Raw genomic sequence first — 72089 nt, 5'->3', positions numbered from 1 at the left:
ATGATGAATGTTGTGGTTAGTTATGATAAAATGGTTTACATACTGTGGATCAGTGCACAGTATACTGTGCTCTGTTTACATAAATGAACTTACGAAGCCTACACAGATTTCTATGAGAAGTTTTAGCATATCAGGAAAAGAATTATGCAAAGTCACTCGATGTTTGGCTACCAAGTAACCATAATGCAAATGAAGTTGAATCTGCAAATGAGGCTGATCATCACAAAATCTTATCAAACAGGAAATTAGTTATTTAAAGTACAACAAATTAAAAACCGCTCAAGTGCAGTGAGCACTTCTGGGTATAAAAGTGTAAATACTTCCCACTGTCCTCCTTTGTGAAGTTGCCTACTGCAGCTTTAAACCGACTACATTATACTCTACGTTTTGTACACTTATTGTGAAGTTAAGTGAATTTCAAATAAGTTTGAAATTGCCAACAATTCTATTATAATTATACACAGAGTGGCTTCTCTTCAGACTGCTGTTCTTTTTATTGGCCCTATATATTTTTAGAGAAAAAGCAATCACATTAGTTGAGCAGGTAACAAGAGGCTGACCTGCCTTGGTGACAATGTGTGAGTCATATGGAGAAAATGATGGACAACTAGTGTGTACTGCACACAAGGTTGAAAGGGGCACTCCACCAATTTTACACTTGAAATTCGGCTTACTCGGGGATAACTATTCAGCCTGTGAAAACAGTTGTGTAATGTCGTCTGTGACTCCGGAGGCAGCTTTCCAAAGTTATAAGTTAACAGTCATGAAAAACGCTTGAGTTGCATTATGGGAATTGAAGGCTCCAACTACACTTTATAGATTGGTAAAACGTAGTACGCCTTTGAGGAAAAACTATAGATTAGGTTTGCAAGATTAATAAAAATCCTCAGAAAATGCTATTTTGAGTTGGGACATATCCTGAAATAATGGCTGATAATATCCGTACATTTTAATAAGGTGGTCATTTTACATTAAAGACAAAGAGATTACAATCAAAATTCTAATATTAAATACACAGGTAGTATCTAATGTAGATGTTTGGTATTAGTATTTTTTGGACAATAATAATACAGTATTTTTGGACATGTATGTGGCAGATTATATTACCATCCCAATGTTTTGAGCCAGGCAGTTGCATCACGTGGGAGTTATAATTTCTGGGAAATCTAACAGCAGGAGCTTATTAAAGGTCTGTCTGAAAAATCTTGTTTACAAGATGCCTTACACTCTGCCGCATCCTTTTTAAGGGCATGAGATATGCCTCTTTAAAGTTTCTAGTTAATGAATAAGTCAGATTTTATGTAATTTAATGGAAATATCAATAATAAGGACTGTGACAGTAACTTCAAACATTGATGTGCATTGGTGTTTTTAATTCATGCACAATAAGCTCCACAAAAACATGATGAATTTAAGTGCAACTAATCTGATATACTAAACATATTGAGTGAATATGGAGACAGCAATACGAGAACATATGGGTGGCTTTCTATTGCTCTTTCTCTCTCACACACACACACACACCTACACACACACACATTACAGATCTGAATCACAGATGCAGAGCAACACAATAGACAGACTCATCCCATACTCGCTGTGTAGGAGGACTGTGATTCTTGGCAGTCTGGATTGTGAACTTGTGTGAAAATACAAGGCAATGAGTCGACACTCAGATACTCCACAGCTTGAGTAAAACACAACATACATGGCAATAAAATCAATAAAATGTAAGTCGGCAGAGATCTACTGTATTCACTTTGAAGTGTACAGGGGCGGGTGCCCTCATGTACAGTTCCTTTGATGCTGGCAACCTTAAAAGCATGCATTTACCTTCCAGCAGTATGACAGAACCTAATTACAGGAAGCTGCCCACGGAAAATAAAATGAGGGGAAAGAAAATATTTTTGCTGTCACTTTGTAGATAACTTCCAGGCCTATCCCCGCAGGAAGTGGCATAGACTAATAGCAAACTCTTGTGCTGTGATCGGCCTCTGGTGGTGACCGTGGGAGGAAGTTGATATTTCAGGACACGCCACATAAATGGGATTAACACATAATTGACATGTTTACTGTGGTATTTATAGCTTCCATTTGATTAGAAAGTAGGGAACAACGCTAAATGCACAGTCCAATTACATTTGAGGATATAACTGATGGATATACATGTGCCCACACTCCCTTACAAATCTGATTTGCATCCTTCTTTGCTTGAAATTAATTGACGGCGACCTTGATAAGGCGTAGGTAATTGAAATATTTGTTGCAACTGAGATTAAATGAATGACAGCTTTTATGTGTAAAAATAGGGAAATATTTTTAACATAGTGTAATACAAATTATGTAAATATACAAGCATTTTAAAGCTGAAGTCATGGGTTCCAAGAGAAGAGCGTCATGTATGCCTAAATTACGTTTTGTGTGCCCACAGGATGTAACAAATCAAGACTTCACAGTACAATACAAGTAAGCTGTCAACCAGCCGTTGTCATCTCTTTAGTATGAAGTGTCACAGACCAGCTTCATGGTAAATATGAGTTTAACTGTCATCACCTTATATGATATCTATGTCCAAAAGTGTCCAGAAACAGCTACCACTGACATTAGGATTTTAGAATATTTGTTTTATATATATTTGTTTTATTTGAATTATTTCCTACCTGGGTTATCATCTCATGACCCACTAGATTCATCTCGCAACACCCTTGGAGATCACTGCTGTATGCTACAGAATGAACAATGTACTCCAAAGTCTGTACATGATGAACATATTGTTAATTTTAATGCATACACACTCTTTCATACAGATTTCATACAGGATCAGACTTATACTACATAAAATGTTTTGTATATAGTAGTTGAATAGGCCATGCTTCGTCTTTTTTTACACCTGACATGTCATCAAATATAAAACATGTGGTCCATATGTGTTGTTTGTGTCATATGCAACACACGAGATATTAAACTACGACGTACCAAATAAGCATAAACTTGAATGAAATCTGTATCATGACAAGTTAGATAAATACTGTGTGTTCATATACACATCATATAGATTATAGATTTTACAGTACATATCATTCGTAAATATGGACAGATTGTTTCACTTCTCCAAAAAAGTCAACAGTAGAGATTAGTGAAGTGGAAAAGAGTTTATTTTTGGGTAAATGTGGCAAATGATTGCCTTTATCTTTTGCTGGTCAACACAGTGTAACTGCTGCAGGAACCATCAAACAAAGACTCGTTCCTCATCGCAGTGTTTACATACGGGGGTGTAAGGGACACATTGCAAGATAGTAAAATTGTAACGCTTTGGATCTCTTTCTCCATGCTTGATCAAAGCTTCCCCACTTAATTTCTGGGGCAGATTAAAAATAGCAAAGCAAGAGTGTATTTCCCCCCCCATCAGCCTCCACAGTCTGCCAGAGCTGGCAACTGAGCCTGTGGGCAGCATATGCAAAAGACTCATCTGCTACTACCCAACCCCCCCCCCCCCCCCTTTGATGAATTTACTACATCGCAAATATACATTTTGCACTCTCCTCCTGTTCACTGATAGTGATGACACATATCAGTAACCAGCGCAGGAGGCGAGCCACGCTGACTGAGAGAGCATCACCTCCTCTCAGGCAAAATGGTGCTCATTCCCCGAGAGTAACGCCTGTTGACATGGCTGCTATGGGAGACTGGACGTCTTAGGAGAGATGCTCAACGTCTGCCTGCTATTTCATGTGCTAAAACGAAATGTGGTAACACGCTTGTTGGGGCCAAGTTCATGCTCTTTATTTACTAACTTATTTTAAGAAGTGTCAAGCATTTGTACTGTATGCCCCAAATAGACATACATTAGGCCACAACATCCCGTTTAAACAAATTTTGTCCCTGGGACTCTGATTTGGGTTTTTGTTTGTTGAATTAGCGCTGAATTATGTAACGATGTTTAGTGGACTTGGAGTGATACTCATGGTGACAATGACAATTATAATTAGAAAAGTCCTTATGCTCTAATTGAGAACAGTCCCAACAACATGCAAAAATTGGCCAAATACACTTTTTTGTTGACATTATATTTACCCAAGTGTTTATATTCAAACCATCAGATCCACATCTATTCAGCAACAAAATGCCTGACATGTCTCGACTGAATTACAATAAAATGTATCTGATTTTACATGGAACATCTGACCTTCCATGTTTTGAACTATGCCTACATCAGCATGTTAAAGTCGCTTTAATCAATATTTTTATGATAACAATGGATCAAATGACTACGTGTTTTGTGAAAGGGATCCCTTGTAGTGACGAACCCACAAATAAGTCTCACTCAACTCTGTAGTTCCTCTCAGCACTGGTGCCAGAATAGGGGAGACAACAAAGCTTTTTGTGCACCCACTTTCAGGTGTTATGATAATAAAGTGGTTACGTCTAAGCTAAGTCGTATGATCATAGAATGTTGACGATAATGTCTAAGTCCAGGGCTTCTAACTACACGTCTAACATGTTGGACCTTAATAAATCATGATCAATCATTGTGTTGACTAATTCAAATTAAATCAAAGTGATTTGAAATTCAGCCGGACATCCAGTTTGCCACAATTTCATGATGTCTGCCCGGGGAATTAAACTCGGGGGGTCAGGGACAGCTGCTTGCCTGGGTGTGGGTGATCCCCTAGTGGGACCTCTCCCCAGAGCTGGCTGACCCTCGCCAGGCGCATTTTCTCCGGTGCAACGGAACCGGCTCTAGGTCGGCTGCTTACTCACTCTTATTCCTCACGAGTTGGAATGGAGTATTTGAACTACACACCTTCTGACCGCGACACTTCCCACACATCAGACTCTTCCTCGTCTTTGTGTCTTTACAGGACAATTTCCGTCATGAAATCAAGCAGACAGATGTCGCCCACTGTGAATGAAAGACTTTGCTCTTAGCAGACAGAGAATAAAAGCATCTTTTTTGAGTCACCATCCTCATACAAGTCTCCAGTGTCCTTTAGTAGCATGACAGCCTTGGTGCTAATTCTTGTTTCAAAGGCTTCAGGCCTTAAGGTGGGTCTTTATTTTTCATTATAGACCAGTCTGGTCAGCAAGGATAATGAATTTTGTACAACAAACTGTGGCTTTTGATAAAGATAAGCTCTGTGGGACTAGAAAGCAAGGAGACCTGTGTAGATTGTCCACTCTTTGAAAATGAATTTTGATTCGCTGAACCAGTTACGTGTGCATTAATGTAAATCATCTCCCCAACCTAGGCCACAATGAGATTTGAACCAAGTGTTACTTTATTTACAAAGTGATGACATGCTTTGCCACTTCCCAGCTTGTTTCTGAAATGACAAAGCAGTCGAAAAGAGCTATCACAGCACAGTTGTAGACAGATTGATCTTACACGATATAAAATTACACAATTACAAAATGATGCAAGACAGCGGTACATCTGTTTGGAGGAAATGTACAGAAATCTCCAAAATCGAGGTAGAAAAAGCACGCACTGCTCGACTGATGACATTTGACACAGGTTCATACAAGTCACCAAAGAGTTTAAGTGAGAGAGATGTCATGAGGGAGGTGACCACATCCTGATTCACAATTTAGATAGAAACACTGTTGACAAGTAGGGCAGGTGAGTGTCAAGAACATGTCAATTCTTAAAAGGAAACTGCAGAGTTCAACAGGTCTAGTTAGATGTATTATCAACTGCTAAATGTGGAATGAAACTGATCAAGGCAAAAATAACAAGAGTGAGGATGTCCACAGTATCATGGTTTCTGACATATACAGTATTGAGTTCAGTTTCAATTCAAGTGTGCGATCAAGTGTTTGGGTGAAACAAGAAAACACTTCTGCCAAACTGTCTTTCACTTCAGAATCTCTTATGGTTTATGTATACAGTGGCATGTAAGACACATATGTTTCATGCAGACACTAAGCAAACTACTTTCAGTTTATTTTTTAGCAGCAAACACTGAAATATCACGAATGGAAATTTTCCCTTCATGTTTCATTTTAACACGATTTTCCACCCACTTTCATTCCCTCGTCATCATCTCACTTTAAACATTTGTGAAAGATTTAAGCTGCTCCTGTTAAATTTAGTGAGAGGACAAATTGAAAAGTATGACTGGAGATTAAGTGATATAAAAATATTTTAATCCTGGCACAAAGCACAATGAACCTCAGTGTTCACTCTCTGTTTGAAATTAATCTTGGAGGTACTCAAATGCGTGTTTAGATGAAGATGTTCAAAAGATATGTGCCACATAACAAATGTTTTTTCCTAATCAAACATCAATTTTGTAAATATACAAAAATCTGTTTACTTTCTATTCCCTCTGAAAGCCCTAGGATGATTGATTGTGTTTACGTGTCATTTTCTTTGTCACTACATTATCCTTCCATGAATCCAGAGCCAGGACGGAATTGTGGCATATGCACGAAAGCAGTGTCGACTTGAATAGCCCATCAAGTACGCTCTGTGATTTTCTTTCCCAAAATAGAATGACTGAGTCACACACAAAATGAAGTGATTGCGCTGTCTCTCTGCCTTTGCGGAGGGGCCGAAGTGCCACCATCAGTGACTCCCATTTCGCCAGTCTTTGTCTTATCTACAGGCCTGCTGTGAAGGCTACATGTTGCCTTGAAAGCACCAAGTGCACCAGCACAGGGCCGCCATACCCCATTTTTTGAGATTCGATATATGATGCTGAAGTACCCTGCTTTAAACCTTGAGAGCCTCATGCACGCCCACAGCAGACAGTCTGCGGTTGATGTTGCGATAACGACAGCGGAGAAGGTCACGATAAGTGGAGCGCAGGTCTCGGTTGAAGAAGGCGTAGATGAAGGGGTTCATTAAGGAGTTGGCGTAGCCTAACCAGAGCAGCGTGCGCTCCAGCCAGATGGGCACACAACTACACTCCACTCCACAGATAAAGGGCCTGGCAGTGGACAGGATGAAGAACGGCAGCCAGCACACAGCGAAGACCCCCACGATCACCCCCAGTGTTGTCGCTGCTTTCTGCTCCCTCTTGAAGATGGAGATGTTCCTGCGCTCACGGTTCAGCAGGCGGGACAAGGCCGCGCACTCCTCCACCACACCGAGCGGCTTCAGGCCCTGCATTCGCAGCGCCTCATTAGTTACTGTTTCGAGGCGCTCGCGGCGCGAAAGGTCGGTGAAGCGGTGCTTGGCGCCACTCTTGCGAGCTGCCCTGAAGATCTTGTAGTACATGACCAGCATGACCAGCATAGGGATGTAGAAGGCTACAGCTGTGGAATAGATGGTGTAGCCAAAGTCTTGGCTAATGAGGCACACACCGGCTGTGTGGACGTTTTTGGCCCAGCCACAGAATGGTGGCAGGGTGATGGATGCTGACGCCAGCCACACTCCCAGGATCATCTTCGCCATTAGCTGACCGTTCTGCCGGGCTGGGTAGGTGAGGGGCCGTGTGATCCCCAGATATCTGTGAGGAAACGACACAAAATAATTATCACTACTAACCTCCAGGCTGATTTTCTTCATAGGACGAAAAGCAGTTTAAGCTACATTGATGTTTTCTCTAAAAAAACATTTAATACCTTGTCCAGCACAGTAGCTTTATCTTCAAGGAAACAAGGATAATAACTCTCACATATAATTCACCCAGACACTCTGCTGAAGAACAGAAATCTGCTGCCTGTCTTCACTGAGATGAAACTGCAGTGTAGTAGCATCAAAATACATGTCCACTCCGTCCTGGAGGACCATTAGCTTTTTGTTTTGCTGTTTTTGGCTTTGGAGGAGCTTAGCAGGTAGAGAGGGAGCTATCAATCAAAGGGCAGCTCAGCAGTTTCAAATAGCAGCTGGAGGTGTCAGAGAAATAAAGATAAAATGATGTGTGAAAGGTTTGTGCAAAACTGGGAAAATAGCCACTATCCTCACAAAATGATCAATCTGTGTGTACATCTCAATGTGTTTTGGCTGTAAGCCCACAGCCTTCATCAGCATCAAATGCGTCATTGATGATAGCTGTATATTTGTCACTCCTGGCTGTTTTTCTGTTTTCCGTCTCTATTGTTAATCTCAAGATAAAAAGCTTTAGGGAGCACTGGCCAATTCGTCTCGTTGTCCATCAGTGATACGATGCTATCAGCACTGTGGACGTCAAATTCAGCTCAGTTTTCTCAGGACTTTCCACTTTTAGATGTTTAGTTTATACGACTCGAGGTCCGATCTCTGTTTACACATTTATAAAGCAGTTTTGTGCCTGTTACAAATGCCATGTGACTGTGTACAATCTGTACTTAATATTATGTTACATTCAGATTAAAGGACAGGCAATAATTAAACAACTTTGTTTGTGTGTCAAACATGCTTTATGCCAAAATCAATTCCAGTGCTTTTTAAAACTGTGCTCATACACAGCACAGCAACAAAAACATATTTGCTAATACAAAATAGTAGTCTAAATTTTCAGTTAGCTGCAAGCTAAGAAAATAGGGTACTGCTGAAAACTGTAGATTGTTAACAAATGACAACACACAGTGAAAGGGGTATTGATTTAGATCAGAATAAATTGGAAAGGACATTCAGGCTACAATTGCACTGCAGTTAAGAGCACTCGATTATATTCCCGCTGCACCACCCCCGACCCCCTCACACATCTGACACAGATCTGATGTTCTCTAATCAGCTTAAAAAGCTACACGGAGTCACAATTTTTTTTTTTCATTTCCTATCTGGACCACATGTATAATTCGATGGTCACTTGCAGCATGTGACCTACATGCCACTCATATCAGAATTTGTCAGCGTTGCAATGACAACAAGTGAAACATCCATTATTTATTTTAGACAGGTGTCATTATTTTGTCGCCCGTGGCAGTTTGAGTGGATGACTGATGGCACAGACGACCATGAGACACAAGAGCGGAAACAAAGCCAAATACGCATTCCTCATTTCAATCAAAAATGTATTCACAATGTTTTAACGCATTGCTGTTAGTTAAATTTGGTATTGGATATAAGTGACATCACATACAGACGCCTTGACAGTGACTTTGTGGTTCCCATTTAAACCATATAAACACTGTTACTGAGTCCTTCTTACAGATCCCTTGGCTTAGATTAGTTGGGCTCACTGAATATTACATAACAACTACTGTGTATTCAACCCCCAATCCCTTCAACCACTGCTCTGCCTAGTTAACACCCCTCACTTAAAATTTACTTAGGCTTTACGGGAGGGCTGAACACATCCAAGCGAGCGATGCCAAATAGATACAAGGCAGATCCTGAGATGGGTACACTCCATGCTGTGGGAATTCTTAGGAATACATAACGGAAACCCAGTAATGCAACACTCCTCTCTGAATGCATTATTCAATAATGAGGAAGGTGCTTGTGGTGCTTATTTGGGGTGATATTTGTGTGCCTGTGGGGGGTGGAGGGCAGCTCTCCACAATTCTATGACTCATCTGCAGCCCTTTAGAAAGCAGAGCTGTTTTCAGACGCACTCACGTCGAAGAAAAAAATCCTCTCACCATCCTTTGGAGACAAACAACTGCCAAGTTGGATAAGACAGCACGCATTTTAACACTCCATTACATCGCTTCCTGCTTGTCGTTAGAAGGATGAGTTGACGCAAACATCTGTGGGAGCTCCGGTTGGTTTTATCTTGTTCATTTTGACATAAAGGGATTAAACTCCTCTGACCCCAGAGAGCCAGTGATAGGATCCAGCACCACATGAACAGTGTATAATAAGGAACCAGGCAAAATTAGGTTCATACAACTAATAATACCAAGTAAACACATAAAAATATGCACAATATGAATAAATCAGTGAAGAATTATTAAAACTGCAATAACTGTCTGAAAACACTAATGAAAGCTGTTTTAGTGACTCAAAACAGTAAAATAAAACCAAAACAGTGAGCTTAAAGATACTAAAAAGCTCAGTAAAGCTGAAACAGAACTACAAAATCAGGTGATAATTCTCTGTGGTTTCATCACAACAAGCGACCCCTCTCACATTTAATCCGGTGTTAAGTGAAATATTAATCACAGCAGCTTAAAGGAACATCATTTTATAGCATTGTGCAAAAATAAATAAGAAATTCTAGCACATTTTACAAAATGCATAACATATTTAAAACCACCTCACACCTCAGAGGAAGCACATAATCTTGCAAAAGAAACAGTGGCAACGGATTATAGTCACCTCCCAGAACTCGCCGTGCACTAAACAGTAACAGTGACACACATAGAGAGTTTAGAGTGTGCTTTTTCATATCTCTGGAGGATTTGGGACATATCCACAGTCCCAGCAGCCCTAGGGGATTACCCTGCCACTGACAAACAGTGTGCCCGTGCTAATGTAGAATCCCATTACTTCCGCTAGGCTACCAGCTAGGGCACAGTAAAGTGAACTATTTTCTGCGCTGAAATGCTGCAAGCGGCTCTGGTGCGCAACAGTCGTCAGTCATCTCCAGGAGCACCAATCAAACCTTTTATGTCTGAGAGGGGATACTCTGTCAAATATTTACCAAGCTGCAGTTGTTTGGGCAGAGGAGCGGTAAATTTAGAACAGGATCTCCTCAAAATAAAGTAACCAGGAGGGAAGTCTGTCAAATTACTTTTTTTTCCCACAGAAACTCTCCACCAGAGAATCCTCGCTCATTCATCTCACTGAGGCATTTAGAATTCCTATGTCATATACTTGAGGGCAATCCATAATGAGCCTGTGAAAAAGTGAAACGTTTCCCATTTTAGGCAGAATGTCATTTTTTGATACAGTCTATCTGTGTGAGTGAATTGGGCACAGAGATGCAGACGTTGCCTGAAATCAAAGCCTTTTGTTGGAGAATTGTGTCTTCAATAACTGAGTGCAGCTTGGCTGCTTTTTTATCCAGAAGTCAGTAGAGTGTGTATTCACTGCGTTCATGCTTGGTTTGTTTTACGTAAAGTGAATGAGAGCGCTGAAAATGGGGGAAAATCTGAAAACACCTGATCCATTGTTCACTCTGTGTTCAGTGCAAACTGCTGTTGCTGCAAAATACAGAAAAGAAAAGCTTGTTTTCATAATGATTTTTGGTGTACACTGTTCTAGTAATACCAACCTGGATAACCCAAAACCAATAAGGTATCTTTTTGGGTAAAAAATGAATTACAACAAAAATTAAACAGCATTTATTCAGAGCTGACCTAGACTGAAGAGGATCAAATCTGTCTAGAGAGAGTTCTGGGATTTTTCTCCGACATCAGACAACAACGTCAGTCCTCCAGGAATGCTTCAGCTCTCCTATTCTATTTGAGGAACCTCCGTACGACAGAAATTGAGCTGCTTCTCTCACAGAGCACACTGCGGCGCTGTAATTTTCTCCTCAAAAGGGAAGCAAAGGAGTAATCCCATCTGTTTCATACTCAACACTGAATTCTGCCGTACTCCTTTTAGATCAGACAAACTTGCACCAGTTTAGGTCAGGTTCTGTTTTGTTCTCTGACTTCTGCTCCCTTTAAGGTTGAATGAGTGAGGAAAATAGCAGCCGTAGTTTCAAAAAACATCTCTAATAGACACTTACATAAGCCAAACTGAGTCATCCCACAGACGTACTTCAGCCCTCACATTTGTTATTTACCTCAAGCCACAGGACTGCCAGCTTAGGTCAGACTGGTGTCAAATAGTCTGTGAACAGTGTTGGCACTTATTCTAGCTGACATGTCGAAGAAGATGCTTGGGAACTGATGCAACAAAAGAAGTGTTTACCAGAAAGTGAGTAGTTCAAAATTGTGTATACGTTATGATAACTCAGAACTTATTCTATGGTCAATAAATTGTTTTGATGAAATGATACTTTGAGGACGTGACAGCAGGATTCTAAGTGCTGGGCTGCACTTGTCTGAGTCGATATTAAGCATAAAATGGCAGTTCACCCAAATTACAAAAACACATTTTCCGACTTATCTTTATGTCCCCACTTACCCCTAGTGATATCTAGCCATGAAAATAGCTGCTAATAACCTAATTACTCTTAAATTACTCCTTCAGTCACAGGGTGATAGGGAGACATAAAGCTGTATGGGCTGTTATGCGAAAGGTTAAGGTTTCATTCATTTCTGGTTTTGGTGAAACTAAAGCACTCAACCTATTTCTAGCCAGAACAGCTGTGTGGGATAGGGATAGCATTGTCAGATGGTCACACAGTCTGTTGGTCCAACACTTTGATGCAGACTGAAATGTCTCCTCAGCTATTGAACAGATTACCATGAAACACAGTGTGTTTTCAATTCGTTAAAGTTAATTATAACATTTTTGGTCATCTAAAAAAAGTATTATTCAGACTTTGATTATACTTAGCTCCACCCTCTTAGTTCACTTGTGATCTACATACTATTGTATTGAACATATATTGAATCGCAAGATAGTTTGGAATCATCAATGGTGGATTTTGATGGTTGCTGTATTTGTCTTTAAGGACAGTAACACGTCCTACAAGGATAATAACAGCAACTACTTTGAGGGGCATGTCTGACACAAAATGATTTTTAATCCCTAGCATGATTCCCAATCTCAAGGCACCTGTGGGCTCCCTATATAATTGTAGTTTTCAATCGCCCACAGATTGCACCCCTGACAACCATTTAAAAATGATCACGCCTCCTAATAATGTTGGAGTCGTAAGCTTTTCATAAAGGTGAGCTATTTACAAAATCATTGCAGTTAGTTGAAAGGCACACCTATAAACAATGCTTCCACTCACCTGACTTAAAGTCCTGATGCCTTTATAATGTCTGTTTTACTTCCTCCTAATTGTTGTAAAGCAGTACTGTGGATATTTTATGGCCTCTGCACAGCACACCACCTGTCCCTATCGGGTGTTTACTGGCTCTCACAGCAATAGAGATGATAGGCAGCTATTAGTGGCACAATAATGAATGGATTCCCCTTCAAACAGCCAGCGTGTCCATCTTTTGAAAACAAAGCAAATACTCTATACGGGCTCTACAAAGTAGATTATTGAGAATAGGGTCATAGAATAGAAGAGAATGGCAACTAAAAAGCTACACATAAACTCAGCAACACGACATAAGGTATAGTTCAGTTAAGCCACAGATGAGTAGAGTTGCAATCACAACTTTGAGCAGATCAACCCTCCACAAAATAGCACAGCAAGTTGACTTAACAGTGGGGTATTCTGGAAAAAAAACTAGTTCAATTAGCATGTCGTCCTATCACAACAGGTGGTTAAAGAGCTCTGACCTGCCACACTGGAAGGAGGTTTGAAAAGCCTGCCAGGATAGTGAGGGCTAAGACACAATAATCATTCAAATGAGAAGGACGAAATCATTCGCGGGAGGCATTCGTAGTGCGGCGCTTGTTTGTGCATAAGAAAATTGATTACTGTCTCCCTTCCACACACCTGGCCAATCTCTGCCTGGAGTGGGCGTGATTGTCCAAATTCCAACGTTGGAAAGGTGTGTCGGGGTGCAGGATTTTCAGACACTGTTAGATCATCTCACCAGCGTTTTGACCCCTCTAATGCACCATCATCCTGCATCTACTGAATAGTGCAGGAGAAAAAGCATCTTATGAACAAATGACTGAACACAGACAAATTCAGCAACATCTCATGAAGATTTGTGAGATAGGCATTCACTGCTCTAAAGGCAAAATGGTGTTGCATGCAAAAACACACACACACGCACACACACACACTAATGTTCAACAATACAGGGATAGAAATATTAGCTGTCATGCTATATATACAATCTATATGTATATATATATATATATATGTGTGTGTATGCGTGCATGCGTGCGTGTGTGTATTGCAAAACTGAATAAGTATGTTCATCTTAAGTTTAAAGGGGAAAGAAAACACAATTCCCATCACACACATTATTTAATGTTTTTCTCTCTTTTCGGCTCACTCTTCGGACTCCCTTTCCCAGCGGACTCTGACAGCATCATCTGGCCCTGATCTTTCATGGGTGTTTTTTTCAACCTCTTCATTCTGATAATGGCAGTCTCGGAGAGCTTGCGCTTCCAGTCCTCAAGATACTTCAAAAGCACTCACACTCTATCTCTTGATCTGTGGTCCATGGCTTGAACAAACTAAGTTGAACAGAATCAACCATATTTTTTCTGTAGTACACAGTACGTCATGATGAGAATATTTCTGACTAAAGATCAGGGTTATGCTTTAAACGTTTAGTTAGACAACTATAGGGCTTGGCTTTTTTCCACACGTTCTTTGCTTTTTTTGTCCATCATGCAAATTGCCAAGACCTATTTTTTCCCCAAACTAGTCAAAATTAGTTCCTTTTGTTACTCTGAAATGACCTTTATATACATAGTATGTGTGATGAATATTTTATCATTATCTTTAAGTCATCAAGAATTTTTTTGTGTCCTTGGACAACCCTGTCTGCTAGAAATGATATATTACGCAATTGTCCTCCCAATTAAGTTGGTGTTGCATCAGTGAAGAAATCGCCACATTTATCTACTCAAACATTCAAAGTGCAGGACTTTGACTCCAGAGACCGGGGTTGCGTCCTGAGTCCCGTCTGTGGCTAGGTTTAGGCAATAAATTAACATGTTATGTCTCGTGTTTTGAGTTATTCTGTATGAAACGAAGACCATGATCTCTCTCTCTCTCTCATGTCTTACTATTTCTTGTGGTTAATATTCTGGAGCAGAAGCAAATTGGTCACAACCTTAATTTTCATGGCCCTGACTATAAATAACCTATTATGGAAGCAAACAATAATTAGGTCAACACCAAATTCACATTTACATAAACAACAAAGATGCTCTAACTTTTTTGAACAGCACTGTTTGGAAACAGTCAACTAAATCTTTTAGTCATAAACCTTGTGTCTGTGGTCTTTCCTGAATGTTTTTTAGTATGAGACCAGTTAAGAACAGCTTTCCGTGTCTGCCACGTCATACCATTTACCTTTACTTTCTGAATGGATTCTTGCCGACCCGTTGTGCATTTAGCCTTTTTTTGCTTTCTGTCAATTCTTTAATGCACTTCCATTATCCATGGTGACCAGATTTGTGGTGCAGATACAAAGCCTCTATAGACCTATATTTCTACCAGGAAAATTAAATTTGAATCCATCCCACTGCCTCAGTGGGATAGGTTCAGGAATTAGCTTTAATTTGCATGCAATATGGCAAGTGGAGTGCTATTATTGCCTACCAAAATGTACATTTACTGTGGTCAGCATCCCTTGAGCAGCCCCAACTCTGCAAACTAATTTAGTGAGATCCCAGAAAGCTCACTCAAATATTGATGAGTGTGCTAACTCTCTCTTCATTACTATACAATGAGTCAAGTATGCTAGTGGAAGGTGAATAAATACATGCCAGCAAGTCCATCGTCTTCTCTTTTTCCTGTCACGATGACGTCAGAGAGCGAACGTGAAGAGCCTCTCCATCTCAGTCACCTTCCCTTTGGTTCTGTCACCGACGGCGCTCGTTCTCTCAAAGGACACCTCGAAAATTAAATAAGCTTAGAGGTAGTCTCAGATGTGGGGGAGGTATCTAATTCCCCGCTTCCGTCCATTTTACTTTTGACCTTTAGAAAAAGATGTTGAACAATTTTAGTTACCAAGGATACCGCAGGCAGCTCCTTTTTGAGCCGACTCTCTTTCTTCCAAATTGGCATCTAGCCAGCAGTTAGAGTAGCTGAAGTAGCTGTGCGGTCGATTATATGTCATCATTGTGTGGCTCTGAAAATGGAAAAGGACAGCACGGAGGAGTTGTATCTAACTTGTTCCTGAGTCACTAGACACCATGTAACATGGAGACAAACGTTGAAGACTGCTTTTTCTCCTCCTTGTATTCTCTTACTGACCTTTTATTTTTGGGATATGAAAATCTTAAAGATATTTAAAAACTCAGCTAAGGGCAAGAGAATGCTATAGATACCTGTATTATTGCTGAATTGTATTATTATGAATGCTTCATCTTGTGCACACACATAGTAAATTATCTGTTATGTAGTTCTGAAACATTTCAATTCAAGGTTCAAATGTGTTGTTTATCTCCTGGGAACTTTTATAGAACAAAACGTTCAATCATGTACAAACAAACCCAAAACCCATATCAAACCTGTACAATTCATGGATAGTAAGTTCCACAATAATTAAATTCACACTTCATCCAACCCTCAGCTACAAATAACCTTTCAAAATGTTTTTAGGGTCATTATTCCTGAATGCAGTGGATTTAATAGACAATCCCCTAAATGATTGGTATTCAGTGAATTCAGTCCAGGAACGAAGAAGCAGATATGTACGGGTTTTCTCTTTCACTGGGTTTATATCCAAGTGTCAATAATGTCATATGAGAAAAAGAAAAACAGCTCATTGATTCTTGACATAATGTAAATTCCTGCATTTCTGTGTTCTCCGGTTCTCAACCTCAACTGGCGATTTGAGGCCTTCTGGTCTTCTAAATGATTAATTGGATCTCCAGTATGCCTTCAGTCTTCAGCCAGATGTTGGGTGTGCAACTTAGTTCATTCGGTTTTACCAAAGTCACACAATTACACAAACAAACGAATCCATCAAGGCAGCGGCAAAGCAGCAACCCTGTGTTCTGCGAGGTAATATTCGTTTTTTTTATATTTGTTATTTTTCTTTCGAGAGCATAGAAATGGCTTTCTCACAACAAGGTAAACCAGCTAAAATATTTTAAATATAGCATAAACTTAAACTGATTTTCTGTTAGCTGGGCCTTTCTTTTATGTGACTAAAATAAGTTTTGCTGCTGCACCCAACCGCAGCAGTACATTGCTTCCATGCAGTAACTCCTGTCTGCTTCTCCATACTGGGGACGTGCCAACCGTCATCTACTGTAGGTAATAAACTGACTATGGATAAGTACCTCATACAACCCCACTTCAAAACATTGGAACTATCCCTTTAACTACTCAGTTTTTGTGTACAGGAGCATTTATGCCTGGATTTGATGGACCGTATAAATATTCAGTTCATGTTCACAGTTGAACTAAATGCCAAAACTTGAGTTGCATTGTTCTGCAACAGCAGCAATATGCTTAACGTTCAAAATGTATTATCTGCAATCCACAGTATAGTGTGTTTGCAGCCTCTCAGCTCCATCAACAGGAAACTCATTATCTCTCTGCTTGGTAAATGCTCGTTGGCCCTTTGTTCAATCATGATGAATAATGGACCCCACCTTTGTTATGCCAAACACAAAGCTTGATTTATGCCATACTAAAGTCACTCAGCACTTTGCCCTTTTCTTCTCCCTGTCCCCAGAGATTGCTGGGTAAATAGGGTGACAAGCTGGGAATAGCAAAATCAAACTCAGATCTCTATCTGTGGACCTGTTAGTAATCCATCATCTTCTAATTGCTCAGGAAGGTGCCACGTACCAATACTGCTGCTGACTTATGAAAGTTTGATCCCCCTAGCTTTTCAGGAAACAAGGGTTTCTAACAGTTTTCATCAACCCTGGGTTCTTAAAACTCCCTCAAAACATCAATAACTGTGTGTATTTTTTGTTCAAGGAAGGAAAACAGAAACATCAAATTGGGGTCAGATGTTTTTTACCAAATAATAGGAACTTGCAAATCACTCAAAACATCAACATGACAGCCCAAAACAATTTCCTTCATAACCTAATTTTATTTTGTGAAACACTTTGGCTGAATATTTTAATTTCAGTCTTTGATCCATCAATGCTACTATTCAAACATCATGCATAGCTGGATCTGGTTCAAGAGCTCACTGATTAGTTGTGTCGGCAAATCTGATTTAAGTGGCTCCCTACAGAGACGACCAATAAATCAACACAATAAATCAAATCACAGATTTTGTGTCAGTGAAACATGATTATCTGCGCCGTTTAAACATTAACTTTTTTTTCATCAAGGCATTTCATGATAATGCAAATGTTAGCATGTTAACATTTTCAAAGTGTGTGGGCTTAGCGATGGTGTTCATTCAGAGTCAAACTTTTCTTCCTCTAAAAGGGGGGGGGGGGGGGGTGACAGAAACATTTTGAGAACTTTAACTCATGTTTCACATTACACCTGATAATAAAACAAATCGGCATGTTAGCATCGTCATTCTGAGCATGTTAGCAGGCTGATGCTAGCTATGGTTTTAGACTCTTGGTCTTGTTATCTTCCTCTTCGTCTTGTTTTGTTTATTAGATCACATTCAGTTTAATGTTGCATTTCTGCCCTTCGCTGAGTAGCCTGCCCTTTTTCTTAAGCGATTTGCAAATTAGGAGGATCTCTTCAAAGAGTACAGATTGAGAATGCAACTGGAAAGGAATTGGAAATATTTGGTCAGGACATGCTTTTATACCATTCGACAAATCAAGATAGTGATAAGGAGTGTCATTTACATTTCTCATGAATGTTGACCATGTTCTCTATAGTTAGCATTTAGTCAGCTTGAATGATTGACTTCAGCTTTTCATCTCTATGATTCTTGTTTTTAGAGGTATGAGAATCCTTGTCCTAAACACTTCGATGCATAAACATTGTGTATATGTTGTTGGAAATGTTTTTCTTTCTTTTTCTGTTTCATCAGGAGGTAAACAGAGCACAAGCATCTTATTGCAATATACTACTTCCTATTGCATATAACAAGAAACTTGAAATCTAAACACATTGAAATCTGCTCAATATGGTAACGTCCAGGCCTGATTGCAGCATTCCACGATAGACCCATCCTGTACCTGAATATATGTATTTTACTAATGAGCCAACGACAAGACTTTCAAATCATGGTTGCTTACACCATACAAGATGATTTGCAAGATACGTTGTTGCAAGTGACAATCCTCTGGTAAAAGTAAAGACCAATCACAAAGTCAAAAGACAAACAAGCCACTGCCATCATTTCTGCTCTCCTCCCTTTGACTTTCTTTTCTCAGTCATCTCAACCCCCTTCGGCTCCATTCCCACACATACCACCCTATTTGACCACATGATCAGGGGACAATTTGTCTCTCACTTCATGTGCTTCTGTAAAAGAAGTCAAACAAGACAGTCAAATAGGACGGAAAGTAAGCTGCGGTTGACAGTACAAGCAGCACTTATCAATGATTAACTTGCCAAATGCCTTCTCCCAGCATTTTTATTTAATGCTGGTCTGAAATGTTTTCATTGACAGTAGTTTTGCTCCGGAAGAAGTCCTTGTTTACATGATGCGGGTGGTGGATTTTAAATTTAAATACTTTAAAAAGGAGAGTGGTTTGTCTTCTCTGTATGAAACAGCTGTTGTGGCTTGAAACATTCAATGTGTCTCTTGTGGTTTCTAAACCGTCTAAAATGTAGCACTCTCTGTAAACTGGTTTGGATCATAAGATTAAAGAATGCAGTGTAACATCCTATTTAGTACCAAAACACACTTTCTGACGCGATTTAGCATTTCTTTACAAGCATGAACTGTCTGTCTTTGATCTGATCGCACTGGCCGAGGAGGACATGTCCAATCCTCCGCATTTCAGTGAGGTGGCCCGACAAGTGGGAAGTGAATAGTGCCTGAGAGAGTGGTGCTTAGGCGTCACATCACATTACCTGAGGATGCGTCAGCTGGGGGAAGTCATCTGTATCTGCTGCTGCGGGTGGATGTCCCCCAGTTGCACTAACCAAGCGCTGCCTCTCCTGGGAGGAAGTTACTCGCCGACCTCACAAAAATATTGTCAGATGTGGAGAGAGGGTCAATACGGGAGCTGTGTGTGAACGCGCCTCATCATTGACACACCAGTTGGCAGAAAGCTTGTGAAGGCTGTGGCTAATTCTGCTGCCATCTAAGGGTCCAAGTTAGCGTGATTTTCTCCCTCAAATCCCTTGCAGAACCTTACGGGTGTGATCACACCTACACTGTGTTTTCTTCAGTCTGAACCTTGGTGGAAAAGTTTACATTACTGCAGTTATGTGATATTTTTTCTTGGCCTACATCCCATCCATCTTCCACACGTTCACTGGTAGTTAAGCCGAGCTATATTTGATTTTCAAATTGAACTACTGTATGTCTCATGCTATACCAAGCTCCTCCATTCCTGTCTTTTCTTGGACACTACAGAAAAGGACTCCCCTCTCTTCCCACTGTTGTGAATAAATCATTCATATTTCCCTTTTGAATTATTGAGCATACAGCGTATTACTCTCAGTGAAGGTAAAAACTGAGTGTAGCCAAAAGAGATCCTAACTTTTTTGGGAAGTGGGCACAAAAGTCTCTAAGCCTTAGCTGAAATTGCATGCTGGGATATCTTGTGAAAGAGCAGACCTACATTCATATATAGATTTGCTTTTGTTCACTTCCCAACACTCAGGCTGGACTCTTCTGCTGTGACTGGGTCAGTGCTGTGGTGTGTTAGGTTCAATTCGCAGTGTTGGATATCCACTTAAAGAAGCTGGAGGTGCTGAATGGGTACTCATCCATAAGCATGGCTTTCACAGCCATAAATCCACATTTTCACATACAGTATAAAATCAATACCACGGAAGAGTATTCTGCAGTTATTTTGACGTGACCCAGGCCACAGGATGGGTCACCTTTTCTTCACATCTGTCAATAGCTTGCTTTTATTGGGTGAGAAAGGTTACTAAACTCAGATTTATAAGGGACATTATTGCTAGTAGAGGATTTTTCTAACATACTGCTGGGGGGAAAGAGACAATAGGCTAATCATATAGCTTTCAAACTAATGTAAGATTGTTTTGTTTATTATTTAAGTGAAATACTATTCAAAAAGTTGAAAGGTAATTTCACCTCCATTAGAATCGTAATACATATTAAGTAGAGTTGGGTGCAAAGTCAATATATAATAATAAATTTATAAAACAACAGACATTTTACCTTGTGGCTCATGATATATATTTGTTTCATATAGCTGGTGTATTAGGCTATTGTGGGAATTGTTTCAAATAAATGAGGACTGTCCATATGTTTTTTTTATGACTGTGATGAAGTACTTTAATTTGCTTACTTTAGATCATAACATGTTCCTCTCTTGTTAATTTATCCCTTCACAATTTCTCAGGTTATTTTTCCAAAAATTGAGTGTATTATATCATGATATGCTTTGATACCATAATATTAAATTATATAAACCTTGATAGAGAATTTGATTCATAGTATTCACTCTCCTAATGATACTGCATGGTAATATACCTACTGCTCGGAGAGTATAAATAGTATTTTAAAGTGTTTAAACATTTGTTTAAATATTTGGAATATCTTCGAAAGGCACCATTAAACCACACAATGCATGTGCAAATTGAGTCACAATACAGTGAGACTGTAGAATTAGACCAAAGCTGGATTACCAACTGGGCAAAGTGCACAACTGCTCCAGGGTCCCAGACCTATGTTTATGGTTTCTGGTAATTTGGTTAATTCCTGCATTTTTAAAGAGGCACTCCATGGATTTTGCAAATCATTGTTCAGTTTACTTGTCACAGTGAGTACCTACTAAATCTGTGAAAAGGGTATTCTTTGGCTCCAAATTGAGCTTTCTAAAGGCGTGGAGTTTGAAAGACATGAGCGTTTACCAGGCAGGGGTGCTCTAACAAAAATATACTGTTGACTTGCAATATGGGAAAACGTAGGATTCAATGTTTTGAGGGTTTGACCAATGCTTAACATTCAAAGATAGCTCATGCTGTGCTGCATCCCTTTGAATCATTCTTTAAATGTCCTCCAACTTTACGGAGGTGCAATCCCTTTAACTAATCTTGAGACCCTGTCTTGTAACGTATAAGTGTCATGTGTCAAAATGTTGTATTAAATCTTCATTATTTCAGTTTATATTGTGGGAGCCAACAACAAATGTTTACCCCAGAAGCCTACGTGTATTTATCCGGCACTGAATACACTGAATGTCAGAGATTCTGTGTTCCACCAGAACGACAGCAGTTTCTCTGCGAGTATCTATTTAAGCCTGTCTAGTTCCTGCAAGATCATAAATTAATTGGCCCCAAACTAGGGCCCACTACTCTAGCACCACATTGTTCATACTGGCATATACGTACATTTATGCATCTGCTGCCCTGTAAACCTAAAGGAGCGCTGAGAGACAGTAAATATCCCTCTGCAGCAGAGCACTTAGTTTTCAGGAACTGCATAACCCCCACAAACAAACCTGTTCAATCCTGAGCCTCATTTGCAGCTCTCCCTTCTGTTCTGCCTAATTTTACAATGCATGTCCTTGGGAACCCTAAATGACAGTGAGTGAGCCCTAATTACAGCTAATCATGTGTCTAATTGGCAATTACCATTCTAATGAATTATCTCTAGGATTCCCATTGTGAATCATATACCGAACTCACTCTGCTTTGTTTAATTAAAACGAGCCTGTTTTCATGGAGATCAGCACAAACAGTTTACAGAGCTGTCTGTACGCTTGTGTGCCAAAATAATCCCAAACTGACTTCACAATTATTTTAAATTCTCAGTTAGTCTTGAGGTCCACAAGAAGCAGGAATTCATGGAAAAGATCCTCTAGAATGATGTGGTTTGGTGGTTGTGCACACTTTGATTTCATGGTACGAGATTGAATCACCTACCCTATCTTTTCATCAGCCCAAAACACAGCTCTGTCAATCACACTGTAACACAGATTGATATCTGTGATCCTGTTCCTCCCATAATATCATTAGCTCCTCAGGCGTACTTAAGTCCCTCGTGCTCAGTGTATCAACAAGCAGGAAACATGCATAATTCTGGGTGTAATGTACTGAGGTAATAATGCCTGATTAGCAAGCGGGAGGAATAATCAGATCATCAATACAACAGTGAGCCTCTGTCTTCATTATGTTTACTGAGGCAGAACAATGACGCCATTCATTTGACTTAATGTTATTGTGGCTTAGTGGGAGCAGTGGACATGTCTCATCTGTCACAAGCCTTCAGGCTGAGCTCAGCTGTAGTATACCTGAGATCCAGAGTGGCTCTTGATGGGTGGGGATGAGTGCTTACATCCCGCAATTTTAATGTGGAATTTATAGCAACTTAGGCCTACTGTGGAGCTTTTGGGAACTAACTTGAATGAATAATTTAGCACACCAGAATAGTAAAGCTCCTATTTTTGTATGTTGCAGAACAGAAAAACAGCAATGGTAGTTCTGTTTTCTCTGAAGTGAACTTTGCCTACAGCACTTTAAATTAATTATTAATTAATAATAGAGAGCAGGTGCAATGTGTCCTTAATAGAAGTGTAGGAAGATGTAAATCACATATCAAAGTCATCAGCTATGAGGTCGATGGGCGCTGATCCCAAATGCGTAAAGGAAACGCTGATCATAGTCCGGTCAAGCAAATTAATTAAGCGTGCTATAAATTAATGACAGTCTGCGTATTCATTTTCTGGTTCAGTGGTTTTAAACGCACAGATCAGGAACGGTTGATCTCGAATGAGGCATTTAAATGTCATTCTCTGGCACAAAACAAATTCATTAGTCATTTGGCACTTGAACTGTTCCTGCCCTCGGTGGTTTAGAGCGGTTTATAAAAGGCCATGTATTTGTCTTCTCCGTCACATTTTAAACGCAGGGTGAACTGCATGCGTAATTGTGGTGCCACTGCGAATTAACAGGCTTCATTATCAAAGCAGCTTAATTTGGTAACTTTTCGCAACTCACCTATCGACGCTGATCACACACAGGGTCATGATGGAGGCAGTGCAGCACATTACATCCATGCCGATGAAGATGTTGCAGAACACCTCTCCAAAAAGCCACTTGCCCCCGGTCAGGTCTGTCACTATTACGAAAGGCATCACAACTATAGCCACTGACAGGTCCGCCACTGCTAGAGATACCAGAAGGTAGTTTGAAGGTTGTCTCAGTTTCTTCACCACGCACACAGCGATCACCACCAGCGTGTTCCCCATGACGGTGACCGCCGTGATGATCGCCAACATCACCCCGATAATGATCTTCTCCGGGTGCCCGAAATCCTGCAGCTGCTCCCCGCACGACTCGTTCCACATGGCTGTGGGACTGATGGTGACGAGGACGTTGTATAGAAGCTGCAGAGTGCCATTGATAACTTCGGAAATATCCTCCCTCTTGTTAAAAGTGAGCTCAATTTCCGAAGTATTGTACATCACGACAACGTTATCTCGGAAGGGGTGCAAGGGACGCCTCGCCAGTACACTCCAATTACGCGCATATTTGGAGATGTGTAACCTGCTCTCGGCTCCTGTCCAGCGGTTTTAGATCGAGGCTGCTGCAGCTGCACCGCATCACAGCTGCCAACAACTCACAGTGGGTTCTCGACTGGTTTCTATTTCAGTTTCAATGATCTGTCTCGAGTGAAATAAGTGCGTGCTCCATTCCTACAAGGAAAAACAACTTTTACTCCAAAACTATGCAATGTAAAAAAAAAGTTACAGAATATAAACATAGCGGCTCCCGAAGTGCTTGTTTCGTGGTCCACTAACCGGACAAATATGGACTATTGGGGGAGTTGCGCTGCGCAAACCGCACCTATCAACGTGACGCATCACTTGAGGCGCACAGACAGCCAACTGAATACGAGACATGAGCGATACGGCAGCGGTTTCAAAGTAGATTCAAGGAGCTCCAAGCGTGCAAAACCATGAATAGTGTATGGTTATTTATGCTTTTTTTGCTGTAAAGGTTCCCTCTCCAAACTGTAGCATATTCACCTTGTTAGTTAATGTAGTGTATCCTAATCAGAGAATAGATTCTACCGAGGGTTTCCTTGTGTCGTTTTTATCTAACGCTTGTCTATTTTATATCTGGCTGTGAGTTAATGTCACAAAAATCCCACATCTTTTCACACTGTATAATATCTCCTCCTCAGTACTACGGCTATATTATTATAATTCTCAATGATCTGGCTGGAAACCCCTGAGACAGATATTTGTTCTGAAGCCCTTAAACACAGCCGAGCATTTATTGAGGGGGGAGAAAAATAAATCTGTTAAAGTTTGCTTGAAAATCACCGCTGTGTTCCCACGTGCCTCTTCAATTTGAAGAAGAGACAGGAAATGAACCCCATGGCATTTTGCCAGTGCCTCCTACAAGCAAAAAATCAACTGCTTATAAATAGAACATCTCACTCAAACTCAACTCTCTTGTGTGTACAATATTCTTTTCTACTGTGCTGGTGCCTTTTTTGGTTGCCTTGGCTCCTCAAATGGAAGCTCTGAAGACAAATCAAAAGAGAAAGTCCAGCTCTACTGTTCATCCGGGAAGACATGTGAGGACATATGGGAAAGCTTCCCAGGATTTTGGTTGCTTGCATCATTGTCCAGGCAGCAACAGCTGTGGTGTGTTTGTCCCTCTGGGTCTGGAGGGGCCAGCACTGTCTCCCACAATTCCCTTACAGGCATCACTGCTTCTCCCCACACCTCAGATGCAATCCACCACAGTCATGGCCTTTTAGGACTCACCATTACCTACCACTCTGTCTGACAGACAGGTCAGTAATGATTGTCACATCAGATTAATGCCACTGGCCATTGGCAGTTTCTGCTGGACCTTCTGCTGTCAAGGAAATGTGGCCCCTTTAAGCTATTATGATGTAACATATGCTCGAAGTCAGAGGAGACGGGTCATGTTTCCAGGGTAGAAAGCCTCTGAGGCAAGTTCTCAGGGCTTATGCAAATCAACCTGACAACATGTCAGTGTCTCTTTCAGCTCCTCCGAGGGTTTTGTAATGCAAAGGGTTAAATAGGTATGGATTACAACTGTTTTGAAAGCGATGAGGGGAGATGGTTAGAAGAAAGAAGAAATTCAAAGCAAACCGCTACAAATTGTTAATGGATCTGTTTCATCTTTGTGGAACCCAAATGGTCATTTTGCATCTCGGTGTGGTGGTTTTGCATGTTTATGTGTTTGTTGTCTTTGTGGTTGTTGTTTTGTCTGTTTTTGTAGTCGTTTGATTGACTGTCCAACAAGAAACAGTCACTTCAAACAGAGATTCTGGCCCAGAGGCCCCCTACAGTATATTCAGTTGTGAGATTTGGTAAGTCTTGGACTTTGATGCAACCAGGTTACCACGCTGAGACTGCTGAAAACGCAGATCTGTATGCTCCTTTGTTAGAAGGTGGTGTGGTTTGTCAAAATTGAAAGCGTCGTTTGAACCAATTAGAGGAAATTACCTCAAAATGCAAAACTTGTTTTGATCCCCCTTGCAGCCAAAATCCCCGATGACCTGTTTTGGATGTCAGGTTAGTAAGACTCTGCCCGATAAACAAGCCACATGTGAATCCATGTGACTTTTGCTCACAAGCCCTGGAACCCCTCTGATTGGGCAGTAAGAACCTTGATGAAACCAACATATTAAGTAAACTTGTCCTTTCACAGGAATGATACAGGCTGCCATCAAGTTTTACATTTTGACCTGTAATTACACCAGCATGTTGACCATGTTCTGATAATATTAAATGTCAGAGCACACTACCAAAAGCATCCCTCCAGGTCTAATCCAAACATGCGTGATTAAACATGACAGGTAATGCTATTGACTATGTTGACTTGGAGCCCATCTGTGCCCCTGACATGAACTGGCATAATGTTATCAGTCAGTCAGTTGAAGTCAAATGTCTGCTCTTTAGATGTAGATTACAGCTGAAGGCAGACAGGTGGAGATTGTCCCTCTTCACAGGCCAAGGGGGGAGATAAACATTGTTTATCTCGTTTTCTTGGCAGCAAATTGAGGATTTGCGAACATGACCTTAATAAGGTGACACAATCAGGCACAGAGCAGTAGCTGGGCAACAAACAGCTAATTTCATCATAACAACAAAATGTTAGAGAGGAGCAGAATAGAAAAACATGTTTGTTTCAGAAGTACCTCACCACATAAATGACCAGTGAACCACACACACAGAGTGTTTGTCATTCTGTGCTGAACTCAAAACGAAGATCACTTCCAAAGGAAATAATATTATAGAACCAGTGTTTTCTTGCAAGCATCGGTATAAGCCATAGTCATTCATGTAACCTGGTTTGATTCTGCTTACTATAAAACAATCTCACTACAGAAGCTAAGCGGTGGCTCATGTTGTCTTATCTTAATAACATATTATTCAATGCATTATCAACTATTGTGTATTCAGAGTCACAGGTGAATATTGTCAGTATATCAAACCACAGACAATTCATCACATCCTATGAAGGTAAACTAATTAGTTTGGCCATGAACGTTGCCTTCATTCAATCTTATTATTTTCAGTTGATATAGGTTACACACTATATGCTACCCTCAAACAAAATAGTACATAACATAACATACCTGCTAACTATACAAACAATCAGTGAGTTCAATTCAATAAAAAGAAACATCGATCATTATTCTGCATATTGACCCTGCAATAACAATTAAATGGTAATGAATATTGTGAACTTAGCTCTGCAGGGGTCCCTTGGAACATAAAGTTGCAAAACCGCCTATACATGTTACACGCCAAATGTTGCCCTCTACACGAATTAGATATAACATGGCGGCTAACTAGAGACAGTCAGACAAAAGTACAATTTAAAGAATTATTTTTTTAAATCTGAAAAACAGCACAGTACTAGATCATCATCCTCCATATTATGCCTGTATATATATATATATATATATATATATAATTGGTAGTTGTTTTTAACGGGTTGGGCATAGTTAGTAGCATCTGTGAGTAGCTGTAACTCAAGTGGTAGAGAAATGTGTTTTCTTAAGTAACAGAATGCACATTAGAGAGACCTAACATGAGAGTTTAAAAATGTCGATGATGTGAGAGTTGGGTTTGCTGAGTAAGCATGTTGAACCTGGAAAACGTCACACCTACAAACTGCCACATAGTTCTGCTAAGCTGCCGCTGAGCTACTGCACTCAAACCCCGAAGAGTGAGGAACATCACTGTTAGCCTTTGAGATAACAAACTTCCCTACTCTTATTGACGTATGATTATTCCCCCTGCAGGGAGTCTACATACAAGGTCACAAACACCTCAAACTCCCCAGGGTTTATTCTTAATAGGTAAACAATTACTGATTGCTGATTACCACAAATTTGGAACAAGGCTTGTTCTACTTAGAATTAAATTCAACCTTCATACTGACAAACTGTTGGCTACACTGTTTTACATTAACATTTTTCTGAGGCACTTATTCAGAGCCACATACAGTGAGTAGTGAGTCAATAGACAACATATTGATACCTACTGACATGTTGCATTTACTGTCACATAACAAATAATATCAACACAGATTCTGACGTTGGTTCGTGGTATGGAGAAAGTTTTTGAGGGCAGTGTTTAAAGTCATTATGAACGGTCAATTTGGTTCTGATATAGCACTTACCTCAATATGTCAACATTACAACAATAGATAAAATACATGTTGCTGTTTATATGATGTCGTCCTTCAAGGACCAAGGATGAAATGGAATCCGTTGAAGACCGACTTTATAAAAATAGAAACAAGCCATGTTCATCAGAATGTTAAAAACTGTTTTCCCTTCAGTTCTTAAAAGTCGACTCCAGGAGAGATTATCTTAAACGCTCTATCCCGTCTAGTAACCCCCCCCCAAAAAAAAAAAAAACAGTAGTTAATATAAAAAGACCAAAGGAATGGTTACTTTCTGGAACAGTGATTCATTTATTCTTAAAGAGACCTGGTGCGAGCACAGAGTCATCACCTCAATACCTCTGGGAGCCTTTTAGTGATTATTTCGACAGAGTCTAAGGCTAATTGCCAATATGCCTGCAGCCGGTGACCTGAAAACCAAAGCTCTGTGGGCTTTGGGACTTCTGGAAAGAATGTTTGTCCACCTCATTCAGCGTTCTTCTGAAAAAACATGTTCAAATGACAAGAAGACACAAATCAATGCAAGTGCATGTCAGCAGCTGACCTCGAGTGTGCGAAGCATCTTTTCATCATGGTTATCTTTTTAGCTGTGCCTTTTTGTGTATAAAATAAATGTTTGTAGTTATGAAGTGAGACTATGAGTGAAAGCCAAGATTCGTAAGTAAGTCTTGCCATTTATTACTAATTTCTCTTGAATGCCATATATATAGCTGTGGTACACACCGCAAATACATTAATGTGGGTAATTGGCGAAAAGACAACAGACACCGCCTGTTTAATCACACGGTAATGTTTACCTTTTGCTCAAGCATTTTGAATATGGATATTGTTCATGATGTCAGTCAGAGTCACAAGCCTTGTTGAAAAAGACTACAAAAGGGCACATCTTCTACCAATCCCTTTTCCTGTGTAAAATAAATAAAAGTAAATTAGATTGGTCAATAATATTATCCGCCATCATCAAGCTGCACAAAGATACTTTTGCCCCAGTGACCTCAGTGGGCTGCAATTGGCCAACAGCAGAGAGTTATGTATCTCCCAGGTCCAAATGTGTTATGAACTGTGTGAATATGAAACACGCCAGGCTGAATCATAGCCCAAGAAAATCTTGTTTAAAAAATACAAATAGGCCAAATGCAATTTCAGTGTTGGAAATTAGAGTTTTAGCACATTACTTCACCTCAACTGCAACTGAACTGTACCTCATGAGTCTACAAATGAATACATTTATAGCCTGATGCTATTATCATGAAGTGACACACATTTTCCATTATTGCACACCTTGCCTACAATATCACATGTGGCAACACTCAGTGGTGGAAGAAGTACTCTCTTCTTACCTAAGTAAAGGAACAATACCACAGTAGTAGTACTTATTTACACAGTCAATGATATATGTTCTGTTACAAGTAAAAATGCTTTCAAATTGTTATTTCAGTAAAAGTACAAAAGTATTAGTATCATTATGTACAAGTAACATTACTCATTATGGCCCATTTCAGAATTTGATATATATGACCTATACTTAACTGTTGTAGCTGGTAGAGCTTATTTCAATTACTTTATATATTGTTAGGTCACTTAACCTATAATAATACATCATATTGTATTAATTGATTTAGATTATAAATCTGCAAAGTAACTAGAAACTGTCATACAAATGTAGTTGAGCAAAAAGTAGGCTAGGATATTTACCTTTGAGATCTAGTGGAGTAGAAGTATAAAGTAGCATAATATGAAAAATACTCAAGTAAAGTACAAGTACTGCAAAACTGTACTTAAGCACAGTTCTTGAGTACACCTGAGGTGCCAGCTAGTAACCGCCAGAGGGCGACAAAACGGTATTCCTCGATGTCATGTAGAATATCAATAGAAGATTGACAGTTCTGTAAACCAATGCCTCGCGGTAGAATCTACTACTATCCAATAAGGGCGTGCGAGGGAGGATACTAGCTTTGAATGCAGCAGGTGGATTAATTTAGAGCGGACTTGACACCTTGTCCAGGTGAGAGATACATATCCGTCTATTATGTTAGTGTGTTGTCTGTATAGTTGTCGCACTGTTAAACCTTAAAAACAGTGTATTATTGTTTGTTTTAAAAACGTTGAGTGTTCTGGAAGTATTTCAGTTTCGTGTAATTTCTAGTGGTTGTCACGTCCTTTGTGTGATTTTGTTCAACACGTGTTGTCAGTTAGCTAATGTTAGCTACTGTTTTAGCTAACTATGGTGCCATGCTAACACGAAATGTAACGTCCAGTGTTCGATAGCTAACGTCAGTTAGGTCAGTTAGTTACGTCAGTTAGGCGCCGCTATAGCTAGCTAGCTAATTAACGTTAGTGTTACCTTTTTGAAGTCAGGAAATGCGATAATAAATAGCTTACATTAGCTTAACGTTACTTCTCAAAAGTTGCGTAAGCTAGCGTAACGTTAGCGTAACTTTTCAAAGCTCAAAGTGCTTTACAAAAAGCGTCACATTTAAGACAGCTGATGCAAAATTATTTGAATACAATAAAAAACAGACCAATGAGAATAATAAGAAATTGAGAATTAGTGTATATATATTGTTACATTTACCTTTTTTCTCAGTGTATTCCTTATACGTAGTAAAAGAGCATTGAACATAACACAACGAACGTTTTTATTTATAAAACGCTGGTAAAAAAAAAATTTTTTATCAGATTAATAATTCATCAATCAAAGTAATAATCTACATATAAATCGATTATCAAACTAAAACAAACACGCATTTGGATAAATTATAATATAGTTATATGAATAAACTATGTTGTAACGTTGTAAAAATCGTTCTAAAATCACATACTCAACATTGGTAAACTATATTACAAAACTTATTCCAGTCAGTAACTCAGCGAAAGCACACCCCATTAAAGGAAAGTTGGATTTTAAAAAGACAAAACGAGAGCATGATTGTGGGAATGTGGCACAAATAATCGTTTTTTCCGCTATTGTCTTTTCATATTCGTTGAAAGCCCAAATCGTACTGTTTTTATTTAACACCCAGCCTTAATGCGTAAAGCATTATAACATTTCCTGTCATTACATTTTTGTGTGCATTACTTCCTTAATGAGACATACTGCTAACATGACTCCATTGTTGTGTCGACTGGTTATATCAGAAGTTAAACAAATGGATCCGAAGAAGCCTCCCAAGCTTGGGATGACGGGCGTTCCTGGGCTGGGACACGGAGGAGGACTACAGCCTCAGGAGCCGGCTGTTGGACGTAGTAGAGGGCTGCTGCTCGCTGCAGAATGGCCTGGTGTAGGACGAGCCAGAGGTTTCCCCACTTCTGGCGATACCCCACAAGGACGAGGAGTGACTCTACCCATTACTGACCCTGTGGTTGGCCGAGCCAGAGGGCTGCTCCTCCTCCAAGCAGCTGAACCAAAGGTAGGGGTGTCAAGAGGTGCACTCCTGTCCAGTCTGGAGCCGCAGCACAGACAGACGCCTCCACGTGAAACTATGACGCGAGACCTTATAGAGGGGACCAGAAAAGAGGTTGGAACAAAATAATTGTCTCTATGCATATACAATTTACATGTTTTTTCCATTTTCTAAATGTTATTGCCCTACATTAAAGGGATAGTTTGGGTGTTTTGAAGTGGGGTTGTATGAGGTACTTATCCATGGCTAGTGTATTACCTACGATAGTCAGCACGCCCTCAGTTTGGATAGTACCAGCGTGGAAGCAAAGCAAAGTACTGCTGTGGACCGGGGCAGCAGCAAGATGTATTTCAGCCACCTAAAAGAGAGGCTCACTTATAAAAGGCAATATCAGTTTATGTGTACGCTATATTTAGAGTATTTTCACCGCTCCATCAGACAGCCCTTTCTGACAGAACTGAACTTGAAGTGAAACGTATTTATGCTCTCTTCAAAGCCACCAGACTCCACATGTAACAAATGATGATTTCATGTCATGATTATCCTGGACAAATTAAATGCAGTTAAATATGTTATCCCGATAATCATCAAAATATGCTTCAAACTCTTAAAATGGCACTGAAAAATACAGCAATCACTTACATTGTGTTAAATTTTTTTCTTGCACGAGATTACAAACTTTTTGTAGTCAACATTCTTTAGTTTTTATTGCGATCCGTGATATATTCCTATATCGTCCCATCCCTAGCGTACACTTAAACTGGTTTTTATTTAGATGGGCCTTTTAGGTACATTCTGCTGCTGCCCTCGTTGACAGCAATATATTGCTTTGCTTCTGTTTCTCCAAACCGCCATCTACTGTACGTAATAAACAGACTATGGATAGGTACCTCATACAACACCACTTCAAAACACCCAAATTATCCCTTTTTGGAGCTGCTAAGGTTTTTGTCTGCCTGCAGGTTGACTTGCCTACCCTTGGTCCAAGATCAGCACTGGTCTCAATGTTTAGAGGAATGGGCATTGAGCCCTCAGTGACCTCATGGGGAAGAGGAGCAGCACCAGTGGGTCAGTATTAAAGGGTTAGCCTCGAAGTTAACGACAACTTTGGCTCAAGCACACTTGATTGATTTTACTCATTTTTAAGTTTCAATGTATTCAAGTCAATCAAGCAGAAAAAAATATTTTAAAACCCCAACAAAAAAATAAGCAAATATTCAGGTCCAGCCCTGGTTTAATGGTAGCTACTAATTATAAGGACTTATAGATAGTTTTGCATGCTGCTCTGACAAAGTAAACACAACAATGTTACAGATAATTGGAATAATTATGGAGTAATTCTTAGTTCATCACTAATGCAATTAACTTCCTTAGATGGGATTAGTATTGGTTACAATGCATAAAGCTTTGGATATTTTTGTGCCCATCCACATGTGCACACTTTGTTTTCTCTCTTTCTTGCTCTGTTAGCTGAGTTGCTTAAATGCCTTTTAAACATCAACATCGTTAAATTAAGTCTCTTTTTCAAATAGAGACACCCATTTAAGGCAGGCAGTGAGTGAGGAGCAAACGTCAACGGGATGACACGTTGATCCATTTCAGATCAACTGCCAGTTCAGGTTTAACGCATAGCACGTCCTTGTGTAATGAGTTGTTACATGTTGTAGGAAGAGGAGCGGCTGGAGATTCGGGTGATGTGAAGCTGCAAGGTGCCCCAGCAGGTGTCGTCAGCAGCCCAGAAAGCATCAGCGAATGCGGAGACGTGATGGGCAGAGGCAGCGGGTAGGTGGAAGTGGAGTTCCAGTGTATTAACTAACGTGCACTAAATACTAGAAACACTTGTTAGTATAATACAATACAAGAGCACATTGTAGCCTTTATGAAGGCAGGATTTATTACAGCACTGTTGTATTTTAGTGCGCTAGTTTTAGCTAGGTGTGCCTAATAAACTGGGATCTGGGTGCAGGAAGTGTTTTTAGCCATGTTTTCAGTCGCTTCCTAATTTCTATTTGACAAAATGGATGCAACTCAAATGTGATTATTCTGGTATTTACACCTAAATCATGCCTCACCTACAGTAAAATCAAGCAATTGTGATCTGAAGCAACATTTTGTATTCAAGTATGTTTTCTGGTTTATGCATGCGAGTACATATATTGTGTGTTGAGCCTTGAGGTGCTGCTTTTGCTTTGTAAGCCAGATGTTGGTGTAACTGAAGTGGTGTGGTTGTAAATGTAAGAGCAGCTTTTGACTCAAGGGTAAGATACAAATAGATTATCAGAAGAGTCTTGAGTTTATGTGTGTTAACATTTAGGGGCATCTCAGGCTTCTTGTTGGTCACAAAAATATTTGCAACAAAATCAATAAAACGTGACCAGAGCCATGTAGCTTGTATAAATATTTTCATAATTAAGACCCTGATTGTTTTATAACTAACATTGATAGATCATTATTGCACCCATTGTCAGCATTGAAAAGCAACTCTACCTACTGTATAATTTGACCCTCTTCAGTTTCCATGGCCGAGGTTTGTCCCCTCAGACGATGGTGGGGCTTGGAAGAGCAGCAATGCCTCACCTTGGAGTAGGAAGAGGACGCGCTCTCCCTCCTTTTCCTCCAGGTCGTGTCGAGTCTGTTTCTCCAGCCTCTGAGCCACAAGCAGCCCAACACACTCAGACCTCCCACACAGGTAGGGAAACTTTAACAATGTATCCTGAGAATACATGAAACAATGCAGAAGATGTTTCCGTCAGCTAGGTTAAAGTCGTTTTTCATTAATGTTCTTGTGATATTTAGTTAATGTGAGTGACAATAATTTTTGAAAATGTACAAGATTTTAAAATGCAAATAATGTGAAGGAACCACACCCCCGCCCATCCCTCAAGAGGTACTGCCTTCTGCTGTCGCACCGGCAAAGATGGAGCTGAAAATGGAGGACGTCTGGTAAGTCTTTTTTGAATTTTTACCTCTTGGAGCCTTGACACGCAATCGTTCAATTTTAATATCATCCAATTGTGGGGGTCGACGGGAGTATTGTGTGAATAAACACATTTCTACTGTTAAAATGTTTTATTACCTTGTAGTAGTAGCCTAGTATCACATTATCGTCTGACGGAGCTTTGAACTAATAACATTTTTAAAGGAATATAATATTCATAGTTGTGTTTTTATTACTATCAAATCAACTGAAACTAAGGTTAGCTTAGTATGAGCCCTTTATATCTACATAGGGAGCACGTCCTCTTCCACAGAGCTCGCCATGTCACACTGCCATGTTGCTACAGTAGCCCAGAATGGACAAACCCAACGCTGGCTCTAGAGAGGGCCTTGCTCGGTTTAAGTCACCTGAAGGCTGATAAGAGTAAGTGGCACACTTGAAAAGGGGGATTCAGTTCTGTTAGATGCTAGAGTCCCCTAAGTCCTACAGACTGGACCTTTTTTAAGCTCTCTGCGACAATACAGTAAAAGTTAAATGAATAAACATTTATAAAAGAGTGACATTTTCATTTAATGTATTTAAACATAAAAAATCTGTTTAATTGCAATGTTTCCTCCATTCAAATAGCTGCTCCCTTTTTTAAAAGTCTGTCAATGCTTGGTGAAAATACCACAGCGTCATGTTCCATTTAACATAACCCTATCTTCAATTTCACAATCCAAATCATATCCATAACGTCGACTCCTCACATGGAGCACAAGGCAAAGGGTTAGTGAACGAGGATATGTAGCTGATAATCGTTGCATTACTTTATCCACCTATCCTTCCATACTGAGGATGCCAGTGCAAAACTAAGCAAAATGTTATATGAACAATTTGTTTTGTAAGAATATGATGCAACCCTTTTATCGATTATAAATAAAGATGCACAGAGAATACAGTGTCTATTTTGGCTGTCCGCAGGCCTTTGACTGGTTATTGTGTGCAACATTTTTCAGATGCGGGGCGAAATAATGCATTTGATCAGTCAGCCTTTGTCGATTCTAGTACTTTGAGATAAAGTCTTTGCGCCAGGGCCACTTTTCACTTAAGCTTTACAGACTGAGAATATAACACTCAGTACCACAAAGTAACTGACTGTTTGTGTGTCTTGTGCTGAAATGATCTTTTTGTGCATTTATATTCTCACCTGGTTAGTGAGCCACCGAATAAGGCTGGAACAAAAGGAGCTCCTATAACTATCTGCTCAAACCACATCCAGATTCGATGTAAGAATGAAGCGGTTTATCAGTACCATGTTACATTCACGTAAGTATCATTCATTTCTGTTTCTTTATTCAGCAACCACAGTGATTGATGGAAATTCCCAAAAATGTATGTGTGAAGTTCAAGCCACCTTTTCCAGTGAAAACGTGAATTGCTTTATATGTTAGGTGGATTTTTTTATTTATTTTTTAACCACGCTATGAACCAAAAATGGACATGGCCAACCAATGCTAAAATTATATGAAGTCCCGTCGGAGACGAGCTCAGTGCAAGGCTATTTCAAAGCAATTGTTTGTTGAATCAATATTGTCAGTTGATACTGGTACTTGGAAAAGTGCTTTATCTGTTCTAAGAAGTTATGAGTGTTTTCAATATCTTTCAGTCCAAATGTAGAATCCATGGGAATGCGTTTTGGCATGATGAAAGACCACCGCTCAGCCACAGGAGAAGTAGTAGCTTTCGATGGCTCCATACTCTTCCTGCCTGTTAGACTAAATGACGTAGGTATCAGTTACTGTATTAGTTGTGTGGCTAATTGACTACAATGTTTTAATTTTGATTTGAATTGTGTATGTCGATGACTTGAGTTCCTACAAAAGTCTAAAACTACTGAAAGCAGTCGTCAGTTTAAATGCATACAATTTTCATTGTGCAGAACTATGCAATGCAAAATGTCACATTGCTGAACCGAACACTGGATAACTTTTCTGCTTGTTTTTTGCATAATATTTTGATGACATGCAGGTGGTTTTTCTCAAGAGTTTGAGACGAACCGATAATGAGGAAATACAAATACGAGTCCAGATGACAAAGATTCTGCCGCCCAACTCGGATCTCTGCATCCCGTTCTACAATGTGGTGCTCAGGAGGTATTTAAAAACACTGATTGACCACTTAAGTTATAGATTGTACACAAATCTAAATGAGACGCATCTGAATCAGTATTTTATACTACACTATAACTACATACAATTGGGCCTGGGCAAAAATGTAATACAATTTATCGTCTTTTAATGGAATCCCATCGAGATGAAATGTCGATGTTGTCGTATGATTAACAGACTGGACTTCAACTGGCAGCGTTCCAGTCACAAGCGTCTCACTTGAGACGGTTATGTTCGTTTTGCATTTATATTCTTAATACAATGAGAAACTACTCGGTACTTTCCATTTGTAAAGTATTTAATTCACACAGGAGTATACAAAAATTGGCTTCACCATGTAATGAATGAATTTCCCAAAAACATGCTATAGCATGATATATATTGTTGTTGATACATTAAATTACTTGCTTAGTATCACGAAAAGATGCTTTAGGCCAGAGGTAGCCAACACGGTGCCCGCGGGCACCTGGTCGCCCGCAGGGACCATGTGAGTCGCCCGCAAGGCATGTTCTAAAAATAGCACTAGGTCCCCATGGAGCTCCGTCTAAAATTTGTAGTTTCTGTTCGTTTTGAATCAAAAACGCTTGCATTCATGTAGATTTTAAAAGGAAGAGGCCGCCGCACCGCACTGGGTTTTCAGGTTCCGAATGGCGGGCGCTTCCCGTTGGCAATGGACGCGCCGCCCCCGCCACGATCGCACACAGGTCCGTCAGGCCGCGGGGCAATAACTCGTGGGTGGCGGGGGTAGAGGTGAGGCAACGCAGTACGATCGAAAAGGCCCAGACTAGAGGTTTGAACGCAGGCGACCAAAGACGCTCACGTGCCTCGGAGGGTTGGATCCCCCCCTCGGCTATAGACGAGACATTTTACTCGTTTCTTCGTGGAGAAAAAGGTACCCAAAAAAAAGCTGGTGACTACAGACTACAGGCCGGCATGCAGGCTTCATTGCGCAATGCAAAGTTGACCCAGATTTCCCAAAATGTGGTGATTAGTACTGATGTAATAGGATTCATTTAAACATGTGAAAGAGTTGATTTTTTTATCTTACATAACTGATCATTTGTATAAACATGTGACAGAGTTCATGATTTGTTCAAAAATGTTACGAAGGTAGTGGTTAGTACAAACGAGTCATGATGTGAAGATATGACAGTTAATGATTTCCTAAAAAATTTTAGAAGTGATAATTTTTACAAAAATATAACAAGTGCAATTTTGAACAAAATACACAATCATTGTTAATAATTATTGTGAGGAATAATTAACATTGACATGTGATCAGTCTCTTCACATATATTATTATTGTTAAAAGGTGATCTGTGCAACTTTGTTATTCAGGAAGTTTGTATCAAACAAGTAGCCCTTCGTACTACTCGGTACCCTTGAAGTAGCTCTGTTTCAAAAAGGTTGGTGACCCCTGCTTTAGGCCATATCGCCCAGCCCTACATACATACTTTTCATACTGTTGACATAAATTATAATGTCAATAATCTTCTACTTAACTGGTGATGTTAAGAATTAAAAAATAAAAATGCTGTAATTGCCCTCCATCCACTCACAAACATGATTTTAATACAGTTTGGGATATACTCATAAAAGCCCTTTAATGAAATATCCTAAGCAACCATAATTGTTTTACAAAGTACGCTACCGTAATATATTACTATTAGGACGGTCAAATGACAGGACATGACCCAATGTTGTTTTTGTTTTTCAAGGGTAATGAAAATCATCGGGCTGAAGCTGGTTGGTCGAAATCATTACGATCCAGAAAGTGCAGTCATTCTTTCAGAACATCGGTTAGTACTGAACTGCATCTTAACTTCAGAGGGCATAAACAAAGCCCGGGACCCCCTCTGACTCTGACATCCCCAGGACAATTTCCTACCGTTACACTCCCTTGCACATCCTTTCTATGGTTCTATATTTAAATACACTTGCCACTTTTACAATATACTTGTTTTAAAGTACTGTAACATTTTAATGTTTCTATTTTTAAAATATGTCTTGATTTATTGTACTGTTTATTGTTATGGACCATTCACCAAGTCAAATTCCTTGTATGTGTAACGTACTTGGCAATAAACGGTTCTGATTCTGATTCATATGCCAGTTTATATCATGATTTAGTCCATTCGTTATCCTCTTTGTCTGTTCTTGTAGGCTGCAAGTGTGGCCGGGTTATTCAACCAGTATCAAGCGCACAGACGGAGGCCTGTACCTGAACGTGGATGTGTCTCACAAAGTCCTGCGAAATGACTCGGTGCTGAATGTCATGTGAGTTCACACAGCAAATCAACAGTAGCATACAAACAGTGGCAAGTTTGCAGATATATTCATATAAGTCAAACTGGATACATTTTTATCGTAAATATTTAGGGCCTTACACTTTTATTTTTATAAAGCATCACTTACTCGGCAGTGAATGCTGCTGGGTAGGAAATACAGAATCCATCTTTTATTCCATTTCGTCTGTCCTCTGTACACATGTTCATACAATTTTAAACATTGAAAATGCCATGACCTAGCCACACAGCTATATAAATGTCATATTCTGTGATATAGTCATACATATTTGAATACCAGGTTGTACGATATCTTAGTGCATCTGTCCTCTGAGACAGAGCTGCAAATACTCTCAACCACTACAACCCTTCCCTCTGGGAATTGGGTTGTATTTTAAAGGGCAGTGGCAAATGCAACAGGCGTATTGCATCTATAGATTATTTATAAAATATTCTATTTACACTGAAATTGGAAAAGATATGACCCTTTGCTCTTTGTCTGCCAGGAACACGTTGTACAGACTGAGCAGAGAGAACTTCCAAGACGAATGCACCAAAGAGCTCATCGGCAGCATTGTCATCACCCGCTACAACAACCGCACCTACCGCATTGATGCCATTGAGTGGAACAAATCGCCCAAAGACACCTTCACTTTGATGGATGGCACAACAACCACCTTTGTGGAATACTACAGGTGAGGCTGCTCTGTCCGTGAACTCTTTAAAGCTGAGGGGGAAATATAGCAAGCGTTTTTGTAATTTGAAATAGTGGCAGTTTAATTCAGAGCAGCAATAAAAGTCTGAACTACAATTTAAACTCTTATTTATTGCATTGCACATTTTAACAGCAAGAACTATGGGATCACAATCAAGGAGATGGACCAACCTCTGCTCATGCATCGGCCGAAGGAGAGGTCCAAGCCAGGAGGGAAGGTAAACATCTCTTAAGCATCGGTTATTTTAACGTAGTAAATGCTCAAGACGCACACAAGTGTATTTTTTAAGCTCTCTACAGTAGACCACTCAGCTGTAATGACTTGAATTCTTGCATCAGAATGCCACCTTGTGGCTACAATAGGTCTAACAATGAGCATATTTATTCCTGACTTAAAACACACAACAAACATTTGCTTTACCAAAAACCTTATATCAAGCTTTCCCATGTGAGAGGCACTTTTTGCTTGAACGACCTACTCGTCAGTAATACTTGTTCCATACTACATAATAATAATCCATAATACTGCAGTTTGCTTTTATGTCGGATGCATAATAATACAAAAAGGAAATCATATCAAAAGTATTATATGAGCAGTAAACACTTAACTGTGTAGATAATGTCATAATATTGAATTATTGCAGCAAATCATTACTGGAGAGATCCTTCTAGTACCAGAGCTTTCCTTTATGACGGGAATCCCAGACAAAATGAGGAAGGACTTCAGAGCAATGCAGGTAAATTTCAACACGATGTTCTTCGTCTCCACAGGCCTTTACACACCCAGGGTGCATGCAATAAATTCACACGGTAATATGTTTTTTTTTCTCCATTTTTCTGAGCTTTCGCACTGCGAATAAAGCCATCAACCAATCACGTTGTGTGTACACTTTGTTGTACTCACCTTGACAAAGGCAGCGCATACCAGATCCACTCCTACTGGTCTGACCTTTCACAATAAAAGCCCTAGAAATGGACAATACACTGCAAAACTGTTTACCAGAGAAAATTATTACTTATTACTACATCTTTTTTTACTGTTGATGCACGGAGCAGCCATCTTGGATTATGAGGTTGGGTTCGGTGGAGTTCGTACAACTGAACGAAAATTCGACTTCCAGTTGAAATGTCCTCAGAAACGCCATCTTCCCAGTTCAAATGGAATGCAGCTTTATACGTTCAAACTTCAGGAGCAACACCAACAGCTTTGTTCTTATAATATGAAAGACAATATGTAATGCTTGCTTAATGTAACTGCTGCCATGTGTAGTTATTAACAAGTTTAAAGAGATGAAAAGAAAGCTATTTTCAGAAAAGAGTTTAACAAAGGACTGTTAATGTTGACAGCTATAATAACAACCAGCGGTATTTTACAACAGCTTTGTCAACATCCAGCTGTGGTCGAACTGCTGTAACATTAGTCCAAATGGCCCAATTAAATTAAGCATATCATGTTTTAAACGTATCACTGTACAAGGTGAGAAATGTCATCTCCAGCAGACACTACCATCCCCAAAACCCAAAGACTGATGAAATGTGGAAATGTATATCTAAACAATGTTGTAGAAACAAACTTAGTTCAAATGTGTTTTTTAATGTGTTGCAGGGCCTGAAAATGCACATCAATGTGAGCGGTGAGCAGTACACCCACTCAATAAAACAGCTTCTAAAGAACATCAGCACCAATCCTGAGAGTACGAAGGAGCTCAGCCGATGGGGACTGGACATTGGCTCAGAAATCATGGTGGTGAGGCTCTGCTGTTAACTTTATTTCAAACGATGCAACTCAATTTTGTCACAAGACAGTGATGCAGAGTGCAGGTTTTTTAAATGCCCTTCATTTTCAGTCCAACAATACTGTCAAATTCGACTAAATTTAAGCTACATTCCACTCTTTTTATGTCAGCCTACATAACACAAAGAGATGTAACGGAAGAGTCACTGTAAATCATGCTTTTTTTTAAAAAGCAATGGTTAACAATCCTGGTCAGGGACCTAGAGCTCAAGTCATCAAACTGAACCGACTGGAAGTGAGTCCGGCTTTGAGGAACAGGTTTTAAAAACATAAAATATGAGAATATCTGTGGAATATTTAAATGCAGCTTGACTGTCCGATAGGTAGGTAGGTAGGAAGTCACTAGAATCTAGTGTTGATTTTAGTTATTTTTAATATTACGCTTCCTTTTTATACTTAATGAGATCTTTGACTATTCTTTTCCTCCTTTGTGTTTTGACAGTATATTGTGTATTGGTTTCCTCTCGTGCAGACTACAGGTAGAACTCTTCCACTTGAAACCATCTGTCTGCAGTCTTCATCCTTCACCACCGGCGCTGATGTGTCCTGGTCCAGAGAGGTTGTTAGGGATCCTTCAATCAGCTCTGTGAGTGGTGGAGACAAATCTCTGGAGCTCCTCATTTATGATGAATATAATTGCTGTGTTTATTTGTTTCTTCACCAACTGAATTATCTCCCTCTTAGATCCCATTGAACATCTGGGCTATCTTCTACCCTCGCCGCTGTGCAGAGCAGGCTGAAGAGCTTGTTTCCGTCTTTAACAAGGTGGCCGGTCCTATTGGTTTGCGTCTGGGGCGACCCATTCGTGTGGAGCTGAGGGATGATCGCACCGAGACATACGTCAAGAGCATCCACTCTCAGCTCACCAACGAGGTGTGACATAAAATATATTATTTAGATAAGTAGATTTATGAGTAATTTAATTTTATATATATACAGCTGCACAAGTTGTTGTTGTTGTTGTTTTTTGACCATGGTTAAATGATGACTGTGTCTGGTCCCAGTGAAGTGAAGTCCTTCCTGTGTAACTTTCCATTGTTTGTTTGTTTACAGCCCAACATGCAGCTGGTAGTGTGCATTATGGTCGGCAACAGAGACGATCTCTACAGTGCCATCAAGAAGCTCTGCTGTGTGAAAAGTCCCATCCCATCCCAGGTCTATAATGCTTGTCCATGTGGTTGTTCATGGTTGGTTTAGAATTCGAGGGAAAGAGAGGTCTTCTTCTGAATGTATTTTCTCCCAGTTAAAAGTAAGATTTTTGTCACTTATTGTGTCACAGGCCATCAATGTCCGGACAATTTCCCAGCAAAAGAAGTTGAAGAGTGTCGCCCAAAAGATACTCCTGCAGATGAACAGCAAGTTAGGAGGAGAACTGTGGACTGTCAATGTCCCTCTGGTGAGCGCCTTATCTGTTTGGGCTGCATGGTTTAGGGAAAATATCTTAATTGTGATTTTTCTGGTAGGCACTATTCATTTTAAGCATAATACTGCGTGTGAAATTGTGATTGATATTTAACGGAAACATTGATACCACAGTACCATTTGAACAGCAAATGTTGTGGTTTATCTGAAAACAGTGCAGTCAATGGGGAAATAATGAGCCTCTATCTCACTTTATTAGAAACACTTGATGGTGGTGGGAGTTGATGTCCATCATGACACCAGCAAGTCGCATCAATCAGTCATGGGCTTTGTCGCAAGTGTGAACAGGTAAAACTTGTTTTTGGTCCTTGGATTCCATTTTATTTATTCCAAATTTTCCATTTTAATTATTATTATATTATATTATATATGATGATATATTATCTATAAGAAAAACTCTAGTCGTATGATGGATAATTGAAATTCCAACAGTTCATAGGAAAATATTCAAAATGTGATGATTATCAATGAATTTAATCAAAGAAAGTGATTCAATAGAGTCCGCAACATGTCTTAAGCTCTCATTGGCTGTAGCTCGCGTCCCTACACACAGACCCTTTGAGACACTTCTTACATGAGATTGGCAGATTTTAAGGCACATTATATTATATAACCACGTATTTCACTTTGTCTTGCAACATTCAATTGTAATATCTTGACAGAAATACATAGCTTTTTTTCTTATCCAGCTCACTGACTCGCTGGTACTCCAGAGTAACTTTCCAGACACCAACTGAGGAAATGATCAATGGCTTCAGAGTTTGCTTACTGGCTGCACTGCAGAAGTACCACGAGGTAAGTACTGCAAACATGCATTACATAAATGTATTTCAATTCAGTCCCCCTTGTCTCTAAACTACACCCTACTTCCTGATATTAATACTGGATTTACAGAGTATTAACATGTGATCTGTATCTAGATGTTGTTTAGGTAAGAGACAAATGTGTTATGCCACAATTTAAAGCACACAGTGCATTGCAAAGGGAATAAACTTAAATATTTTTATTTGATCACCCACACCTGACACTAAACGTGTGTATGTGTTAATTTGTACAGGTGAACCACAACTTGCCAGAGAAGATTGTGGTGTATCGGGATGGTGTGTCAGATAGTCAGCTGAAGATGGTGGAGCAGTACGAGATCCCACAGTTGATCAAATGCTTTGAGACTTTCCCCAGCTATGAGCCCAAGCTGGTCTTCATTGTGGTCCAAAAGCGCATCAGCACCACCCTCTTCTCCTGGACTGCAAACGGCGTTGGTACACCTCCACCTGGAACTGTTCTGGATCACACCCTCACTCAGAGAGACTGGTCAGTCAGCAAAATGACCCTGTTGTTTGTTTCGTTCTTGCCAAATCCCTCTGCAGCAAAACCCTTGTGCAAATCAGTGGTCCCGGTTAAAGTCAGTGAACATTTTGCATCTCTTAACACCGCTGCTTTTTGTCTGAATCCAGCCTTAGGCCACAGATGGCCTGCTCTCTGCTTTTAGTTTAGTTTTAGTTAAGCTTTCGTGTAAAATAATACGACTATTGTTTTGAAACCCCGGCGCCAGCCAAGAAACCACACAAATACACCTGAAGAAGTTAGACTAATATGATTCCAGTGTAACTGTGTGTGCAGTCTGAATGCTATTCAGGAAGAGAAATAATGTGAGTATATCATGAAAAGAGTCCTCTTACATGAAGAAGGTTGTAGAGATGAAGTGCTGTGTGAGCAGCCTAACGGGGTAGAAGAAACGAGATGCTGCTTTTTATCATTTTTACCGGACTGCAGCACCATCTCCTGGCAACAGCAGTATATAGCACTTTGGTGAGGACACCAGCAAAGACTCATCTGCTGTCGGCTATTTAAATTTTCTAACACTTAAGTTTGTTTGTTTTTTCAGGGTGGACTTCTTTCTGGTGGCACATCACACTCATCAGGGCTGTGGACTTCCTACACACTACATCTCTCTGTACAACACGGCAAATCTCACACCAGACCATTTGCAAAGGTATTCATAATGGGGATGCACCGATACCTCTCTTTTTCAGACCAAGTACAAGTACTTACATTTGAGTACTTAACGATACAGAGTACCGATATGAGCATTTAATAATATCATTACAGTTCTAACAATGACTTTGAAAAATTGTTTTATTTTCGTCCGATTTTCGTCACACTTTTCTGACTAACAAATTAAATATATGACATGATTCTGTTGCTAACATTTTAAAATTCAACATTGTGTTTTCCTATGCAAACTGAGCATAGTTTTTTACAGTTATGATTTTGGTAATTACCCGTTTAACCGTGCAGTGAAACAGTTAAAAGAAATATTTAAAAAACTAAATTGAGCAAAAGTCAGAGGAGCGGCTTGTCACAAAGGAGAATAACGCTGGTCCACCTCAAAGGTCAGCCCACCTAAGTGAGCCGGAGCTGTTGCTAACTTCGGGGCTAACCCCCTTCACTTTAATCATCAACTGGCTGACAAGAAACCCTGACAGAGTATGGCAGGCAGACACACAGCTGACAACCTTACAGCTAAACTTATTGGTGCGGTAGAGAGTAAAGAGTCTGCATGTGTCCACAACGATGCACGCAGCGCATTCTGAATATGCGTCTCAATCAGGGGTTTTAACGCAGTTTGCAACTTAAGGGCCTCTTGCTTGTTTACGACCAGCTCTGTGCGCTGTACAAAAACCAACCAGCCATCAGTTTGAAAGTCTGGCATCGAGATGCAAGTAAGAAGAGCCCACATTTCTGGTCGGAGGGAGAAACACCTAAACATTATGAAAGACATGGTTGTCAACAGGTTTTTGGTTAAGTGCAAATATTGCAACACAATAAATGAAAGAGGGAGACTGTGTTCGCACAGTCGAACAAGTCCACCACCGAAGTTAATCCCAGTATGCACGGCTGCATAAATACGGAATATTAATGGTTTTCATTTCCGTTAGCCATGTAAACGGCTTAGTAGGATTAGTCTTTTGCGGAATAAGGGCAAAAAAATGAATATTTTATGCATGAAAATGTGGTCAGTGAGTCAGTAGTTATTGATATTTATGAGATTCAGATTAGAAAATATCAAAGGAGGCTAAGAAGACTAGAGATTTATGCAAGCATTAAAACAGACACTAGATACACTACTCTACATGTTTTTACAGTACAGAATTTAAGCACAACCAAGGAAATGTTGAAATAAGTGGGAAAATGAAAAATATAAGGTAGAATTTTTACAGGGCTGTTGGATTGGACTTCATTAGTTTGAACTAAGTGTACCAATTTAACATTGTTTCTCTGTTCCCACACCAGGCTGACTTTCAAGATGTGCCATTTGTACTGGAACTGGCCGGGCACCATTCGTGTCCCAGCACCATGCAAGTACGCCCACAAACTAGCCTTCCTGTCTGGTCAGTACCTGCACTCAGAGCCGGCCATCCAGCTATCAGACAAGCTCTTCTTCCTTTGAGCTGCACAAGTTACTGCCACAAGTAAACTGCTCCGGTCACAGCAAAACCAGCTGTGATGAAAAACACGACTGAAAGACATTGTTGACATGTCACTTAAGACTTTAAAGTATACTGTAGCTTTTCACCTTCTAATTCCTATATTAATCACGCCTTTATTACTACTGATGTTTCTGAGAATGCTGCCTCGCCTCTCACACCGTGATAAAATAGCTAACTCTTTTTGTGAAGGTACCACCATATTTCATCACTGCAATAACTGTGTGGGATATTAATACAAGAGTATTTTAATTTCAAGTCTAGTGAAGAAAAGGTAGAAACTGTTGAGTTTGAAGTGAGCCCAAAGTTTGCAATGTTTTAAGTTTTCTGAATTATTCTTAGCCACTGTTCTTGTGGCATAATTATTAGTCAGTGTTTTGTTTACAATTCTGTACTGGTTTATACAGGTTAACAAGTTTGATCCCAGAATGTATCATTATACAGCTTTCAGTGTTGCATGTCCATAATACTAATATGTACAAGATAAAAATAAAGCTTAAATAACTGGGAAACTCTCTTTATCTACCCCAGACACTCACCATCATAATCACTCCATAGTGCACTTTCTTTGGACAAATGATTATAGAGACAAATTCAAGACGTGTTTGCAGGACACACATGGCAGAAAGAATATATACTTCATATGTTTATTTCTGCTTTGATTGGATATGTCATTTAAAAATGCAAAGATAGACTTTTAAAATCATCTCGACTTGCTTTCCATTAAGTTGGATATTTCTACATGAAATATGGTCGTATCATCTTGCAAAGCATCTCAACTTTTGATATGTTTCTGTATGTGGACACGCATAACACCCATAAGTGACTGTTGAACATCTCGCTTCAAAATCATTGGGAATAACAGCCTCCACCCTTCCAATATTTTCGAATTTGACTGCAGGGATTTGCTCCCATTTGTCCTCAAGCGCATCATTATGGTCCAACACTGATTGTCAGTTGTTGAGGCTCACAGTCAGCGTTACAGATCAATTCAAAGGTGTTTGATGGCTTGAGGAACCTTGTCCGAATCAGGAAAAAAAACAGCCCGATAACAGAAATACAAAAATGTGTAACTGGATGTACCATCTACTGCAGTGGTTCTCAACTGGTCTGGCTGCGGGACCCACCATCACCCCGTTAAATTCAGTTCATTCAGGGTGAAGTGAAAAAGCCACAATATTATATTTTTCTCATCTTCTAAAAAGACAAATTAGTGTAAATGAAATCACAACTTTTTTTTTTGTCAGGCAAAGGCCCGCGACCCACTGAAAACGGGTCCGTGACCCACTTTTAGGTCGCGACCCACCAGTTGAGAATCACTGATCTAATGTATAAGAAAGATCAAAGACCCCTACTCACTGAAGAGGTGGGTTTGCAATAACAGGATTTGGATACCAGGGGTCTTCTTGGAGCATTTTTGTCTCTATTTTGCAATGGACTTGTTACCCGCTGTTTTGCAAAAAATACTAACAATCTCCACAGACAGCTGGTAAATTTACACAAATATCCATTTATATATCATGACATCATATCATATGTCCTGAACTTATCAATAATAAGTGAAGCTTTACGCTCCCTCCCGGTGCAGGGCCGAGATCCTTCTTGTGGCACTGGCACCTCTGTGGCACTCTCTGGCAGCTTGTGGCACCTACTGACATACATATACATATGAGCAGAGGAAGAGTGAATATATTTTCTATATATATACTTTTAAATGATAATAAAATGGATGATTTATTTTCATTATTTTAGCCGATTGTTGTAAATGACTGTAAAAGTAATAATTTGGAAAGAGTGTATTATGTTCCCTTTTGTTGCAAAACCAGCAAAATCATACTTAAATAAAATTAATGAGAAACAAAAAAGTACAACGTAATTACTCTAAGGATGCATACAGAGAACGGGTGGCTCCGGTGACTCAACTAAAATCATAAAACTGATTTACGGAAGCTGACCTGTTGTAACAACAATGTGTGTTCTCAGGAAATGTCTCAGGAAATGTGGCTCAGCTTCTTGACGGGTGCCGAACTAGTACCGCTCGCCTGCCACAGCTGACGCTTGCCGCTGAGTGCCGCAGAGAGTGCCGCAGAGTGCCACAGAGAGTGCCACAGAGTGCCACAGAGGTGCCAGTGCCACAAGAAGGATCTCGCTGTCTCTCCCCTCCCGGTGTCACGACCCACACAATTTTCAGTCCTGGGAGCGTTTGCAGGACCACTGTAGCGAATGTTGCCCGGAGTCTATTTAGTTTTATTAATGTTCCTGAACTGTTAGTTTTTGTTTAAAAAAAATGTGGTTCACAGAATGTTCCGCCAAGCTTTGTTTTGTAGTGTTCATTTTCCTAATGGTCACAGAACATCCCACAAACGGCTGTCATGATGTCATATACATTGTATCATGATCTGAGGTTATTAATGATAAGTGAGGATCTGCAATGTCCATCGGTCTCTCAAGATTTAAATGTTGGCCATCAGTTATCTCACAATGATTTCATTCTGATCAGTTCATGTGATGCCGTCATGTTTTATTAAAATAAACGAGTGATCGCAGGTGTACCACTACTAGAAAGCAATGGCATCTCTGTAGACAAGTGGCTCCAAAATATGTGTGATTTTATCACCTTATTTGGTGAGTACAGTGTTTTTCTTGCTGTTAAGAATGATATCCCAGTTGCCTAGTTGTTAAGACTCTATTGTCTGTATATATTTGTATTCATGTCTCTGTTTTCCAGGAGCTTCTGAGTGGCCTCGGATGTCTGACGGCTTTGCTCAATGAGTTTAAATGAATTTTACTCTAAATCACCGAATCGTCTCCATGTGTACAGCAGAGAATGTCGCCATCAACACCAGCATATTTACCACTGGTGGTAAATGTGGCTGTGCTAGATTATTTAGCAGCGGATAGAAAATAATACTTTGATTACATTTTAATCAGTGCTAATCTGTTTTAGTTCGGTTGAAGATTTCACAGTGATAATGAAGATGCAATAATTTAAAATATATGTACATTCTTTATTTCATTCATTTACTTATTTATATGGTCTTTATGGACTGATTTCCACATCAGGATTTGCTGAACAGGATTCGGACATTTTCTTACTTAAAAATGTCTGTTGTAGGAAATGTACACTCCACATTTGTTGTAAAATGTTGTGCTTTTACACATTAAGCCATGAATCATGTCCTTACCCTTTGATATGATCATATATTAGTGAAACTAAACGGTTGAGGAAAAGGAAACGGGCTGATCAGTGGGAGAGCCTCCTTTACACTGTTGTGGAGAAACACAAATACATCCCACATCAGGAGCTTTGCATCAGACCAGGAGAAAGCGGCCCACGGGAATCTTATCAAGCCTGTGAACTACCTTCCTATTCCAACCGAGTCTGAAGATGGTGGTTACCGTTGTCAGTGACCTGGCCACTACGGACGTTCAGGGGTCTAACTGTTTCAATGATCTCTCAACTCCCAGTCGCCACCGGAGATTAGCTTTCTGCTTCAGTTGTTTCTACAGTCAGGGACTTGGAGGAGACTTGACAGACCAGACACCAAACCGTTACCTGTGACCCGCCTATTGACATTGACTGATTGCTGATTTTGGTTTTTTACATTCAACTTTTAGATTATGTATGAACTAAATGAACTTGATTGATCATTCACACCAGTAACGGCGGGCACACGAATAGTGAAGACACTTCCTAAAGAGATGCAACCAGGATCTGGAAATGTAAGAATTTACAAGATATAAGTGATCTTCTGCATGTTGTGCCTATGACACCATTACAACATGGTACTTCCATAAATATAAAAAACCTAAGTGTGTTATACTAAAGCTGGCTGGAGTTTACAAGACTTGTTTGCAGCACAAGAGAGACCTTCAGAGAGGCTTTGGGTCCAGTCTGTGCTTCAATAAAGGGAATCAAAGTACTCATAAGGCCAATTAACTTGCTAGTAAGTTTTTATAGGAACTATTGTTTTTGGAGAGAGGTCAGCACTGCGGGTAACTAAATCCCCTTTTAACATCTAATTCTGTTGATATATTGTGATGATTACTAATCCTAACTGTATGCACACAAACTAATAAGAAAAAGAATAGTTAATTAATTGCTCATGACTATTTAGAAAAGTAAAATAAGCACAGAAATCTTTCCAGAAGAATGCAAATGTCACGAAATTACAATATATCTGTCCCTGCATCATGACGTAATGAAGGATGTATTTTTCTTATCACTTACACGATTTGTTGTAATATTATTAAATCATGTGTAGTAGCAACACAAGCAAGGTTCGGATGCCATTGTCTTTTTTTTTTGTTCTTCTTTGGGCACCATGAGGTAAACATTTGGGCCCAAACTGCAAAAGGGGGTTTCATACTGCCACCAACTGGTTGATCGGTATTATTGTTTTTTATCTCAGCTGTGATCGTGATTTGCTTACAGTGACGAGATAAACGTAGCTGTATGTCTTGTGGATTTCTGAGATCTAAATGGTTGTGTATATAAACTATTATAAGGTAAATCGAGTGTTTCTCCACAGCCACGGCCAGCCAACAGCTGACAGGAAACACGACCACTTTCACCGGAAAGGAGGAGCAGCTTTTTATTGTCGTCTGAGAGCTGCTGTAATGGCGGTGTCTCGTCGTTCCTCGCAGCAGCAACAACAGCAAAGTACCTTGCCGTCTCCGCCGAGAAACGGCTCTATTTCGGGCGCTCCTCCGGCCTCTCCGCCGATGTCTCTGCTGACCTCGGCCCCTGTACCCCCGGAGAGTGAGAGGGAATGCAGCGGAGCGATCGAGGGGGCCGTGGCCTCCCCAGACTCACCCGCCCCGGTCCTAGCGAGCAGCGCAAGCTTCACCACCTCTAACGGCGGCGGTGGCAGCAGCAGCGTCTCGAGCCCCGGTTCAGGAGCGGCCAGTCCCGCTGATGGGAGCAGCGGCATTGGCGGGGCGTTCAGGGATTTGTTCGAGGCCTGTCGTAACGGGGATGTATCCAGAGTCAAGAGACTTGTCGACTCGGTGAACGTAAACGCGAAGGACATGGCTGGCCGAAAATCGACTCCGCTTCACTTCGCTGCGGGTAACGATGAGCTAAGCTAACGATGCAGTAATGTATTGCAACATTAGCTAGCTGTTAGCTAGCTAATGTTGGTGTGTTTTGACCGATGTGTTTGCTGTTCATCTTGTGTTTTTTGTGTGTGATTTGCCCCGATGATACCGTTAAAAGACGCTGCAGTGTGTCACGTCTGAATGAACAGCCTAGTGGTGCTAACCAGCTAATGTTGACGGTCCTCAATCCAATTTGGTAAACAAACAGACCGTCATCATTTTTAGCTAATCCCAAATAAGACAAAGCTAGGAAACTCAAAACGTCATCAAATTATGCCAAATCACCTTTTAAAGAAACGTTATTTCACATAACTTACAATTGTATCAAGCAATGCAACACAGTCTACGTTAGATGAATGCCGTTATCTTAAGACCAGGTTTTGGGCATAATTGATGCAATAACACTGCTGTCATATCCAAGAGTCTATACCCTAAACTGATGTTGCCTTGTATCAGTAAGAGTCACATGTCAGAATTTAGTATTAGATATTTATTTTCGTTGGGATTTTCAGTTTAATCCTACAATAATAACTGTCAGCAATTATATATGGAATAGGCTACTTATGGCTACTTATGGTGCCTGTGCATCGCTCTCGACCAAATATATTGAGGGAAAAGCAAATGCATTTTAATCCTCTTTCAGGTTTTGGCAGAAAAGATGTGGTGGAGCACCTCTTGCAGACGGGGGCTAACGTTCATGCCAGGGATGATGGAGGACTCATCCCCCTGCATAACGCCTGCTCTTTCGGCCACGCAGAAGTCGTCAGCCTCCTCTTGTGTCAGGGCGCAGACCCCAACGCTCGAGATAACTGGAACTACACTCCGTTACACGAGGCTGCCATCAAGGGAAAGATTGATGTTTGCATTGGTAAGGATCCCTGTCAATTGTGTTCAAACACAGTTTGTTTTGTGTTGTCTACCAACAACATCTTTGCTGTAACATACTTAGCTGTTTTTGAAACATGATCGCCGTACTGGGTGAGACAGTATGGGAATGATTTGAGGTGAAAATGAAAGTCTTGTCTTTATTTGCACCTCTCTCACTCAGTGTTACTCCAACACGGAGCTGATCCAAACATCCGCAACACTGATGGAAAATCTGCTTTGGATCTGGCCGACCCTTCAGCCAAGGCTGTTCTCACTGGTCAGTACCTCTCGGCTGCTTATCTCTCGCATTTACAGTTTAGAAATGTAACCCTCACTTTTACAGCAAGTGACGTATGATAACAGGACGAAGTAAAGCTTCAGTTGGCAGATAACCTTTAAGTGCAACCAGGAGTCTAAAATGCAAGGATCCGATTGCATTTCAAAAAGCTACGGTACACATAATTCTGCATAATTGTAATAACGTTGGAGGATAATCATGACCACCAGCTGGTTACCTCACCCATTGCTCTTCTTATTCTTTGATTTGGGGGTCAACAACCTATATTGCATTTACTCCTTACTGACACTCCATCTACTCTACCTGAACTGTATATAAAAACTGGTAAAATAATATGCCTTTCTCTAATATTAATGTGTTTTTTCACCCAGGTGAATACAAGAAGGATGAACTTCTAGAAGCAGCAAGGTGAGTATCATGCTGACTGGTCAGTGCACACACATCCTGTTGGCCAGAGTCAAACAGCGACATAGTTTTCTGCTCATTGCAGCAATATACACGTTTAAATATACACACGATGTACTACTCTGACCAGCTCAAACAGTAGCATCAGTGAAAGCCTGTGTCATTACTTTAAGATCATGAAATCTCCCTAATGAGCACAGCAAATTGTGTTTTGATGGGAACTATTTAATGACTCCAGTCTTTTCAACCATGTGATAACAGGAGTGGAAATGAAGAAAAGCTGATGGCACTGCTGACTCCGTTAAATGTCAACTGTCATGCAAGCGATGGCCGCAAGGTAAATGAGCCACTAGTACTGCACCATATCACACACCAGACGGATATCTGCCACAACACCTTCTATACAGCATGTTGTGCAGGCTTGTTGTAGTGTATTTTTAAAGTTCTTGATAAAAATAGGGAGCCGGTTTCTGAGTCCTAGTGTTTGAGTAAAGGAATTAACAGTCAGATGGGGGCTGGATTAGTTTGTGTGGTGCAAATACAAAGAGGATTTAAGTCATTGTGGGTGTTCATGGGGACCACCTTACCTTGGACAAACCACTTTGCAACATAAACATTGTAGATATTTTTTTCTTTAATTCAGCTTGTGTGACTCTCATCAGACCATCAGTGGAATCCACTTGCTTCTGTTACAACATGACTTTCCCTTTACCAACCACATTAATTCTCCAGTTCTGTCCGGTGATTTTTCACCGTAGAACAATACAACCAGTTAGTTAGGCTAGTTCATTCTGTATTCATTTTCTGTAACTAACATAGACAAACCATTCCTCTTGATTTACAGTTCAGTTTTAGTACTTTTTCTTCATTGTTTGGACCAGGTGTCATGGCAGTAATATTGTCTCTTCAGCCTGATAGTCTTTATTCCATGCCAGAGGCTGGAGCAGCACTTGCCTATTTCATACATTCCTAACCACATTTTTTTCCAACAGCAGTACAAGTATGAGTCCTTCCCTGTCTCCTTTGCAGTCTATTTAAAGTTTGCACGATCCGAGCCAGTCTGTCAGTGTAGATTTGGCCTTGGATTTAACCAGCGGGCACCAATAACCAGTCCTCACGGAGAAAGCAGAAGAGGAGAAGTCAGACTTACCCGTCAGCCATCGACCCTCTATGGCCGGGTGTCACATTTAATCTCAAACCATGTTTGACGGATCAACCAGTGATTCCTAGCTAGCGCTTGTGTTTCATTGACTTAAAGAAGAAAGAAAAGAATTGCTGTGAAAAAGATACTGTCATTTTGTAATTTTTGTTTCGTTTTGTTTTCCGTGTGACTCTGGCAACATTTGTCGATCAGTCAACATCCCAAAAAATGCTGGTAAGTTGACCTTGATAACGGCCACTTGATTGATGCACTGTTGTGTTTTTTGTTACGTTTTGTTCTTTTTTTTAATCCATTGTTTTTATTTGACCAATAAGCTGGCTGTCACTTGTTAATTGCTCATCATGGACCTGGGTGTTCGGGTCACTCCATGTATCTTTACCCTGATGCTCCTCTCTGTGTGTTTGTGTGCGTGTGCGTGTGCGCGGCATGTGGTTGAGGGAGTGAGTGACTTGGGTTGGTGTCATGGTGACAATTCATCTTTTGGGATTTTGAGAGGAGCTCACAACGTCCACTGCCTGCTTTCTTCAGCGTCTGTCCTCTCCTTGCACACTCACCCGCACTTCTCCGACTTTCAATCACTTGCTCTTCAGCCAGTATCTGATTTGGCTTTTGTTTTATTCATTAATGTATTTTTGATGATCACTCATGCATGCCTGAAGGCCTGCTCCTCTGCTTTTTGTAACACTTGTGTCTACTTCACGTTCCCTGTTGGAACAGTTGTTATGCAGTAATGAATGGACTACATTTGTCACCTATCATTCTCGTGCTATGCTACCCTCCATGGTAATGACTTTTGATTGCTCGTGTCATGCCACACTGAATGATGCCTCCGTGATTCGACTCTGTCATCCGTCTATGTTTACCACTGCACCTTGAGATCTAACAGTTGGCTTCTTGGGATTTATATTAACATCACTGCATGGAAATTGAAAGGAATGATGTCCCTCCTTTTTGATTGTAAGCTTGACGTGAGCTAGATTTTTCTTTTTTTGAGTAGAGAACAAATGCCACTGAAGTTGGATCTGCAGCTTTTCTTAGACTAACGTTTATTTTCCTTGGCTGAAAAAAACCAGCCATTTGATTTGATCCTCTTATTAGCTTGCAGAGATGCTTTCTCAAACACTCAGCCTGCTTATTTTAGCTTCTTTGCATCCTATTACGGTTGGGATTTGATGGCTTTTTATCTAATTCTGAATCCAATATTGAATTCCCTTAGTGTCTTTCCGGCAGGTCTTAGCATTTATATAATAAGTAAAAGCACTTATAAATTATTTAATATTAAAGAAACCAAAACTCAAAGATTAACATTCAAAGAAGTCATGTTTTCTATTTGGCTGAATGATACCTGAATGCCCAATATTCTTGATTACAAAGAGAGGACATGGTGATCCAGCTATCATCACCCAACCGTAATTCCTACGCAGTCATTTTGAATAGAATAGTCTTTAACAGTTGCACTAGCAATTCTTTCTTGTCATCTAACCTCGTAAAGCTTAATTATAAGCTCTTAAGATTTTATTTTGCCGACATTGTCGAATAGCAGTCGGGGTAGATGAGTAATGAGGTTGAAGTTGCTTGTTGTCGCTCACTCGGGTCAGACACTGTATCGACAGCAAAATAAATCTTGTCGCTGGATTTGCCCACAAACTCCATTGACTTTGCATCGTCATACCTGCCGTTCATCTGTAACTCACCGAGCATAGCCAGCCGTAGCACAGTGCTTCTGGCCCTAATCCAGCCGCTTGCTCCTGTGGCCATCGAAGGCAGCACACACTGAACCAGCCGGCGTTCTGCGTGTGCTAACGAGCCGTCCTCTCTTGCAGTCTACACCCCTCCACCTGGCTGCCGGCTACAACCGGGTCCGCATCGTCCAGCTCCTTCTGCAGCATGGAGCCGATGTTCACGCCAAGGACAAAGGGTGAAATACTTTTTCAGAAAAACACACAAAAACTAAATTAGTCATCCAGTTGTTATTAATGTTGATAACCTGTGAATCTTGTCCCCGCAGAGGCCTGGTTCCACTTCACAACGCCTGCTCCTATGGCCACTTTGAGGTCACTGAGCTTCTGCTTAAAGTAAGACCCACGAAAGGTTTCAGTATTAAATTGACTGAAGGAACTTTATGATTTTTGCAAATCTACTGTTTCTCTTTGCTTTTTAAACTTGTCTGACTGTATTTCCAGCAATTTAGCACTCCCTCAAGTCAATTTTTTTAAAGATAAATTCAGATACTGAGCAGAAATTCTGTGATCTGATGTGCTTTTGTCTCTGCAGCATGGAGCCTGTGTGAACGCCATGGACCTGTGGCAGTTCACTCCTCTCCACGAGGCAGCGTCCAAGAACCGAGTGGAGGTTTGTTCCCTGCTGCTGAGCCACGGGGCCGACCCCACCCTGCTCAACTGTCACAGCAAGAGCGCCGTGGACATGGCCCCCACTCCAGAACTTAAAGAAAGGCTCACCTGTGAGTTCACTCTCAGTCACAGACATGTATACTCACTATATATATATATGTTCAGTGCCTAAGCAATTGCTGTTGGCTTTTCAAAAATGTCATTTTCCATTTACTCGTCTTTCTCGTTCATGTAGATGAATTCAAAGGTCACTCGCTGCTCCAGGCAGCCAGAGAGGCCGACATGGCCAAAGTGAAGAAGACGCTGGCTCTGGAGATCATCAGCTTCAAACATCCTCAGACCAACGAGACCGCTCTGGTCAGAACCAAGCTTCCTCATTGTTTACTAATTCTGTTGATGTTAAAAAAAATTCCCTGGGTAATAAAAATGGATCTTGCCAGCAATGCTCCGTAGGATTGATAAGGATGTACAGACAGTTAGTTGTGTGTTATTGGCTATTGTTTTAGCAAACTGGCATCTACTAAAATCATTTGTCCTGGTTCGGCAGAAGATTGCGCGACACTAATCCAATGTTGACGTGTATTTTTAGCACTGTGCTGTGGCTTCCCCCCACCCCAAGAGGAAGCAGGTGACTGAGTTGTTGCTGCGTAAAGGCGCCAACATTAACGAGAAGAACAAAGAGTAAGTCCACAGCGTTTAGTTTCAACATTTAACATCGATGTACAACTAAAAAAAACTACAATTGATAAGGGAATAAGGAAATCATGATTTTGTAACTTGTGAGCTTATTTGCAAAGGTGATGTCTTCCACACAGAAAAACTTAGAATAAGTAAAAATCTTAACTGGTTAACTGCATGTTGATGTACAATAACTGCTAAAAAGAAAATAAATACTGTCTGTAACAACAGAAAGAAGGTGATAACTTTTGCCCGTTGTGTCTTTAAGCTTCATGACTCCATTGCATGTTGCTGCTGAGAGAGCTCACAACGATATCCTGGAGGTGCTGCAGAAACACGGAGCAAAGGTCCGTTTGTTTTGCTTTTCAAATGTATGTTCTGCCAGAAAATGATATTAGATAATGCAATCTGAAAGGATTGGAAGTGTGAGTTGCTGACCCTTAACTTCACCTCCTCTGACTCCAGGTAAACGCTGTGGACACACTGGGTCAGACAGCTCTTCATAGAGCTGCGCTGGCTGGTCACATCCAGACCTGCAAGCTGCTGCTGAGCTACGGGGCCGACCCCTCCATCGTGTCTCTGCAGGGCTTCACCGCTGCTCAGATGGGCAATGAGGCTGTACAACAGATTCTTAATGGTAATCACACCCACCACGCTTTTGACTATTTCACATTGTTTGCTTTCAGGTTTGATATTTAAAGTTTGAGAATGAAAATGCTCTCTGGCAATATTTAATGTCAAGGCAGATTTTGTCGTCTGAAGTTTGCAAATCTTTTGTGTGAATTTCAGTGCTCGGGTTATTCAATAGGATGATCCTTTTGCTTTGTATTGAATGTCTTTTCTGTTTTTTACAGAAAATGTCCCCACACGTAATTCTGATGTGGACTACAGATTTCTGGAGGCGGCCAAAGCAGGAGATCAGGACACAGTACAAGTAAGTTCACTGTTTCTTCTGTAGTTTTGTACTAACAGTGACTACAGCTTGGTTTTTAGATAACAAACCTTTTTTTACGTTTTTTTATTTATTTGATGACGTTCACTTGCCAATTTTGCCATCCGTTATTGTAATATCTTCATTATTGTACATTGGAGCTGCTTTTTAGTTTCTTGAAGAATTAGTAGCACTGAAATTTCACACCCTCGCTAGCAGAAGTGGTTAAGAAATTTCTGTGATTGCCCCATTTAAATTGTCTTGTAAACCTGTTATTATATCCCCCTGTTGAGTTCTTAATTATCATATTGTCTTTGTGTATTGCAGCAACTTTGCACCCCTCAGAATGTAAACTGCCGGGACTTGGAGGGCCGCCACTCTACTCCTCTCCACTTTGCAGCTGGTTACAACCGAGTGGCTGTCGTTGAATACCTGCTACACCATGGAGCTGATGTTCATGCCAAAGACAAGGGGTGAGTTCTGCCATCTTACTCATCTGTAGCTTATATCTAAATGGAATCACTGAATCAATTATGTTTAGATTTTTTGTGCTAACAATGCTCTTTTTTTTTTTTTTTCTTCTGCAAAGCCGCATTTCTCAGTGCTGTTATGATGCGTTCAGCAGACACGAATACAAAGTTTTTTCTGATTTTCACTTCTGTATTTCCTCCCGCAGCGGTCTGGTTCCCCTCCACAACGCATGCTCCTACGGTCACTATGAAGTAGCTGAGCTGCTGGTCAGACATGGAGCTTCAGTCAATGTGGCCGACTTGTGGAAATTCACCCCGCTTCACGAGGCTGCAGCCAAAGGCAAATATGAGATCTGCAAACTGCTGCTCAAAGTGAGGATCCATTATTGTCAACTTTCACAAGTATTGTCTTACATTAATTTGTGTCCTTCATTAGTTATTGTTGTTATGATGATGATCACTTTGACCTATGAAGCCACTGTCTCATATATAGCAAACGTTTATAAAAATGTGTGTATAAAAAAACTCAAAACTCTTTGTTCAGCACGGAGCCGACCCATCCAAGAAGAACCGTGACGGCAACATGCCGCTGGACATGGTGAAAGATGGAGACACAGACATCCAGGACCTGCTGAGGGGGGACGCCGCCCTGCTGGACGCTGCCAAGAAGGGATGCCTGGCCAGAGTCCAGAAACTTTGCTCCCCAGAGAATATCAACTGCAGAGACACACAGGGGCGCAACTCCACACCACTCCACCTGGCAGGTAAACATGTTTCTGGTTTTGTCTTATATTTACTGAATACAGGTACTGACAAACACTCCTGATGTGGCATTCACAGGGAGGTTGTAAGATTTGTATATATTTTGTCTTGTCCACTGTCTCTGATGCTGTATGTGCTTTTGTTTTGTCTGGCTATGTTTGTTTTTTTCTTTCTATCTGCTGTTCTTATGCAGAATGTACACTTTCATGCTGAACTGATTCATGTTCCTTCTCCTCAGCTGGGTACAACAACCTTGAAGTGGCAGAGTATCTGCTGGAGCATGGAGCTGATGTCAACGCCCAGGACAAAGGAGGCCTTATCCCTCTTCATAATGCTGCTTCTTATGGGGTCAGTTTCAACAAAACAAACACAAACGCATTACTTAAATCAAATACAGACTCCGTGGGGTTTGCTTTACACATTCAAAAAACTACATTTTTACAAAAAAATATTTATGGTGCTGGTGGACTGACTTACTCTGTTGCCTCTCTTCCTCACAGCATGTGGACATCGCAGCCTTACTGATCAAGTACAATACGTGTGTGAATGCTACAGACAAATGGGCTTTCACGCCCCTTCATGAGGCGGCACAGAAGGGTCGTACACAGCTCTGTGCGCTGCTGCTGGCTCATGGAGCCGACCCCACCATGAAGAACCAAGAGGGCCAGACTGCCTTGGACCTGGCCACGGTAACAGCTTCTGTGAAACAGACAGACATTGACAGCTTAGGAATTACTGTTAAATTAGTTTATCAGGCTGAGAGAAGTTCTCTATGGTCTGCTTCTTGTTGTTCATAGAGGGCCCCAAACTGATCACTTTACTGGTATGAGATGGGAGAGAGAATGTACAGTGAACAAACTTAAATCCTTTGAACTTGTTTGTCTTTGGCATCCTTGCAGGCTGATGATATCCGGGCCTTGCTGATGGACGCCATGCCACCAGACGCCCTGCCCAGCTGCTTTAAGCCCCAGGCCACAGTGGTCAGCGCCTCGGTCATTTCCCCGGTCTCCACACCATCCTGTCTGTCGGCCGCCAGCAGCATAGACAACCTGGCCGGACCGCTCACTGAGCTGGCCACCGCCTCCGCCTCTGGGTCCTCCGGAGTGGCAGATGGAGCCACAGGCACCGACCGCAAGGAAGGGGAGAGTAAGTTAATTGCATCTTTAATTTGAATACTGGTTAGTTTACGCAGAAAAATCTGGACATGCACAATTTGTGCACAAACCCTGTTTGACATTGAACTATTTTTCACTGCAACGCCCTGTTTTCCATAGTAGCCATGCTGGACATGAATATAAGTCAATTCATGAAGAGCCTGGGCCTTGAGCACCTGAGGGACATCTTTGAGAGGGAGCAGGTCAGTCATCGCAGAAATACTTAATACACTTAAAGCTAACACATTCATGCATTGCACAAGTTTGTTTTACTAGTATAAACTTCTCAACTTGTATTTTTTTTCCTTTTTGCAGATCACTCTGGATGTGCTGGCTGACATGGGTCACGAGGAGCTGAAGGAGATTGGAATCAACGCCTATGGCCACCGACATAAGCTCATCAAGGGTGTTGAGAGGCTTCTTGGCGGCCAGCAAGGTAAGGAGTCATCTTTTGTTTTTCTGTGAGGAATCACCTAGGAATGGTAACCTGCTGTGATGTCTGCAACAGGTTGTTTATTAACAAGTAGTCACCAAAATCTGACATTTTCAAACCCCAAAAGAAAGTCGGGGGAAAAAAGGCGGCACAACAGTTTAATAGCCAGTGATTAACTGTATTGTTGTTTTTCAGGTGGCAACGCCTACCTGGCGTTCCATTGTGCCAACCAGGGCACCATCCTGATAGACCTCGCTCCAGACGACAAGGAGTACCAGTCTGTGGAGGAGGAGGTTTGTCTAGTTCACTGTCTTTGTTTATGTTGTCCTTTTTAAAACTGCTATGGCTGTTTTGCTCTGATTTTTGTACAGTGCATAGAACTCCTATGTAAAGGCATTTTAATAATTGGATCATATGCCGCTGTATCATTTTCCTGTTAATGAAATCATGGTGTTTTTGTTGTGTGCCCCTCAGTTACAGAGCACCATCAGAGAGCACAGAGACGGAGGCAACGCTGGCGGTGTGTTCAGCAAATACAACATCATCAAGGTCAGAACCAGGAATCCCTCTGTACTATTTTGATAACTCGCAGAACACTGAACAGCTTTTATAGGAACCATCTCTTTGATAGATGGTATTAATAAAAACTAATCTGAAGTGATGGAGGTGAGTGGACATTAAATTCTCGGTGTAAAGCAGACATGCCGCCCAACATCTTGTTCGATGTGTTTCATATTGTGCCCCACAGATTCAGAAGGTGGTAAATAAGAAGCTGAGGGAACGTTACACCCACCGGCAGAAGGAGATCGCAGATGAGAACCACAACCATCACAATGAGCGGATGTTGTTTCACGGTAATCGCACCATCTGTTCGCTTTGTGTGTCAGCAGCAGGCACTACGAACTTTAGTTTTCAGTCATTTACTTGTAGTTATGTAAAGCATTGCATGTCAATTATTATTTATAAATGTCACTCTGACACTGTCGCCACATCTTTCTTCAGGTTCCCCGTTCATCAACGCCATCATCCACAAAGGCTTTGATGAGCGTCACGCTTACATAGGAGGGATGTTTGGCGCAGGGATCTACTTTGCAGAGAACTCCTCAAAGAGCAATCAGTACGTCTACGGCATCGGTGGAGGCACAGGCTGCCCGACTCACAAAGACCGCTCCTGCTACCTGTGCCACAGGTAACTTCGACTTGAGATGAACGTTGACTACCCAAGTTTAACTGCCTTTTCACTTGTGTCTGACCTGTCTCCTCTCACCTGCCCTGCCCTATCAGGCAGATGCTGTTCTGCCGAGTGACCCTGGGGAAGTCCTTCCTACAGTTCAGTGCCATGAAGATGGCACACGCCCCGCCAGGACACCACTCGGTGATCGGGCGGCCCAGTGTTAATGGCCTGGCCTACGCCGAGTACGTCATCTACAGGGGAGAGCAGGTGAACCCAGACACCACCAGTGTCTTTCCCAAAATACTATTTATCCTTTAACATTAGTAAAAACACATTAAACATCTGCTGTGTAATCTTATTTCTTGCTATGTTTTTCCTTCAGGCCTTCCCAGAGTACCTCATCACCTACCAGATCCTTAAACCAGAGAGCGCAGCCCAGTCTGCTGCAGGAACTGAGCAGAAGTCATAGTCACTTTACGTCTCTCACACACACAAGGACACGATGCTCGTTATTTTCTCCTTTTGTATTGCAAATGCCTCAACATTTTTATTCACCAAACACATTTCCAGTCTCCTGTCCAGTAGAACCCATGGTGACCGGTGCTTAATGAGCAGATATGCTGTATAATGCTCTCCTACACGTGGTGATGACACCCTTTTGTTGTTGTTGTTTTTTTTTGCATCGGCTGCATGTTAATACAGAAGCATGTAAGGCCCAAAAGCGTGTGTGGGTTAGGTCTCTCCCCCTCCCCTCCTTATCAATCAGGAGGATGCTTGTAGGGTCTGTGAAGTATCGGCATTAACATTTTCCACTCTTTGTCGTCTCATGCCTTGTGACTGTGCAGATTCACAACCCCTCACCTCTATCTATCTATCTATCTATATATATATATATATATATATATATATATATATATATATATATATATATATATATATATATATATATATATATATATATATATATATATATATATATATATATATATATATATATATATATATATATATATATATATATATATATATATATATATATATATATATATATATATATATATATATATATATATATATATATATATATATATATATATATATATATACACACACTGTCTCATTATCAAAGCCTGAAACCTGTGGACTACTACTGCCCCACCGCATCTGGGTTCATCCTGTATAGAATGGCCTCTGGTAACTGTGATTTTAATGCTAACTTAGAACACTACAAACTGCTAACAGTGTATTGTTGCTATGCTGTGATGCTGACTTTCCGAACTTTCACCCCAAGAACGCTACAGACGCTGAACTGAATTGTTTTTAGTGGTTTTATTCAGGGCTGGACATGCAGGATAGAGAAAGGGCTCTCTGGCAAATCACAAAATTGGAGACTATTTTATTGTCATTACAATACTGATTTGTACGAGAGAAGAAGTGTGCTCAGTATCGAAGCTGGAATGCAATGTAAGGCATCATAATTACACAATTGTATACTAAAGGCTTGGATGTTGTAAATTAAAAGCAGTATACATATGCTTCAAGACAGTAGAGTCAGTAAACGTACAGTGTTGAAATGTGCTTGTGATGCCTTACAAGTTATCACCCGACAGCATGGACTCAACAAACACCCTTTCAGTCGCCATGGTGTTACTCACAGACATCCCAGCCTAAGGATTTGCACTTTTACATAGAAGCCTATTTAAGTTATTTTGAATTAAAAATTGCAAATTTTCGGGAAAAACATATTTGTACAGGTTGTGTAAATGGTTGTGTATAACTGTTGCTGTTTGACAGTATCTTTGAGTTCAACTGTAAATGACATTTGAATTTTCCTTTCATGCCTTCTTGATTCTCCCAACTTTTTTTTAAAATAAATGTCCCATTAACAGCTACCTGTTGTCTAACCGTTTTGTGTCCGCAACAGATCTTTCTTCCTTTTATACTACATGAAAGTACAGTGTAACTAATGGAGAATGGCTCCTCAAGTCTCCACGCGAATGCTTTCACCCGTCATATGACTTCTGTCAGCCAAATAGTTCTGTGCAACTTGCATTTATATGGAATATATAGATAAGAGCCCCTTGCATGTGTGTACTGGAAATAAAATAAATCCCCGAATCCCATTTCTAGGGCATTTTCGACCATTAAATAAAATCATCTGCCCAACAACACTCTCAGGAACTACAAGGAGCACACTCAAGTATTTGGTTTGAATGAAACAAGTAAATATTTCATAGGAAACACATTTAATAATAATAAAAATTTTAGCATTTTCTAAAATCCAGACTTTGACCATTAATAAAACTGATTTTTCACTGGATTTTAAAAAATGACTACTACTTTCCCAAACTGTGTCCTTACCAGATTTAAATGATTTAAACCTATCTGAACAAATGTTGTGGTCCGTTTCCTTATCATACTAAATGTAGTCTTTTGTCACAAATGGGTCATTGCTTATTTTAAAATGGTGTCAACAATTCTGTCTGTTTTTCATAAACATTAGCGCGTGTACAAAACTACAACAACCGACACCAACAGGGTCGCACGCATTAAACGTCATCGTGCTCAGCTGACCGCGACATCCTCCTCGCGCTCGCGTTTGTTTTGAGGATCATGTTAAAAGCCTCTTTTATTATTTACATTCACATAACGTACAACGTGTAACGTTAATCCATATTGGAGTTAAGTTGCCTCCTCGTTACTAACTTCACATTTATGAGCAATTGAACTAGCGCGACCCACAAAGTTGCCATGCTCGGTCGCAGACATGCATTGGAAAACGTTCTCTGTCTTTATGTTACTTCTTAACGTCAGCGAAACTTCAGCAACTTCAAGCGTCATCGCAGTGGATGTGGGGAGACCAGTGGGAGATCTCAAACAGTTCTGGAGGAGCACTGGTTTCTGGTATGGTTGTTGTTTACAATCATTGTAGCGAAACGCACAGTAATGGACAAGAAGTGGCGAGAAAGATGACAGTTTAGTTGAATTGGAGAAATTAACGTGTTTTCTACCAGAAGATCTGTTATTAAGAAAACGTATTAAATAATGTTGCACCAAGTAAACATATTTAACAAAGCAAAGACACAATGTTCTTTTTTTTCAAGAGTTAAATCATGTCAGGCTGACTCTTACTGGGCCACACTTTAATATTAAGTCTATGAACAAGCTGATGAATAAATCTTTCTTTAAAGTCAATCTTTAAAACGCCTTTTTGTGTCACTGGTGCGTCACAAATTAAAATAGGAGGCTCTTCTTTGTGCCACAGTCCCCCGCTCCCTCACGCCCAGGCCCACCAGTTTGACCTGAGCACGGACCAGCAGCTGAACCTGGCCTATGTGGGCTCAGTCCCCCACGGAGGGATCCAGCAGGTCAGGATCCACTGGATGTTGGAGTTGGTTACTGCACAGTAAGTAAACCAGCAAGTGATAATGAGAACATGCCGCTAAATATCATGTATTTGTCTAGTTTGAAGATCACATAGCGTATGATTATCAGTTGCTGGTTTTTTTGAGGGTTCCTTAAAATGAATGACTGCTGTCTGATTTTATTGTTGCAGAGATATTGGAGGACAACCCCAGTACGACTTCACTAAACTAGACCAGCTCATAGAACTCTTGTGGATTAATGGACTCCGACCAGGTATTGAACCACATTTAAAGTCATCTTCTTCCTCAATAAATCACACCAGCCTTCATGTTCTCATCTGGTTGCCAGATTTGTGCTTACAGGATAGATGTTATGTTATGTTATGTTATGCACTTGTGACATGTGGCTGTTAAAATCTGAACTGCAATTAAGTCCTGCACATCTGGTTGTCAGGTTTTGAACTGATGGGCAGCGTCTCTAACTATTTCACTGACTTTGAGGACAAATCACAAGTGGTCGAGTGGAGAAATCTGGTTTATCTGATAGCCAAGAGGTACATCGGTGAGTGCCATTGTTTTCTCACTATTGTGTTATATTATTTTGTTATATATTATGTTTTTTGCTCTCCGTACCACGTAATCATGGTCAGTGAAAACCTGAATCTGAAAAATACAATAATTGCAATTGAGAAGCAGTGTTTAAGTAAATGTTTACAATGGTTATTGCCAGTTATTTCAGCCTACTTGGGAGGGGATTGCTATTAAAGATTATATCAAGATATATATTTATGTAGTTTTTGATTGTTGAGGTTTTATTGTTAAATAGTGTACATTATTGGATAAGTTTAGCCTTGGTTGTAATTTCCTCACAGAAACATTAATTAAACGTACGTGCAAATGTTTTTTTGTTTAATGTAACATGACAATAATTAGACTATAATGAAATTAAACTGAACTGTGTGATCCTGTCCTGCATAATGTGATTTAATGTCGTGTTTTGTTTAATTACAGATAAGTATGGCCTGGGAAGTGTCTCTCAGTGGAACTTTGAAACATGGAATGAGCCCAACAACCATGACTTTGATAATGTCACCGTGTCAATTCAAGGTAAACACATCGTTCATCCTACATGACGTTTCTATGTCATGTCAGTTATATTTTAAGTGGAAGTTTTTGCTAAATGTAGCCATTGGTACAAGGAAATGCAAATGTGTTGCTAATCAATTTTGCTCTCACTTTCTCTCATAGATAAAGTGAGTAATCTGAAAATGTTTGATAAATGCGTATTGGAAACTCGTACGTCCATGATTGGACACTTACTTTATATTTGGCTGATACTGACATTAAACAAGATCGTACTTCATTTATTTACTGATGTCTACCTGCAGTTTGATGTACAACACACTTTTCTTTAGGGTTTCTAAACTACTATGATGCCTGTTCGGAGGGTCTGCGCGCTGCCAGCAGTCTCCTGAGGTTTGGGGGTCCAGGAGACTCCTGTCATTCTCCCCCACACTCCCCATACTGCTGGGCCATGCTGCAGCACTGCTACAACGGCACCAACTACTTCACTGGAGAGACGGGGGTCAGGATCGACTACATCGCCCTGCACAAGAAGGTTCACTTTTCTGGACTCAAAGCATATCTAAAAAAAATATGAAATGTTTTGTCATATTCATTGCTGTGAGGATATTTGTTTTCACTATAGGAAACTCAATCTAGTTGATATATTCACTTAGGAGAACAAAAACAAGGATAGTGATGTTATTGAAATACATGTTGCCTGAGTTATGTAAAACTGTATTTAGTAATGCAACCATTAGCATAATTAATTATAAAACTAATGCAATTATAATAATTATTAGAAGCTAATTTTCCGTTTCTGCTCCTCAGGGAGGAGGCTACTCCTTGCCCATCCTCCAGCAGGAGATCCAGACGGTGGGGGAGATCCGGGAGCGTTTCCCCCGGTTCCACAGCCTCCCTGTTTACAATGATGAGGCCGATCCGCTGGTGGGCTGGTCCAGGCCTCAGGAGTGGAGGGCCGATGTAACCTACGCTGCGATGGTGGTGAAGGTAAGGGATGGAGGACAGCAACATGAAAATCACCTAGAGAGGGAAAATCATATTTGAATTGAAATGAAGAGCAAATTATGGCTGAAGCTAATTCCGAATTTTAGAATGGCTGCAATTTTTTTGCCAACTCAAATGAGAAATGAATTTAAAATAAAATAAAATTTCACGCAACCAGTCTTCTGTCCTGCTCTCTACAACAGGTAATAAACCAGCACCAGGATCTGCTGCTGGCTGACCCAAACAGCACCATCAACTACACCCTGCTCAGCAACGACAACGCCTTCCTCAGCTACCACCCACACCCCTTCACCCAGCGCACGCTGACTGCCCGCTTCCAGGTCAACAACACCGAGCCGCCTCACGTCCAGCTGATCAGGAAGCCTGTCCTCGCTGTCATGGGCCTGCTGGCTTTGCTAGGTGACGATCTCTTTACTTTTAAAACGGGTGACATCTCCAGGGTTTTACATGTGCCTCAGTGGAAGTGTATGGTTGAGTTATGAAGCAGCCCCTTGTACATGCAAAGCTCAGGTCTCCTTGATGTTGCCGTCTCATCTTCCCCAGTCGTATTTTAATAGCCCCGTTTCCTCTCCTGTATATGATGTACTTTCAGGAGAGACCCAGATCCTGGCTCAGGTTTTGAGCTCAGCAGGAAGCAACAACAGCACGGTGGGAGTTCTCGCCAGCAGCCACAAGCCTGTAATAGCAGGAGGCTCAGACAGCTGGCAGGCAGCGGTGCTGATCTACAACAGTGACGACAACAGCACCTCCACTGACACTGATGACGTCACCATTTCACTGAAAGGATTGGCTGCTCAGAAGGGTAGGTTTAACAAGATACTGTTGCGGTCGATTAAAAGGTGTTTATAGTTACGGTCGTATTTTAAAAAGGTCTTTTATTTCTGCAAGAGAGGGCTGCCTGTCAGTGCTGCCTGTTATCTTTGTGTTTGCCGTCCAGGTCTTATGTACATCACGTATTACATTGACAACAACGTAACCAACCCGTACCAGCTGTGGCAGAGCATGGGCAGCCCCGACTACCCCACAGCAGAACAGTTCAGACGCCTCAGGAGTGTGCAGGTAAACAGGAGGGCTGAACAATATCATACAAATTGACATTATGATAGATTTTTTTGTTTGCAGTTTATTTATCATTGTTTAAAATCAACAATCTAAATCAACTTTCAACATACTTTAGTTTTTACCATAGTGACAAAGCCAACTTACCCATCAAGTGTCAGGAGTATTATGATTGGCCCAATTTGCCATGTTACATCGCACCCTTCATACAGTGACCACTGTGCATGTATTAAGTAGTGTAAATACAATGTATTGTTTTTCCCTAAAATACATTGATATCATAAAGATCATATATCTGTAAATTTAATTTACCATTTGGTAGATTACAAGCCAGGTGTGCTCAATCTCTCAGATTTCCTGTTAGTTATAAGAAGGGCAGATGCACACAGAGTCTCATATTAGCGTGGATGAAATGCTTCTAAACTGTATATCCTAGTTGCACATTGTTTTGAGACAAGGTGTATTTAGGGATGAAAATCTTGTTGAATTGTTGTTGACATCTATTTGCTGTCACCAGCACTATCAACATTTAGGCGGAGCTGATTCCTTTGATCTATTTGGGCATTTACTTCTCAATAAAGTGCTATTAGACATGCTGTGACCCACTAACGATGTGTCATTGCGTCAGGACCCTCACGTCGAAGGACCCTGGGAAGTTCCTGCAGCGGACACTCTGACTCTGAAAGCCAAACTGTCTGTGCCGTCTGTCCTCCTCGTCCATGTTTGTGCCCAACCCAAAGCAGAGCCAGACCAGGTCGGTACCAACACACATTAACAATGTTAAGTCAAACTAAATGTGATTGTTTTCCTCGTTTGCATGGGCCTCACAGTCCACCTCGGAGCTTTTCATAAATGTTATTTATCTTCATTTGAATCCTACCTTGTGCGATCTGTGTCCGTGTTTGTCAGTCTGTACAGTTGAGCGTGTGTTTCTGTGTCAATGCAAGTAAGACGAGTGAGATTTTCTCCAGTTGCAATGTGAGAAAGTGATTTTATGATTTGAGTATGATGACGGTAACTCAAAGCTTGTGTTATGATCAAAGCCTGATGGATTGGGATGGGACTGAGCTGACTACTTCAAACGAGATGAACTCTCAACTGCTTTTCACTTTTGATTAGATCAACGGATTACACTTCATCAGGATCACGATAGGCCAAGTGCTGATTGTCTGGTCAGACCACTGTGTTGATTCCAAGTAGGTGCACATGATTATTACTTTATTTATGCCTTTGTCACTGCAAGGAAATGTATTATCCAGAACTAACTATGTGGAAATTGAGTATGTAAGCGTTGATTTATGCATTTCAACTCATTTGTATTTGCAGATGCATTAAGACATTTGAAGTGGAGTTCTCCACAGACAACAAGGAATTCAACAGAATTAATACTCAAGACACCATTTTTACTTCTTACGTTTATTCACCTGGTAAGAATTTCCACTTAATTATTTTAAGGATTGTTAAATGATGGCAATGTCGAACAAAACAGAATTGTTCCTCACCTTTCAAACTGTATGGCATCGTGACATCCAGCCATAGAAATAAGACCATGTACCATGTTGTGTTTTGTAGTGGACCAGGAGGTCGGCGGTCTGTACAGAGTCCGAGCTGTGGACTACTGGGGAAGGCCTGGCCAGTACTCGCTGCCAGAGAGGTTTACAGGGGAGCACTAGACCAGGATCAAGTCTGGTAGCATTGATATGATGTTTCTAAATACTTTTGCACAATGTAAATACATTTTATAGAGATCAATGTGCTGATTATATATAATATACATTATGGGTAAACTCTGATCTGCCCAATCTCATTATAAGCATATATTTATTATTCATACTCCTGCTCTAATTAACAGTAATACAGGCATCAGCTCTTTTGATAGTGTATAGTTGTTGTAATTTCAAAGACTTTTAGATTGTCAGATAAAAGTGATTGAATACAATTATCATCACAAATGTCATTATTTCTGAAGCGGTTGTAGATGTATTGGTTTGTGGAGATCTATGGTAAGGATTGAACACACCCTGTCTTGGTGGAAATCCGTAACATAAATATAATCTTTGGATTTGGCTGTTTTTGGTTTGGATGACTATATTGTAAACAAATCCCACGAAAGGACCACGACAAACAATGTGTCAGCCTTTCAATACTTTCTGACTTTTCTACCACTGTCTGTGGCACAAAAGCAAACAGAAGTAACACATTTGTCTGGAACTATTTTCAGCAGCGAATTAATGCACAGTTGGTTTAATGATTTTGGTCAACAATAGAGCTCTACAGCAGAGGAATAAGATATATCAATACTTTTTCTGTAAAATGTGTTTTCGTTGGATTTGTTGACTAACAGATGATAGAACTTCACTAGACTTCTCCTTTTTAATATATTTACAAATGAATAGGCCAGCTGTGTCACACATCCATAAGGACAACTTGTTAAACGTAGTGTTAAAATAAGATGTTGTTGTTGCTGGTTAATAATTTGTCATTATTGGTATGAAAGGAGAAGTACAATACATAATGTCACTGAGCAATGAGAGTAGTAATTAGCTGATATCTACAGAAACTGTTACAATCAGACCAACAAATAAGGGATACATTCATAATCTTTTGTAATCTGTAATATGTACATTTGTTCTACTATATTTTTGTACTGTTTTGTATGTGCTGGTGCACTAGAGAGGATCAAGCTAAATTGCATACACAGTCTTTTTTTTTTTTACAAGGACAAGAGCAAGTTTCTTTACAAAATGTATTGTCACCAATACAGAATGATTACGCAGTGATCCATCGGTGTGACAATACTGCGCTGTTATTTCATAACATTCCCTCCACCAGTAATAGTTTTCATTAAATTTGTCTTGGAAATATATTTGAATCTTGGTATTGTTGGTTACAATTTTTTTTCATGGGCGTTGAATCTGGATCTACATCAGGGGTGCCCACACTTTTTCGACTTGCGAGCTACTTTTAAAATGACCAAGTCAAAATGATCTACCTACATTAAAAATGGTGAATACCTGAGGACCTGCTGGAGACTGAGCGTCGCGTTCAGCCTAAAACTACCACCGAGGAGGAGATGGAGGTATTTAACTATTATCCACCAAATAATTCAGTTCAGAACAGTTTTAAGGTCTTAAATCCATCAATTGCCTAATTCCCAAACTCAGGTGCAGGTGAGATTTGGGTGTGGCTATAATTACCACAGTACACGGGATGCAACATATTAGCATTTGAATATGAATTTGCAAACATAGACAGCTTAACAATGTTAAAAGGATCATTTGTGGAGTTACT

At 40.4% G+C, this 72089-nt stretch overlaps 4 protein-coding genes across 5 annotated transcripts; 3 read left to right on the top strand and 1 right to left on the bottom strand.

The window, feature by feature from the left end:
• Positions 1-6715: 6715 nt before the first annotated feature.
• Positions 6716-24082, bottom strand: htr7c (5-hydroxytryptamine (serotonin) receptor 7c). The gene is made up of 2 exons (XM_076104782.1): positions 23616-24082; positions 6716-7454 (listed from the first exon to the last, which is right to left on the bottom strand). The coding sequence occupies exons 1-2, from the start codon at positions 24080-24082 to the stop codon at positions 6716-6718; spliced, it is 1206 nt and encodes a 401-aa protein (XP_075960897.1).
• A 7368-nt stretch (positions 24083-31450) lies between these two features.
• Positions 31451-46461, top strand: piwil2 (piwi-like RNA-mediated gene silencing 2). Its single transcript, XM_076104618.1, has 23 exons — positions 31451-31711; positions 32668-32773; positions 33373-33487; positions 34219-34394; positions 34564-34648; positions 35841-35951; positions 36292-36409; positions 36654-36778; positions 38512-38592; positions 38957-39070; positions 39585-39773; positions 39927-40011; positions 40438-40530; positions 41400-41540; positions 42061-42174; positions 42273-42461; positions 42642-42743; positions 42868-42984; positions 43210-43298; positions 43700-43805; positions 44068-44321; positions 44896-45003; positions 46305-46461. The coding sequence occupies exons 1-23, from the start codon at positions 31451-31453 to the stop codon at positions 46459-46461; spliced, it is 3036 nt and encodes a 1011-aa protein (XP_075960733.1).
• Positions 46462-51022: 4561 nt separating this feature from the next.
• LOC142964240 (poly [ADP-ribose] polymerase tankyrase-1-like) lies at positions 51023-63189 on the top strand. The gene is made up of 28 exons (XM_076104473.1): positions 51023-51569; positions 52242-52466; positions 52647-52742; positions 53135-53171; positions 53430-53505; positions 54523-54543; positions 56154-56248; positions 56339-56405; positions 56605-56791; positions 56917-57038; positions 57271-57362; positions 57628-57706; positions 57825-57996; positions 58214-58293; positions 58618-58763; positions 58967-59132; positions 59305-59524; positions 59761-59870; positions 60023-60211; positions 60422-60668; positions 60797-60879; positions 60992-61112; positions 61305-61402; positions 61584-61658; positions 61858-61963; positions 62112-62298; positions 62394-62550; positions 62666-63189. Exons 1-28 carry the CDS (start codon positions 51119-51121, stop codon positions 62750-62752), a joined length of 3792 nt encoding a protein of 1263 aa, XP_075960588.1. The 5' UTR covers positions 51023-51118; the 3' UTR covers positions 62753-63189.
• A 1666-nt stretch (positions 63190-64855) lies between these two features.
• Positions 64856-71670, top strand: idua (alpha-L-iduronidase). Of its 2 annotated transcripts, XM_076104799.1 has the most exons (14): positions 64856-65187; positions 65549-65689; positions 65840-65922; positions 66103-66210; positions 66660-66755; positions 67064-67266; positions 67542-67721; positions 67922-68138; positions 68332-68541; positions 68677-68798; positions 69427-69552; positions 69918-69994; positions 70125-70225; positions 70371-71670. In XM_076104799.1, exons 1-14 carry the CDS (start codon positions 65051-65053, stop codon positions 70469-70471), a joined length of 1902 nt encoding a protein of 633 aa, XP_075960914.1. In that variant the 5' UTR covers positions 64856-65050; the 3' UTR covers positions 70472-71670. The 2 variants fall into 2 exon arrangements, with proteins under 2 accessions (XP_075960914.1, XP_075960916.1); XM_076104801.1 differs by lacking the exon at positions 66103-66210.
• Positions 71671-72089: the final 419 nt, after the last annotated feature.

This window comes from Anarhichas minor, unplaced genomic scaffold (genome assembly GCF_050575085.1).
Source record: "Anarhichas minor isolate MPS153535 unplaced genomic scaffold, ASM5057508v1 ptg000030l, whole genome shotgun sequence".
Classification (NCBI taxonomy): Eukaryota; Metazoa; Chordata; class Actinopteri; order Perciformes; family Anarhichadidae; genus Anarhichas; species Anarhichas minor.
Note: the sequence above shows the minus strand (reverse complement) of the source record. Positions and strands in the feature narration are given on the sequence as shown.

Excerpts from the sequence above, each read along its gene's own strand:
- htr7c (XM_076104782.1), bottom strand. The coding sequence starts at position 24,082 with ATGTACAATACTTCGGAAATTGAGCTCACTTTTAACAAGAGGGAGGAT. Across the intron at positions 7,455-23,615 it reads TGTGTGATCAGCGTCGATAG|ATATCTGGGGATCACACGGC; the intron begins GTGAGTTGCGAA and ends GTTTCCTCACAG.
- LOC142964240 (XM_076104473.1), top strand. The coding sequence starts at position 51,119 with ATGGCGGTGTCTCGTCGTTCCTCGCAGCAGCAACAACAGCAAAGTACC. Across the intron at positions 56,249-56,338 it reads GTTCACGCCAAGGACAAAGG|AGGCCTGGTTCCACTTCACA; the intron begins GTGAAATACTTT and ends TTGTCCCCGCAG. Across the intron at positions 61,113-61,304 it reads GCTTCTTGGCGGCCAGCAAG|GTGGCAACGCCTACCTGGCG; the intron begins GTAAGGAGTCAT and ends GTTGTTTTTCAG.
- idua (XM_076104799.1), top strand. The coding sequence starts at position 65,051 with ATGCATTGGAAAACGTTCTCTGTCTTTATGTTACTTCTTAACGTCAGC. Across the intron at positions 65,690-65,839 it reads TTGGAGTTGGTTACTGCACA|AGATATTGGAGGACAACCCC; the intron begins GTAAGTAAACCA and ends TTATTGTTGCAG. Across the intron at positions 66,756-67,063 it reads TGTCACCGTGTCAATTCAAG|GGTTTCTAAACTACTATGAT; the intron begins GTAAACACATCG and ends ACTTTTCTTTAG.
- piwil2 (XM_076104618.1), top strand. The coding sequence starts at position 31,451 with ATGGATCCGAAGAAGCCTCCCAAGCTTGGGATGACGGGCGTTCCTGGG. Across the intron at positions 40,012-40,437 it reads GGTCCAAGCCAGGAGGGAAG|CAAATCATTACTGGAGAGAT; the intron begins GTAAACATCTCT and ends GAATTATTGCAG. Across the intron at positions 42,744-42,867 it reads AAAGTCCCATCCCATCCCAG|GCCATCAATGTCCGGACAAT; the intron begins GTCTATAATGCT and ends ATTGTGTCACAG.